The following is a 72089-nucleotide window of genomic DNA, read 5'->3' as shown; positions in this document are numbered from 1 at the left end:
TGAGAGGTTTACTTATCCGGAAAGTCTGAAACAGGCTGGGGCGCCGTTCTCTAGAAAAGAGAAGGCTGAGGGGTGACCTGATCGAAATCTTTAAGATTATGAAAGGGTTTGATAGGGTAGATGTAGCGAAGCTGTTTTCACTTGTGAGGTGAGTCCAAAACTAAGGGCCATAAATATACGATAGTCACTAATAAATCCAATAGAGAATTCAGGAGAAACTTCTTTACCCAGAGAGTGGAAAGAACATGGAACTTACTACCACAGGGAGTGGTTGAGGCAAAGAGCATAGATGCATTTAAGGGTGAGATAAAGAGGGGGTGGGAGGAGGCTCGTGTGGAGCATAAACACCGGCACAGACCAGTTGGGCCGAATGGCCTGTTTCTCTGCTGTAGTCTCTATGTAACTATGTATAGGAACAGGAGGAGGCCAATCAGAACCTCGAGCCTGCTCCACCATTCAACTAGATCATGAATGACCTGCTCCTCAACTCCATTTTACCCGTCTTAACTCCATATCCTTTGATACCCACACCTAACAAAACTCTATTGATCTCAGCCTTAAAAACTCCAATTGTTCCTCAGCATCCACAGCCTTTTGGAGGAGAGAATTCAAGGTTTCTACGACCCTTTGTGTGAAAAACTGCTTCCCTCCTAAATGGCCGTAGCTCTAATTTTAAGATTATGTCGTCCTGTTCTCGATTCCCCCACCAGCAAAAATAGTTCCGCTGTATCTACCCTGTCAATCCTTTTAACATTTCAAACATTTTTACAATTTCTTTTTTTATAAGTGATAATGGGTTCTTCATCCACCACGGTTTCTGGTCGAGCATTTCATCCCCTGAACACTCTGTAACAACATCCCCCTTACCTTTCATTTTATCCTTTTGGTGAGGATCTTAAATATATACCCCTAGTTACCAACTCACTGACTAGTGGAAATAGGTTCTTCCCTATTTAGCTATCAAAACCTTTCATAATTTTGATATAATGCACTGGTCCAACTTCACCGGATTCTATGTGCAATTTCCAAGGGATGAAAGAAATAAACAAAAATGAACTTGGACGCACCAAAGTGCATCATGGCCAATGAATTATTGGGAAGTGTATTCACCGTTGCAAATGTGGCAGCCAATTTGTGCACAGCAAAGGGCCTACAGACAGCAATGCGATAAATGATACATGATAAGCTGTTTTATAGGGGTATTGGTTGAAAGATAGGACAATAGGAGAACATCTTTCAGATCGGACGTCAAACCGAGGCCCCGTCTTCTCTTTCAGGTGGACGTAAACGATCCTATGTCACTATTCGAAGAAGAGCAGGGGAGCTATCTCCAGGGTCCTGGGGCCAATATTGATCCTGCAACCAACATCACTAAAACAGATCATCTGGTCATTGTCACATTGCTGTTTGTGGGAGCTTGCTGTGCGCAAAATTGGCAGCTGCGTTTCCTACATTATAACAGTGACTACACTTCAAAAAGTACTTCATTGGCTGTGAAGCGCTTTGGGATGTCCGGTGGTTGTGAAAGGCGCTATGTAAATGCAAGTCTTTCTTTTTCTTTTTAACATAGAAACATAGAAGATAGGAGCAGGAGTAGGCCATTCGGCCCCTCTAGCCTGCTTCACCATTCAATGCGATCATGGCTGATCATCCAAATTCAGTACCCGGTCCCTGCTTTCTCCCCATACCCCTGGATCCCTTTAGCCGTAAGAAATATATCCAACTCCTTCTTGAATATATTTAATGAATTGGCCTCTACTGCCTTCTGTGGTAGAGAATTCCACAGGTTCACCACTCTCTGGGTGAAGAAATTCCTCCTCATTTCTGTCCTAAAAGGCCTACCCCTTATCCTTACACTGTGACCACTGGTTCTGGATTCCCCGACCATCGGGAACATCCTCCCTGCATCTAGTCGGTCCAGTCCGGCCAGAATTTTATAAGTTTCAATGAGATCCCCTCTCATTCTTCTAAACTCCAGCGAGTACAAGCCCAATCGACCCAATCTCTCCTCATACGTCATTCCTGCCATCCCAGGTACCAGCCTGGTGAATCTTCGCTGAACTCCTTCCATGGCAAGAATATCCTTCCTCAGATAAGGCGACCAAAACTATACACAATACTCAAGATGTGGTCTCACCAAGGCCCTGTACAACTGCAGCAAGACATCCTTGTTCTTGTACTCAAACCCTCTCGCTATGAAGGCCAACATACCATTTGCCTTCTTAACCGCCTGCAGCACCTGCATCCTTACCTTCAGCGACTGGTGCACAAGGACACCCAGGTCTCGTTGCACTTCCCCTTCTCCCAATCTATTGCCATTCAGATAATAATCTGCCTTCCTGTTATTGACACCAAAGTGGATAACCTCACATTTATCCATATTATATTGCATCTGCCATGCTTCTGCCCAATCACCTTACCTGTCCAAATCATACTGGAGTTTCTCGGCATCCTCCTCACAGCACACACGCCCACCCAGCTTTGTGACATCTGCAAATTTGGAGATATTACATCTAGTTCCCTGTCTAGATCATTAATATATATTGTGAATAGCTGGGGTCCAAGGTCTGATCCCTGCAGTACCCCACTAGTCACTGCCTGCCACTCGGAAAAAGACCCGTTTATTCCAACTCTTCGCTTTCTGTCTGCCAACCAGTTCTCTATCCAAGTCAATACCTTGCCCCCAATCCCATGTGCCTTAACTTTACACGCTAATCTCTTATGCGGGACCTTATCGAAAGCCTTCTGAAAGTCCAAATACACCACATCCACTGGTTCTTCCTTATCTATTTTACTAGTTACATCCTCAAAAAATTCCAGTAGATTAGTCAAGCACGATTTACCTTTTGCAAATCCATGTTGACTTTGTCCGATCCTTTTTTCTTTGAATAGTATTGTGGGATCTTTTACACCCACCTGAGAGGGTAGTCAAGACCTCAGTTTATCAAAAGAGAGCACTCCCTCACTACTTGACAGCCACGGTGACTTGCTTAGGTCCTGGAGTGGAGTACCCACAACCTTCTTACTCGGGGTAAGAGTGCAACCAATAGGCCAAGGCTGTTCCTGAGCAGTTAGGACAAGCTATAAGGAAAGAACAGCTTAAGGTCTACAGTCTAGATAGAAGGTTGTTAACAAATAAGTTAATTGAGGTATCTAAAATCTTAAATGGCACAAATAAGACAAACCCAAAATATGGCTCTGAAAATGTTGGAATCATGCCTGTAAAGACATTTGTTTCCTAATCACGGAACTAACACTAAAAAAGAGCAGTGAGTTCTCTCAGTGATCCTCGACAACAGGCCTGGCTCAACCAGTAGCACAGACACAGGTTAACTGTTCAACAAAACATGGACTGCAGCGGTTCAAGAAGAAGGCTCACCACCACCTTCACAAGGGCAACTGGGGACCGGTAACAAAGGCCGGCCTTGCCAGTGACGCGCTCAACCCGAGAATGAATTTTTAAAAAGTAAGACGAGGAATTCTTGCTCCACTGTTGGGGGTGGGTAAAGGAAGCTTTACTCAACAGCCCCTGTGCCGCGCATGGCATGAAGCAGATAGAAATACATAAAAGTTACAATATGGAAACAGGTCATTTGTCCCAACCAGTCTGTGTTGGCATTCACCCTCTGTGCACGGTGGTATTCATAGAATCATAGAATCATAGAATGGTTACAGCACAGAAGGAGGCCATTCGGCCCGTCGAGCCCGTGCCGGCTCTCTGCAAGAGCACTTCAGCTAGCCCCACTCCCCCGCACTTTCCCCGTAGTCCTGCAATTTTTTTTCCTTTGGGTACTTATCCAATTCCCTTTTGAAAGCTACAATTGAGTCTGCCTCCACCACCCTTTCAGGCAGTGCATTCCAGATCCTAACCACTCGCTGTGTAAATTTTTTTTTCCTCAAGTCGCCTTTGGTTCTTCTGCCAATCACCTTAAATCTGTGTCCTCTGGTTCGTGACCCTTCTGCCAATGGGAACAGTTTCTCTCTATCTACTCTGTCCGGACCCCTCATGATTTTGAACACCTCTATCAAATCTCCCCTCAACCTTCTCTGCTCCAAGGAGAACAACCCCAGCTTCTCCAGTCTAGCCACGTAACTGAAGTCCCTCATCCCTGGAACCATTCTTGTAAATCTTTTCTGCACCCTCTCTAAGGCCTTCACATCCTTCCTAAAGTGCGGTGCCCAGAATTGGACACAATACTCCAGTTGAGACCGAACCAGTGTTTTATAAAGGTTCATCATAACTTCCTTGCTTTTGTTGTTGAAAATTTCTTCATCACTGTCACCTCCCCCTTAATGCATGACAGCAAATACACTGAAATTATAGTGGATAATATTTTGTTATAAAGATGATTTTGAACTAACCAAAATATGATTGATTACAAGTTACTGGTTTATATATTCCCATATTTGGAAGTGTTATAAAACATTTCTACGTAAGTTTTGAAATTCCTGTTGGTGATATCAGGATGAACACTTTGGCCCCGATTTTCGGCTTGTGTGGGAAATGGTCGGGTTTCCCCGAATGTGGGGTTTCTGACACACATAAAAAAGTGTCAGCCAGCTCCACGCAATTTTCCCTCAAGTGGCCAATTAATTCCCAGCATGTGGGAAGCCTTGCTAATTGTCCAATTCGAGTCAGAAATCCCCACAGTATGATGTCATCATTCGTGGTGCTTTCAAGGTCCATAGCAAGCACTGCATCCTCTGAAGGCTTCCAAACGAACCATACCGGATGGCAGAGGAGCCTGCAGCAGCTGTGGCCAGTGCCAGACCCCGAGCTGTCTCCAAATTCAACGAGGCTTCACTGCAGGCATTATTGGATGGGGTTAGGGCCCACAGGGAGGTCCTCTTCCCCAGGGAGGAAGAGGCCTCCCACTGAGACCAATGCTGCATGGATGCAGGTGTCAGCAGATGCCAACTCGCTGTGAGTCACCAGAAGAACCTTGGCATTACATCTCTAACTCCTTCCTTTACTCCCCCACAGTGCCATCCAGAGCCCCCGTCCTCACTGTGGAGGAGGAAGAGGCTGTGCAGCCAGACTCCTCAGAGGAAGCTCCTCTGAGGGCGCAGCGTCAGCAGAAGTAAGCGCACCCAGCACCAGCGCAGACACTCACACCTAGGGGGGACCTTCGGGACATAGAGTAGTGTTGTCACCTGGTGTTTCACAGCTCACAAGTGAGCCTCAGCAGATTCTGGAGACAGGAACAGCAGTGGAGAGTCCTCATCGGAGGGCGCAGGACTCTGCCAGCTCAGCTCAGCTGCGCTGCATGTCGACCCTCTGCCTCTGGGTCCATCCGCAAGAGAAGAGGTGATGGATCTCCATGCACAGATGCAGGAGTCTCTGGCAGGTTTTGTCTCCAGGGTCGCTGCGAGTGTGGAGCGAATGGAGGAGTCCATAGCGACCATGAGCAGAGCCTTTGTGGACTCATTGGCACATGAACGCATCACCATGGAAAGGTTGGCAACCTCCATGGAGGAGATAACTCGCCAGGGTACGGAAAACATGGTGAGTGCTCATAAGAGAATGACATCTCTTGAGGAGCGTTGGCCATCTGTTGAACAGAGAAACCAGATCTTCATGGAAGTCCTTCTGATTAGGACTGCCAGTGCAGATACGGGTCCCCATGGCCCCCTAAAGCGCAGCAAGGTGCTCTCAAGCCACTTCCAAGCGCTGGCCCCTTCTGGCCTGTGCAGCTTCAGGTGAGTGAGCAGCAGCCTGGTGCTCCTGGTGCTCATCCTGCTGTTCCTGGTTCTGCTGCTGCCGCCTCTGCTGCTGGAGATCCTCTAATGGCAAGAAGGGAAGGAAAAAAAGGCGTCCCATGCTTCTCGTAGATGCCTCCGCTGAGGAAGCGCTGAGAGGGTGGTGAGAGGGGCTTCCCAGGAGATCGCATTGGAGAAGTGTGTGAGGCTCCAACCTTCCACAGCTTTGCCTAAGCCTTGAAGAAGTAGCCCCAAACCTGCAACAACAAGGTCCTTCAACATAAATCGCAGCTTCTCCGATTGACCTGCAGCTGACAGCAAGCAAGCCGGCAAGCTTCACACCAGGTCTCATCAGCGGGGTTCCCCACAGGTGTGTTTGATGTGGGGAAAGCCCCAAAGTTGCAACAGCCCCAGAATAACTACCTCAACAAGCTGATAATTGGTAATTAGTGTGCCGACGACCATTCCCGCCAGCGGCGGCCGGGACTGAAGCGGGTCGCGGGGAAACGGCGGTCCGAAAGTCGGACGGGGCGGGGAATCAGGCGGAGGGGGGGGGTCCTGACCCGCTTTTTCGCCGATTTTCGGCCCCCGGCAGCATGAAAAACCGCCCGATGGCGGCCAGAAAATTGACCCCTTAGTGTATTTGCATTACATTCCTTTGCCCATTATTTTAGCACAGACCTTAACTTGTTTAAGTGTGAAGATGTCCTTTCTAAAATAGAGGATGGAGGAATGCCATATGAAGATGAAAAGTATTAGGAGCGTAGGAACAAGAGGAGGCCATTCAGCCCCTCGAGCCTGCTCTCCTGTTGAATTAGCATGTGGCTGACCTGTATCTGAACTCCATTTACCCACCTTTGCTCCATATCCCTAATCTTACAAAAATCTATTGGCCTCAGTCTTGAAAGCTCCAATTGGTCCCCAGCATCTACAGACATTTGCGGAAGAGAATTCCAGATTTCCACTACCCTTTGTGTGGAAAAATGCTTCCTGATTTCCCTCCTAAACGGCCTAGCTCTAATTTTAAGATTATGTTCCACGTTTCTTGATTTCCACCAGCAGAGGAAATAGTTTCTCTGTATCTACCCTACTGAACCCTTTCAACATTTTAAACACCTCGATCAGATCTCCCCTCAATCCTTTATACCTAAGAGAAGAATACAAGTCAAGTTTATGCAACCTGCCCTCATAACTTACCACTCTATGCCCCGGTATCATTCTGATGAAATTGCGCTGCACTCCCTCCAAGGCCACTATATCCATCCTGAGGTCCGGTGCCCAAACCTGAACGCAGTCACTCCAGACGTGGTCTCACCAAGGCTCCGCACAACTGAAGCATCACTTCCTCCACTTTGTACTCCAGCCCTCGTAACATTCCATTATCCTCTTTGATTGTTTTCTGTACCTGTCTACGAGCTTCAAATGGTTTGTGTACTTGGACTCCCCAATCTCTCTGCACCTCTACAGCTCCTAGTTTCTCACCATTTAGGAAATACTCGTGTTTAACTTTCCTATGTCAAAATTAGATGCCCTCACATTTGCCCACATCTGCTATTATTGGCAACAATATATTTCTTAGCCTGTATCATGTTTTAGATGAGATAGAATCATAGAATAGTACAGCACAATTCGAGTCTGCGCCGGCTCTTTCGAAGAGCAATCCAGTCAGTCCCACTCCCCCGCTCTTTCCCCATAGCCCTGCAAAGTTCTCTCATTCAAGTATTTATCCAATTCCCTTTTGAAGGCTACTAATGAATCTGTACCCACCACCCTATCAGGCAGTGCATTCCAAATCCTAACCATTCGTTCCGTAAAAAGTTTTTCCTCATGTCGCCTCTGGTTCATTTGCCAATCACCTTAAATCTGTGCCCTCTGGTTATCGACCCTTCAGCCACTGGAAACAGTTTCTCTTTACTTACTCTATCTAAACCCTTCATGGTTTTAAACAGCTCCATCAAATCTCCTTTTAGCTTTCTCTGCTCCAAGGAGAACAACCCCAGCTTCTCCAGTCTATCCAGGTAACTGTCATCCCTCATCCCTGGAACCAATGTTCTCTCTAATGTTTTTTGGGCTGCGTGGCCCCTTTAACGGGCTGTGTGGCCCATTCAAAAATCCGCACATGTGAAGTTTGTGCATTTAAAAGCCAGTGAGCTGGCTACGCAGTCTAGAGGGAAGATTGCCTGGAGCCATTCTAGTAAATCTCTACGGTACCCTCTCCAAAGCCTTCACATCCTTCCTAAAGTGCGGTGCACACAATACTCCAGCTGGGGACAAACTAATGTTTTATATCAGTTTACCATAACTTTTTTTTACTCTATGGGCTAGATTTTCATTGAGGAGGCGGGTAGGAGGTGGGACTACAACTTTCGGGGTTGTAGTCCCGCCTCCATCGAGTTGTAGCCAACCCATGCGATTTTGACTTGATTGACCTTGTTGAGCCCGCCCAGCGGGCTCAGCAGGCCTATTAAGGGCCACCCGGCAACAGGTGACGTCACAGATTGATATTTCATCTGTCACGAGCTTTTGACAGATGAAATATCAGCGTTCAACAGCTGTTTGAAGCTGTCAAACACTGACAATCTGTACTCCAAGTTAATTCATTCCTCTCAGGCTGATTTAGAGATCTCTCCAGAACAGAAAGCTGAATGCTGCAATTTTTGACAGCTGGCGGCCATTCTGCTTTCTGTACCAGTGAGATGAGGGACTCCCGAGACCTGAAGAAAGGAAGGCTGTAAAGGTAAGTAAAACTTCTTTAAACACTTTAAACACACCAAACACACTTACCTCTGCACTCATGCACCCATCACTCACCTGAACACCGGACATCTCAACCCCTCCAAGCCCTTCAGCCCGACGGCTCGCCTCGCTAACTTGGCGTGGTTTGGAGCTGTTGGGAATCCCACACTTCAAGAATGAAAATAGGGATTAGGCTAAAAGCTGCCTGTTAACTACCAGTTAACAGACAGTTAATTGGCACTAATCCCCTTCCCGCCTCGGGGAGGCGGGTCCCAGTGCGGGGCGGGTACCCGCCTCCTTTGAAACTGGCATGGAGGTGGATTGGGGGCGGGATGGGTTCATGCCCCCCGATTTCGGGATTTTAACCCCCCACATGCCTCCAATCCCGCCTCCACGGCCCAATGAAAATCCTGCCCTATATGTCTCTATTTATAAACCCCAGTTTCCCATTTGCTTTATTAACTGTTTTGTTAACCTGTCCTGCATCCTTCAAAGATTTGTGCACAAACACCCTCAGGTCTCTCTGTTCTTGCACCCCCTTTAAAATTATATGTTTTAGTGTGTATGGTCCCTCTTCATTCTTCTTACCAAATTGTATCACCTCACACTTCCCTGCGTTCAATTTATCTGCCATGGGTCCGCCCATTCCACCAGCCTGTCTCTGTCTTCTTGAAGTCTATTACTATCTTCCTCACTGTTTAACTACACTTTCAAGTTTTGAGCTATCTGCAAATTTTGAAATTGTGCCCTGTACCCCCAGGTCCAAGTCATTAATGTCTATCAGAAGCAGTAGTGGTCCCCGTACTGAACCTTGGGGAACGCCTCCATTCCGAAAAACAGCCATTCACCACAACTCTCTGTTTTCTATCCCATAGCCAATTTTGTATCCATGCTGCTGTGGCCCCTTTTATCCCATAGGATTCAATTTTGTTAACAAGCCTACTTTATCAAATGCCTTTGGAAAGTCCATATATACAACATCAACTGCACTGCCCTCATCCACACTCTCTGATACCTCATCAAAAAACTCAATCAAGTTAGTCAAACATGATTTGCCCTTAACAAATCCATGCTGGCTCTACTTTATTAGTCCACACGTGTCCAAGTGGCTGTTAATTTTCTCCCGGATTATTATTTCTAAAAGCTTCCCCACCACCAACGTTAAACTGACTGGCCTGTAATTGCCAGGTTTATCCTTCTCCCTTTTTTTGGAACAAAAATTATCCCCCTTTCTGCACCCATGGAATATCGAGTGAATATATTCATCTTTCAAAAATATAATTGATTGTTATTGGAAAGTAGGTAGCAATTCTTTTTAAATTCATTCTCAGGATGTGGGCGTCGCTGGCAAGGCCAGCATTTATTGCCCATCCCTAATTGCCCCTTGAGAAGGTGGTGGTGAGCCATCTTCTTGAACTGCAGCAGTCCCTGTGGTGTGTCATAGCAGTTTGATACAACTGAGTGCCTTGCTGGGCCATTTCAGAGGGCAGTTAAGAGTCAACGGCCTAGAAATTCATTGTAGCCACTTTTGGGGCGTTAAAGTCGGGCGGCCGCTAAAGTTTGCGCCCGCCGCCAAATCGAGGCCACTTCTCCGATATTCATTAGCTTCACCCTAAGAGTTTGCTCGAGCGCTAAAACTGGTGCTGGACGCCTCTCTTTAGGCGCTAAGCCGGAGGTGCTGAGCGAGAGCGCCCAGGCCGGGCGCAGCGCAGGTGCGGCCATCTCGTGATTGACAGCAGACACCCTGGCGCCGGCCAGCTCTTAAGGGGGAAGGGTCGACTTTGTCTGCTGCCACGCCCTGGATAGTGGAGCCCTCCAGCTAGGCCTGAACACTGCTGCTGGACCCAAATAGCGCCTGAAGCCATGCAGAGGGCCCGTGAACGAGCGCAGCGCTTCTCAGAGCGTGATCTGAGTGTGCTGGTTGGTGGTGTGGAGAAGAGGCGCCATATTTTGTACCCGGACAATGGCAGGAAGGCGCCGGTCCGCGCCTACCAGAGAGCCTGGAGGCATGTCGCCAGCAAGGTGTCAGCCAACAGCGAGGTCCCCAGGACCGGTTTCCAATGCCGCAAAAAGTTTAATGACCTCACGCGGATTGTCAGGGTGAGTACCCTTTCCAGTGACCTCCTCATCCTTGCATGTGCACCTCACATTACGGGCAAAGGGACCTGAAAGCCCTAATGGACAGCCCTCATCCAGCAGCTATGGAACAGGCATGAACATCAATTGCACATTCTGCACTTAACACACTGGCCAAGCTATTCCACCATGGGAGGCAGTGCACACAAGATCAGGGCGACACACTGGCCAGGCTATTCCACCATGGGAGGCAGTGCACACAAGATCAGGGCGACACACTGGCCAGGCTATTCCACCATGGGAGGCAGTGCACACAAGATCAGGGCGACACACTGGCCAGGCTATTCCACCATGGGAGGCAGTGCACACAAGATCAGGGCTACACACTGTACTTAGAGGCCGTCCTTTCTCTTGCAGGCCAAGCTGGCCAATAACAAGAAGAGCCGGACTGCGACTGGGGGAGGCCGACCCCTGATCCAGCTGCTCACCGAGCTGCAACATCGCGTGGAGCGCATCATGGGTGGCCGGGTGATTGGCCCCGTTGCATGTGGAGATGCCGACCCTGTTCTGGGCACCAATGGTAAGGACATCAACGTTTGGACCTCTCTCGTCCCACTTGCGCATCAGATCTACATCCTTTGCCACTGTCCGACCAATGCGCTGAATGCCACCACTCATGCATCCCTCGCTGACGCCCTCTCTTCACTCTAAAGCTACTCTTGTGCTTTCCTGCTTTCAGATGGTGAGGAGGAGGTCCCTGAACTTGCCAGTGACAGCCCCTCAGAGGAGGAGGAGGAGGAGGAGCAAGAGGAAGGCGGCCCATCAGGGGAACCCTCAGCCGTGGCAACCCATGCCAATGTAGGGGACACGTCTTCCCTGGAGGGGAGCATCGCGGAAGTGTCGGAGGGGAGGGGAGCTCATGGGACCTGCGGCCTGCAGAAACGCGGGAGGGGGGTGCCAGCTCGGCGGCCTTCTCCCCAGAGGGGGGAAGGGTCAGAGGGGAGTCCAATTGCTGGGCCCAGCGGCGTCCAGCAACGCAGGAAGGGTCGGCCAGCTCGGCGGCCTTCTCCCCAAAGGGAGAGTCCGGCCTCCAGTCCGGAGATGGTCTTCGCCGAGGAGATGGGACGCCTCGAGGACTTGTCCGCGGACTCGGAGCGCCGGCACACGGAGCTCATGGGGGTAGTGGCACGGTTGCCTGAGGCCATCGAGTCCCTCTCTTGGAGTGTCACTGACGTCGGGGCCTCACAGGCCATCAGTTTGGCGGAATTCGGGGCAGAGCAGGCAGCGAGTCGGGCGGCATTCGGGGCAGATCAGGCAGCGAGTCGGACGGCATTCGGGGCAGCTCAGGTAGCGAGTGGGCAGCTGATCAGTGGTGCCGTGCAGTCACTGGGTGCTCTGATGAGGTCACTGAACAGGTCAACATGGGCACTCACTGCTGCCACACTCGCTGTGTCAGCCAGGCATCGCCAGGGCACCCGGCGCGCTGCAGCAGCACAGCGGTCTGTCCCTCGGCAGATTGGTGCGCATGCTGCAGTGCTGGCCCGGGCGAGTGCCAGTGTCTCAGGCGACCAGCGAGCGCCTGCCATCCGCCAGCTTGCCCCCATTCCTCCAGCCGCCACTGCCACTCCCCCAGTGGAGCTGCCAGGAGCTGCTGCAGCGACTGATGCTGGCCAGCCACAGCTGCAGCATTCAACAGCTGCCCGCTCGACGGCCAGACCTCGACTAGGCCGACCCCCAAGGGCATCTGCCGTCACGACATGTGCCCCTCTGGAGCCTGCCCCCAGCCTTGCAGCAGCCAATGGCCTTACTTTGAGGAGGAGCAGCAGGGCGGGCAGGGGCCACACAAAGATGGCCAAGGCATCACCCTAGCGGGCCAAAAAGTCGAATGTGTGGCCAGTTGTGTTTGTTTTTTGAGGCCGAGAATTGGATGTTTGTTTTTTGAGGCCGAGAATTGGATGTTTGTTTTTTGAAGGCCGAGGATGTGATGTTTGTATTTTACGAAGTCCGAGGATGACGGCCATTTTAGTTGCACTGTTTTGTTAATCCTCTCCAGGTTGTGGGAGCGAGTAATGTGTTTGAGTGTTTTTTGGGGGTTTCGTCTGTTTTTGGTTTTCATGTGGGAAGGGCCCTGAGTTTGTACAATAAAGCATTTTATTTATTAACATTGTCCATGTTTGATCTTTGAAGTGTTTGTTGCTTTAACCGGCTGAGGGCTTGCAGAGCGGCTGCAATCATGTTCTTTCATTGGCACAAGCCATTCCCTGACAGGGGGCCTAGAAATGACGTTCAATAAGCCGCCGACGGGCGGCCCTTGGACCTTGTGCCTCCCTCCTGGGCTGGTACTCCTCGTCCTCCTCCTCCTCATGCTCCTCCTGCTCCTCCTCCTGAGGTGGGGGTCCAATGTGAGGTGGCAGTGCCTGAGTCCTGCGGATAGCCAGGTTGTGCAGCATGCAGCAAACGACGACGAATTGGGAGACTCGCTCCTGCGAATACTGGAGGGCTCCCCCGGAGCGATCGAGACAGCGGAACCATTGCTTGAGGACGCCGATTGTTTGTTCTATGATGTTCCTAGTCGCTTGATGGCTCTCGTTGTATGCCTCTTCAGCAGGGGTCGTGGGCGCGCGGAGCGGGGTCATGATCCAGGTACACAAAGGATAGCCTTTGTCCCCTATAAGCCATCCTCTTGGGGGAGGCTGTGCCTGGAACATGTCAGCCACAGTTGTCTGTCGCAGGATAAAGGCATCGTGGCTGCTGCCTGGAAAGCGGGCATTGACAGCTAGGATGCGCTGCCTGTGGTCACACACCAGCTGTACGTTGAGGGAATGGTAGCCCTTCCGGTTGCGGTAATCCTCGGCATGCTCCAGAGGTGCCCGCAAAGCCACATGCGTGCAGTCAATGGTGCCCTGCACCATGGGGAAGCCCGCTATTCTTGCAAATCCCACTGCACGCTGCTGCTGCTTGTCCAGGGTCATGGGGAAGGAGATGAATTGATGTCTCCTTCTGAAAAGGGCTTTGGTCACCTGGCGGATGCAGCAATGCACGGCGAACTGGGAGATGTTAGCGATGTCCCCAGCAGCGGATTGGAAGGAGCCGGTGGCATAGAAGTTGAGAGCCACCGTCACCTTCACTGCCACCGACAGAGACGTCCTGCGCATCAGCTGTGGCTGCAGATCTCTCTGAAGCAGCTGGCAGATGTCTGCAACCACCTCCCTTCTGAATCGCAGCCTCCTTACACACATCGCGGCAGACATGGTCAGATAGGAGGACTGCTGGCGGTATACCCTGGGTGGGTAAGGCCTCAGTTGGCGACGCCTGTTGCCTCCTCTGCATCTAGCCAGGGCTGCCACTCTCTCACGGCATCTGTAAGCCCTTCTGGCATAAGGCTGAAAGTCAGCGTTGGCACCCAATGCAGCCCCCATTATATGCTGGCAAACAATGAGCTCTCAATGAAGGCAAAGATAATTGCTAAGCTCTGGCCTGAGCCAAAAATACCTGTCCTAGTGTTGGTCCAAACCAGTAAGCTCTCCTCCTTGGTCTCTCTCCAAAAAACCGTTGCACAAGAGTGAATGCTGCAAAATGGCTGCCCTTTATAGTGCAGGGTAAGTGCCCTTTAATTAGCGCTCCCTGTGGCCCGCCTCGGCTGTGTACCGTTCCACTTCACAGTCATTAGGGCCGCCCGGCGCACAATGGCCCGGCGCGAGTGAAGTTCCGGTTCGGGGCGCACAAAGGGCGTTGCACTAGTAAATGACGTCATGATCTGCGCGCGCAGCAGGGTGCGCGCTAAGACTTTGCGCCGGCGCTAAATGTGTACTGAAGTTGGGGCGAGGCGCAGATTGCGCTGCACCCGGGCGCTAAGCGCCTAGCGCTCGAGATCTACTCCTCCTAAGGCGCTAACGGCTGGCGCGCCCAACTGAATTTCTAGGCCAACCACTTTGCTGTGGGTCTGGAGTCACATATCGGCCAGACCGGGTAAGGACGGCAGATTTCCTTCCCTAAAGGATGTTAGTGAACCAGATGGTTTTTTTACAACAATCCAATAGTTTCATGGTCACCGTTACTGATACTAGCTTTTTATTCTAGATTTATTTAACTAACTGAATTTACATTCCCCAGCTGCCGTAGCGGGATTTGAACTCACGTCACATGGATCATTAATCGCGGCTTCTAGATTACTAGTCCAGTAATATACGCTACCATTCCCTGCAAATGTCTGGGTTTATTTAAGGTCTCCCAGAAGACAACAGTGGCCAAAATTATTAATGTAAGTGTTGACACCAAGATGTAGGTTTTGAAATAAAGGGGGCACAAAATGGAGCAGTGGTGGAGCGACTGCCCTTTATACAATCCGCCCAATTGTCCTTACCACTGAAGTGAAGGGAACAGAAAATCCAGTGAGGTGTGTAGCAGCCAGCTGATCCACTAGCGCCCAGTTTGTGCCTCCCCCCCAACTGAAGTTGAATTTTACCCCAAACCCCAATAAGATATTCAGACCTTGAAATTACACTGGGAAGATGAGCCTAAAATACTTAGCACATCCAGATGCAATTCCTTTACCAGAGGCATTTAATTCGATGGACATCTTCATTAAAACAGTGGTTAATGAATTGCACACAAATCTGGTGTAGGGGTCGCAAAATCCCCTCAGCCCCCGAAGATCGGGAAATATTAATCCACATCGTGGACGAAGACTTGTGTGATTTAAATTGTCTCTAGGTTGGACAATGTTTTAAAACATACCCAGAATCGCAAAAAGGCTGCGTTAAAAAGCTCGTAAGCTAGGCGGCAATTGGACACTGGAATCAAAGAACTTTGTGAAAATCGCACACTTTAAGATTGTACATTTTATTAAAAGATGTGCTCTTGAGTTTTGGACTGTTAAAAATGGCTGAACAGACCTCATGGAAACAGAATTTCAAAAGGGCAGACAGGCTGTTAGCATATGAATGGAGCCCGAGCTGTCAGTCACCCTGTGGTATTGGGCGGGTCCGGTAACCTACTAGCTGCTTGTTTGCACTGGGGAGTAGCCCATTTGAATCTGCCAATCAAAGGCAGTTCGGGAAGTTAGATAATCGATTTGTTTACAGAAACTGCTACTTTGTGTACACAAGGAAGTAACCACTTGAGACTGCAGTCTCAGTTGACCACAGAACAATAACTTTCTGTTTACAATACCTTCAAGGCTATTTACTCAAGCAAGCAAGGAAATAGCTTTATTCGATGGCCCATCACAGACAATCAAGAACACATTCAAACCACTGCAGCTTTATTCGAAAGCCCTCACAGACAATGGACACATTTAAACTGCAACTTTATCCAAACCCATCCCAGACAAGTGGACAGTTTGGATCTCTTTTGTTTTAGCCCAGAAACATCAGATCGGGGCGGGCCCCAAAAAAAGGCGTATAAAAGATAGCTTCCCAGAAGCATCGCTCTCTTCTCTTTTACTCTTTGGACTGCAGGTGAGCAAGGCTTCTGACCCACTAGCAAGACAATCTAGTGAGAAGTAAAGGGGTGGTAATTTAAGGGAAATGTTGCTAAGATTGTAAGGTTAACATTGTAGCCATTTATCCCTCATTTTTGCCATCTGCCTTCCCCGTTCAGCAATTTTACCGTGATTACTTTGATCGTGTGTTGTAGTTTCTTTAGTTTTAATAAAATTCGACTTTCTTGCATCCAGACCATTTGTCCGTTTGTAATATATCATTAATTATAAGTTCCTCCAGTCAGAACTGAAAGGGGAGGTTTAGCGATTCGAAACCGCTGATTGGAATTGGTCACAGTGCAGTGACAAAAGGCTGCCTGACCAGGTAAATTACCATAAACCAGGTAAAGGATGCCCCCCTACACTGGTAAGTGGATTTACATTATACTCCATCTGCCACCTTACTGTCAACAATTGAGTGAGCAGTAAGGTGGCAGATGGAGTATAATGTGGGGAAATGTGAGGTTATTAACTTTGGTAGGAAGAATAGAAAAACAGAATGGGGGAGAAATTCGGTGGAGCCGTAAATTACCGCTGCGATCGGAGCAGTTGCGCCCGCCAGAAATTCATCTTGAATGCCCCAAGAGGGACGCCCCACGTCCCTCTTAGGGCGCTGAAACTGAATATCGCAGCGCAAAGTGCCGCAGTGCCACACACTGCAGCATGGTGCGCTGCGATACTGCAGGTCTTCCTGCCCTTCTTAAGGGGGAGGGGCCTGCATCAGTGCGATGAGCGATCACGAGTGCCGGCAAAAGAGCCCGGCACCGAGGAGAAGTGCCGGGCACTCAGGACACAGCCGACACTGCCCGGGGGAGGATCAGGAGGCCGGGGACGGAGGTGCTGGCAGGCGGCCACTGAAAAAAATGGCCGCCCCGCACCTCCACCTTAATTTGCGCCACTGCCGCCACAGGTAGGCCCCGTGAACCGGGCGCGATTTGCGACCGGTGTTACAGAGGTGGGCGCTAACAAATATCGCAATCGGGGTGGTAGCGGGGCGCTGCGCACACCAATGACGTCATCAGTGGCGGCGCAGCGCAACAGGCTAACGCCGCCATTAGCGCCCCGCTAAATATCGCGGGAGACGTGGCCAGTGGTGCTAAAGCCACTGAGTGCCCTCTTTAGGCGCTAACTGGTGGCGCAGCCCACCGAATTTCTAGGCCAATATTTTTAAATGGTGAGAAATTTTCAAATGTTGGTGTTCAGAGAGATCTGGGCGTCCTCGTACTAGAAACACAGAAAGCTAGCATGCAGGTACAGCAAGCAATAAGGAAGACAAATGGCATGTTGGCCTTTATTGCAAGGGGGTTGGAGTATAACTGTAAGGAAGTCTTGCTACAATTGTACAGGGCTTTGGTGAGACCTCACCTGGAGTACTGGGCACAGTTCTGGTCTCCTTATCTAAGGAAGGATATACTTGCCTTGGAGGCGGTACAACGAAGGTTCACTAGATTGATTCCTGGGATGAGAGGGTTGTCCTATGAGGAGAGATTGTGTAGAATGGGCCTATACTCTCTGGAGTTTAGAAGAATGAGAGGTGATCTCATTGAAACATACAAGATTCTGAAGGGGATTGACAGGGTAGATGCTGAGAGGTTGTTTCCCCTGGCTGGAGAGTCTAGAACTAGGGGGCATAGTCCCAGGATAAGGGGTCAGCCATTTAAGACTGAGATGAGGAGGAATTTCTTCACTCCGAGGGTTGTGAATCTTTGGAATTCTCTACCCCAGAGGGCTGTGGATGCTGAGTCTTTGAGTATATTCAAGGCTGAGATCGATAGATTTTTGGACTCTAGGGGCATCAAGGGATATGGAGATCACCGGGAAAGTGGAGTTGAGGTCGATGATCAGCCATGATCTGATTGAATGGCGGAGCAGGCTCGAGGGTCCGTATGGCCGACTCCTGCTCCTAATTCTTATGTTCTTATGATATTTGGAAGGATGGGTGACTTGTATTTATATTGTGCCTTTCTTCACCTGAGGACATCCCAAAGCATTTTACAGCCAATGAAGTACCTTTGAAGTGTAGTCACTGATGTAATGTAGGGACTTAATGTTGTAATTTGCCCAATAAAGTGCCTTAATATTTTTAATTTTGCCTCCATTAGGTATTGTCAACATTTATTTTAAAGCTTTTGTATTAGGGAAATATAAGCACGTTGATGATCAGTTAATCAGTACAATGTGTGCTTCATACTGTATCCTTGCCGTTACTTAGTCAAGCTGTCTTAAGGCAAACATTACTGGTTCAGAGCTGTAACCATACAAGTGTAGTTACTAATGTCTACCTGTTCAGATTGGTATTTTGTGCGAGGGTCAGTTATCTGCGTTGATACAAGAAATCCTGGCAGCCTAGAGAGAATAGAATATGTGATCAATGTCTGGCCGGCGAGGTTGAGACAGAGATGCATTTCCTCCTAAAATGCGAAAAATTCAACACATCAAGAAACATATTATTTGACAAGCTCAGCCAAACAACCCCAGATTTCAAGGAATTGGATGACCTGTCAAAATTAAGATTAGTCCTGGGAGAAGGAGACAGACCATACCTTGGTGCCAAATATGTAACAACATGTCACAACCTGAGGACTGTTTAAAATTAATACTGAATGTACCCAATGATGTACAAAGACTGTTTAAATTAATATTGTTTAAAGTAATATTGTATGTACCCAACGAAGGTCAAAATTGTTTGACACCAACAGAGTGTTGGAAAACTGTACTTTTTGTTATGTAAGCTTTGGCAATATGGCTCCCTGTAAACTTTCATGCCAATAAAGCATTTGAATTGAATTGAATTGAATTGAGTGTGCAGGTCAGCGAGACCACTGTAAATGTTCAATATCCCACTCAGTTTGAATCCCATTTGTGTTGTACTTGATCTTTTCAACGTGATTTAAAACATCACAGGGGATGATTTCCATTTGAGGAACGATCTGATCGAGGAGTTTAAAATATTAAAAGGATTTGGATAGGGTAGATACAGAGAAATTATTTCCTCTTCTGGGTGGGGGGGGGGGAGTCAAGAAGGAGGGGACATACTCTTAGGGGGAAAAATTCAGTTGTTTGCGCCTCCGGTTAGCGCCTTAAGAGGGTGCCAATTGGGGGGCGAAGCAACTAGAGGCCGGGCGCGGCGATGTTTGCGCCACTCGCGAAATTAACTAGACGTTTTGCGGCGGCGCTAAACACTACCGCCACGATCTTCTGCGCCGGCAGATTGTGACGTCAGTCGAGTGCGCAATGCCCCGTTAGCGCCCCGGACTGGATATTGAGTGGCGCCCCCTGCCTTACCGCCTGCCACTAGCAACGACAGGTTGAGGGGAGCGTTATGCTGTCAGAAAGGGACTGGGGGAGCGCTATTTAAAGGCGACCGCTTCCTGCCTTTTTTTGTCGGTGACGTTTTTGCACCACGCAGTCTGAGAGAGAGAGAGACTTCTGGAGAGATTCAATGCTGTGTGAAGGAGTTTTGAGTACTGAGCAGCACTTTATGCAGGTTTATTTTGATTTGCCCTGCCTTGCTTCGCCAGCGCTCTGAGGTAGCGTCTCGCTCCTCGGCCTTTGCACCTTAAGACAGGTGTGAAGCGCCTGATTTAGCGCTCTAATCACCTCCAGGGGCGATAAAAGCCAAGTTTGCTGTCGGAGGCGATAATTAGCGCCAGGCGCTAAACTTTGCGCATGGCCGATAATGACGCCCCAAATGGGGCGATACTGAATTTTTCCCCCTTATAGTTAGAGCCAGGTTGCTCTGGAGGGAAATCAGGAAGCATTTTTTCACACGAAGGGTAGTGGGAAATCTGGCACTTACTGCCCCAAAAGGCTGAGAATGCTGGGACAATTGGAGCTCTCATGATTGAGGTTTATTGATTTTTGTTAGGTAAGGGTGTCGAGGGATTCGGAGCAAATGCGAGTAAATGGATTTGAGGTAGAGATTAGCCATGATCTGATTGAGCAGGCTCGAGGGGCTGAATGGCCTACTCCTGTTCCTATGTCTCTTTGTGTTAGTGACTTGTTAAACAGCGAGTGAATTTTTTCTGGTCCTTAAAGAATTGGTAAACTTCTCCGAGTCACTACTTATCAATGACATGGTAAATATATTAAAGCATTTTCCTCTGGTCTCTATAGGTTGGAACTATGGTAAACAGCGAGGAGTTTTCCTCTGGTTACTATTAAGAGCAATATCTGAAGGCTGCTCTTTTAGAATGCTTTCCTGATTTTGTTAGAAAGCCAGAGGAGATCTGCTCACTTTATTTACAACACTCAAAACCCCTCCCCCAACAATACCTAATATTTTGGAATAAATACAAAGTACGTAAAATCTCTGTGCATTTCACAAATTTATTACTAATGTTGCAAATGGTCAGGTATAGAGTATGAGTTTTATTTAATGATACCCAACAAGAACACACCACACTGCATTTACAATCAATGGCGATGCTACATCAGTTGTTATAAGGAAACATTGCTGTGTATGTTATTTCAAATCTGTACATGAAATTTCACATTTTCTTACTAAAGACTTGCATTTCTATAGCGCCTTTCACGACCACCGTACGTCCCAAAGCGCTTTACAGCCAATGAAGTACTTTTGAAGTGTAGTCACTGTTGTAATGTAGGAAACGCGGCAGCCAATTTCCGCACAGCAAGCTTCCACAAACTGCAATGTGATAATGACCAGATAATCTGTTTTAGTGAGGTTGGTTGAGGGATAAATATTGGCCCCAGGATACGGGGGATAACTCCCCTGCTCCTCTTCGGAATAGTGCCGTAGGATCTTTTACGTCCACCTGAGAGAGAGCAGACGTCTCTTGGTTTAATGTCTCAGCCGAAAGACGGCTCCTCCGACAGTGCAGCACTCCCTCAGTGCTGTTCCTCTGACAGTGCAGCACTCCCTCAGTACTGCACTGGGAGTGTCTGCTTAGATTATGTGCTCAAGTCTCTGGAGTGGGGACTTCAAACCCACAACCTTCTGTCTCAGAGGTGAGAGTGCTGCTCACTGAGCCAGGGCTGACACATACTAACATGATAGCAAAATACTGCGGATGCTGGAAATCCGAAATAACAACAGAAGATGCTGGAAAAACTCAGCAGGCCAGGCAACATCCGTGGAGAGAGAAATAGAGTCAGCGTTTCAGGTCGAAACCCTTCTTCAGAACTGAGAGAAAAGGCAGGAAATGAAACAGATTAAAAGGCAGTTTGGGGGCTGGGAAATGGGGGAGGGGATGAAAGAAGAGACATTAAGAGATATTCAAGGTGAGACGAGATGGTAATAGGACAGGTAAGTGTTAAGTCCGTGAATGATTGAGACACGGACCAGCAGGAGTGAAAACAAACAGATCTTTACTGGTGGAAGTCAATAGTGAAACTAAACAGAGGCTCTCTAGCGCCTTTTATACAGGGGTGGTCACTGCCGGTACTGCAGTCCGAGACCAGTTATTCTCTTAAAGGTACATACACAACAATTCCTCCCCTTTTAGATAAACAGTACATAACATTCATTTAACAACTAAATGATAACGAATTACAATCACAATTACTGTTGCTAGATACATTGGTTAAGTTTAAGCAATTATAAGTTCAGTCTTTGAGGAGGCTTCCTGATTCTGTCTGGATAACGCCTCTTTGGGGTATCAGGTTCTTCTGGCAATGTTGAGTCGGGATCAATGTCGTTGTTTGGTTCATCTGCTTCCAATATTACCGGTTCTGCGGTAGCTGCAATTGGAACGTCGATTTCATTACCAGGTGTATCAGATCGTGGTGTGGAGTTGACGTTTTCCAGTGACTCTAGAATCTGGTCAGCATGGTGTCTTACAATGCTCTCCCCAACGTCCACGGTATACATGAGAGGTCCTTGTCGTGTACAAATCGTTCTTGGCTGCCATTTCTCAGTGCGGTAGTCCCGAGCCAAAACTGGTTGACCTATCTTAAAACTCCTGGTCGGTCTTTCATTCATATTCTGAAACTGCCTGTTCTCCACATCTCATTGGACGTTTGGCTTAACCAAATCCAAGCGGCATCGTAGTCTTCGATTGAAGAACATCATGGCTGGAGTTTGGTTGGTAACCGCATGTGTCGCATTCCGGTAGGCAAACAAGAAGTTGTCCACCTTGTGTTGTAGGGGTATATCTTCATTACACATTGCCTTGATAGCCTTCTTGAATGTTTGGACAAACCTCTCGGCCAATCCATTAGTGGCTGGATGATATGGGGCAGATGTGTAATGCTTAACACCATTGTTCTTTAAGAACCTCCGGAACTCTTCAGACACAAACTGTGGTCCATTGTCAGAGCAAATCTGTTCAGGCAGCCCATTCCTGGCGAATATGGTTCGTAAAACTGTGATAGTTTTTTCCGTGGTGGTTGAGGACATTTTTATTACCTCTGGCCACTTTGAATGTGCATCCACCGCAATTAAAAACATCGAGTCCATGAAGGGACCAGCAAAATCAATGTGCACCCTTTGCCATGGAGATGAGGGCCACTCCCATGGATGCAGAGGAGCTTGTGGTGGAGCGTTTTGGACCTTCTGGCATCCTGCACAGCTCTTGGTCATCTCTTCGATTTCTCTATCGATTCCCGGCCACCACACAGACGCTCTGGCTAAGCTCTTCATTTTTACCCCACCCAGATGACCCTCATGAAGCTCATTGAGCACTCTATCCGTCAACTTAGGTGGAATTACTACTCTGGATCCACACATCAAGGTTCCTCTGCACACTGACAGCTGTTCTCTTCTCGGCGAGAATGCTGGCAGCAGTGGTTCGCCATGTGCTGGCCATCCCTTCACCGTTAAATCATAGACCCGTGATAGTGTCGGGTCATTCCGTGTTTCCTTTTCTATGTTTGCATTCGTCACAGGGAGACATTCGACTATGGTCAAGTGGAATAACTCCATTGGATCCACTGCAAGGTCTTCTTCTTCCACTGTCGGCAACGGTAGACGTGACAATCCATCAGCATTTCCATGCTGTTTAGTTCCTTTGTACTCGATGTCATATTGGTGTGCCCCTAGGAAAAGGGACCATCTCTGTAGCCGTTGTGCTGTCATTATCGGTACGCCCTTCTGAGGGTTGAAAATGGAGACAAGAGGTTGATGATCGGTTAGTACAGTAAATTTTTGACCGTGCAGATAGTGATTGAACTTCTTCACCCCCACACTAGGCTGAGGGCCTCTCTGTCAATCTGGGCGTAGTTACGCTCGGCAGAAGTTAACGAGCGTGACGCAAAAGCTATCGGCCTCTCTAGACCATCAAGGAATTTATGTGACAGTACCGCCCCAATGCCGTAGGGAGACGCATCACACGCCAGCCTGATTGGCAGTGCTGGGTTGTAGTGAGCCAATACTTCCCTTGAAGTGATTAAGTCCTTACTCTTCTGAAAAGCACGCTTACAATCATCGTTCCATTTCCATGCTACCTCCGTTCGTAGCAGGGCGTTCAGTGGGTGCAGAATTGTCGACAAATTCGGCAAAAACTTATGATAGTAATTCACCAACCCGAGGAATGACCTCAGTTGCGACTCATTTTCAGGCGCTGGGGCCTTAACAACCGCTTCAATTTTGTCAGGGGACTTATGTAACCCCTCTTCATCAATCACGTGGCCACAATACGATATCTGTTTCTTAAAAAATTCGCACTTGGGGCGGTTGGCTCGCAGCCCATGTTCCCGTAGTCTAGTGAGCATCTGTTCTAGGTTGTTAAGGTGTTCACTGTCATCTTCACCTGTTACAAGGATGTCGTCCAAGTAACACGGAGTCCCCGGAATCCCTTGCAGGACTTGTTCCATCGCTCTTTGCCATATCGCCGGAGCCGATGCTACTCCGAATACCAATCGATGATACCGGTAAAGACCTTTGTGAGTGTTTATCGTGAGATACTTCCTAGAGGACTCTTCAACCTCCATCTGCAAATATGCTTGTGGTAGGTCAATTTTTGTAAAACGCTTCCCTCCAGACAGTGAGGCGAAGATGTCTTCTATCCTTGGAAGAGGATATTGTACTGTGTGAAGGACAGGGTTCACTGTCACCTTGTAATCCCCACAGATGCGAATCTTCCTTGGCTCTCCGGACTTATTGCTTAACGTTTTCTTCATGACAGGAACGATGGGTGTCGCCCACTCGCTGCAGTCGACCTTAGACAACACACCCGCCTTCTCCAGATTCTCCAGCTCTGCCTCGATGGCTGGGCGAATTGCATATGGTACCGGTCTCGCTTTGAAAAACTTGGGAACTGCATTCTCTTCTATTTTTATCGAGGCGGTTACGCCTTTAAGCGTGCCCAGTTCTTGTTGAAATACCTCTTTGGCGTTAGCTAAGATTGTTGACAATCGTCCAGGAGTGAAGTCTTCATCTTTTTTACCATCCACCGTCATTGCATGAATGGAATGCCAATCTAAGTTTATCTTCCTGATCCATTCCCGTCCCAATAACGGTGGTCCACCATTTGGCAGTATGTCGAGATACAATTTCCGTATTTTCTTGCCATTGTATTTGACAGGCACCCTTATTTTTCCTCTGGGGCATACTTTTTGCCCCGTATACGTCATCAAGACGATGGATGTCTCTCTCAAGGGTATGTGTGAAAATAGCCGCTCGTAGTCTCGTCGATTCATGATGGTTAGCGCTGATCCTGTATCCAATTCCATTTTAACTTGGGACCCTGCTATCGTGAGAGTGACCCAAATGGTTCGGTGATCCTCTTTTGCGATTACATTGTGAAGTTTGAGACAGCTTAGTCTCCTGTTTCCGGATTCACTATCGCTCATCTGGTCTTCGGAACTACTGTCCGTCATCTTTTGTACTTTCTTGTACGGTTCCTTAGTAGCCTTTTTGTTGTCGCTGGTCTTCTTCCCAGACCTACAAACTCGTGCAATGTGTCCAATCTTCCCGCATTGTCTGCATATTTTGTCTTTGGACCAGCAGTCCTTCTGGTCATGGTTAGTTCTGCCGCAGCGATAACATTTTGCAAATCCCCGTGTCATTTCATAGGTGCCGTATTCCTGTGGTTTTTGTTGAATTTCTGCAGCTCCCCTGGCTGCTGCTTCATACGATACTGCCACGCTGAAAGCCTTATCTAGCATCAGCTCTTTTTCTGAGAGTAACTTCTTCTGTGTTCTTTCACTCAGGAGTCCACAGACAAATTTGTCCCGTAGGGTATCTGCCAGTCCTGCTCCGAACTGGCAGTGCTTTGATAGCTTGCGTAGTTCCGTAAGATACTCAGCATTGCTCTCATCTTTGTGCTGAGTTCTCCTGTGGAATTTAAATCTTTCTGCTATCAACAGCGGTGCAGGGTTTAAGTGTCCCTGTAGGACAGCAACAATTTCATTAAAACTCTTCGCCTTCGGTTTGGCTGGAGTAATCAGATCCCGCAATAGGCCGTACGTTCTAGCACCCATTAAGTTTAGCAATATCGATGCCTTTTTCCCCTCCGCTATTTCGTTTGCCTCGAAATATACCTCGACTCTTTCCACATACGTGGTCCAGTCCTCTAATGTATTATCAAAGGCAGTGATACAGCCAGTCTTCGGCATCTTGCAAATCTAAAATGGTGCCTCCCGCGCTTTGCCTTCTTCCCCGCTGCTGTTAGCGCTGCTTTCCACGGTTTCCTGCGCGTTTAATATTGATTCTTTTTTCTTTTATTATTTTCCCGTCGTGGAGCGGACCCTCTGGGACACTTCCCTCCCTCTTCTTAGGTCCGAACGCTGCCCGGCTTCGAAGCACTGGCCGCGCCCTGTGTGCTCCACCCTCTCTCTCTCTCTTTGCTTCCCGACTCGCTGCCCGGCCCCGTTGAAAAGGCACCCGATCGAGCTTCAGCCCGCCGCAGCCCAGGAAGGATCAGAGCACTACCTGCCACCAGCCCGATTAGCTGGGAAACCACAGACCGAGGAACCCAGCCTGGCTTTGGACAGTCTCTCCTGCAAGTTTTTAAACCGATGATTGACGGTCGACGCCCGTTTCTCGAGTTTCAATGGCCTCTATTTTTATTTTTTTTAAATTCTGGCTCCGACCTTCAACAATGTCGTCAGAGCTGCTGCTGAGTTGCAGGTAAGTTCGTTTCTTACTCGTCGCCAGTGTTAAGTCCGTGAATGATTGAGACACGGACCAGCAGGAGTGAAAACAAACAGACCTTTACTGGTGGAAGTCAATAGCGAAACTAAACAGAGGCTCTCTAGCGCCTTTTATACAGGGGTGGTCACTGCCGGTACTGCAGTCTGAGACCAGTTATTCTCTTAAAGGTACATACACAACAGTAAAGAAACAAACAATGGCTCTAGATGAAGTGTGAAATGCGCTGGCAGAGTGAAAGACAGCATGCATTTTTTAAAAATTAAATTGAAGTGATGCCTTTCTGAGTGTTGCATCAAGATAGCCCAAAAAACTGCAACTAGTCGATTGATACAAAGCATTGGACAGTTAGCATGACATTTGCGAGCTACATTTTCTGGAGAGCGCTCAGTGTTTTTTTGCGTGCGATCTCTTCATTAAGTATTTCTTGGTGTTTTTTTCCGGTTGAAACAAGATGATGTAACACTTGGGGGCAAAAATGCAGAAAAGCAGACCGAAGCTGGAGGCCAGAATCGCAAACACTTCCACGGCCACCGTGTACTTGCCAGGGGAGCTGACGTAAGCCGGGACGAAGGTTATCCAGACGGCGCAGAATATCAGCATGCTGAAGGTTATAAAAGTCGCCTCGTTGAAGTTGTCGGGTAGTTTCCGAGCTAAAAATGCGAGTGCACAGCACAGACACGCGAGGGCGCCGATATAACTGAACACACAACAAAAGCACACCAAGGACCCAATGTTACATTCCAGTATAATGATGGCCTTGTAGTACTTAGTGCTTCTCACAGGGAAAGGAGGGGAAGTGGTGAGCCAGATCATGCATATGATCGTTTGGACAGACGTGAGGGCGAAAACATTCAACCTCTGGTGCATAGGACTGAACCACTTGATCATTTTACGGTTGGGGAGTCTGGTTTTGAAAGCCATCAACACAACAATTGTCTTCCCCAGAATGCAGGAGAGACAGAGGACGAAGGTAATGCTGAACACGGTGTGGCGTAACATGCAGGACCAGACCGAGGGCCGGTCAACAAAGGTCAGAGAGCAGAGGAAGCAAAGGGTGAGTGCAAAAAGCAGCAGGAAGCTTAACTCTGAATTATTGGCTTTGACAAGAGGAGTCCCTTTGTGCTTATGAAAGATAAGAGCTGTGGCCACTGTTAAACAGGCTCCAATCACTGCAAGCGTCACAAGGGAAGTTCCCATTTCATCGTCAAAAGAAAGGAATTCGATTCTCTTTGGCACACATTGGGTCTTCAGCCGATTGGACCAGGATTCTGGTGGGCACTTTGAGCAAGATACTGAATCTAAAAGAGAAAGCAATATAATTGTTGGTATTTCAAAGTCATACATGCAAAGTGCTTCTTAAGACTGTTAAAGGGCACCGTGTCAGGCTCCCCGAATGGCTGAGCTGGTTAGTGCAGTGACTGACCCGCCTACCTTGACCAGCAAGATCCCATGTTTGGTCCCCCAGACTGTGCTGCTCTAAGCGGAGGGAGCCTGACAGGTGTTGCATTTAGGGCCTGTGCCCCTGGATTAGGGAGGGAGGCAGGCCAAGAGCTGGCATTTATAAAGTGCATTCACCAGAGTCCCAAAGAGCTTCACATGCAATGAATTCTTTTTGAAGGCCAGTCACTGTTGTCATGCAAGCAAGAGATACAGGGGGGATGTGAGGAAAAACTTTTTTACACAGCGAGTGGTGAGGACCTGGAACTCGCTGCCGATGGAAGTGGTGGAAGCGGAGACACTCAATGTTTTCAAGGGGAGACTGGATAGGCACTTGAGGGAAATAAACTTGCGGGGCTACGGGGATAGAGCGGGGGAATGGGACTAACTGGATTGCTCTACAGAGAGCCGGCATGGACTCGATGGGCTGAATGGCCTCCTTCTGTGCCGTATGACTCTATGGGCAGGATTTTCATTGAGGAGTCGGGTAGGAGGCGGGTCTGCAACTTTCGGGGTTGTAATCTCGCCTCCATCGAGTTCTAGCCAACCCACGCAATTTTGACTTCATTGACCTTGTTGAGCTCGCCCAGCAGGCTCAGCAGGCCAATTAAGGGCCACCCGGCAACAGGTGACGTCACAGATTGAAATTTCATCATTCAAGACCTTTTGACAGATGAAATGTCAGCGTTTCACAGCTGTTTGAAGCTGTCAAACACTGACAATCTGTACTCCAAGTTAATTCCCTTCCTCTCAGGATGATTTAGAGAACTCTCCGGAACAGAAAGCTGAATGCTGCAATTTTTGACAGATCGCGGCCATTCTGCTTTCTGTGCCGATGAGATGAGGGACTCCCGAGACCTGAAGGAAGGAAGGCTGTAAAGGTAAATAAAGGTATGTAAAACTTATTTAAACACTTTACACACACCAAACACACTTACCTTTGCAATCATGCACCCATCACTCACCTGAACACCGGACATCTCGACCCCTCCAAGCCCTTCATCCCGACGGCCCGCCTCCTCTAACTTGACGTGGTTTGAAGCCGTCGGGAATCCCACACTTCAACCTTAAAAATAGGGATTAGGCTAAAAACTGCCTGTTAACTACCTGTTAACAGGCAGTTAATTGGCACTAATCCCCTTCCCGCCGTGGGGAGGTGGGTCCCAGTGCGGGTCGGGTACCCGCCTCCTTTGAAACTGGCATGGAGGCGGGTTGGGTGCGGGATGGGTTCGTGCCCCCCCGATTTCGGGATTTTAACCCCCCACACGCCTCCAATCCCGCCTCCACGGCCCAATGAAAATCCTGCCCTATGACTAAGTAAAACAGCCATGTTGTACACAGCAAACTCCCAAACGCAATAATAAGCTGAATGTGGAACGAGAGGAGGAAACCAGTTTGGATTCTTGCTCCTGATTGCTATTCTACTGCAAGTGGATGTTGGAGGACGGAATCCGGCTTGACTGTGATCCCTCTTGTCCCCCTCCCTCTATCATTGAATAATCTGCCAATATGCCCATAGAACCAAGCCTTAGCAAGACTTTAATGTCTTCAGTAGGGAAGGGGAGAAAATTAATGATCAGAGGCAAAATACACATCTATATTCATTTTAAAAATTCATTCAAGGCAAATGGGCATCGCTGGCAAGGCCAGCATTTATTGCCCATCCCTAATTGCCCTTGAGTGGCTCACTAGGCCATTTCAGAGAGCAGTTAAGAGTCAACTACATTGCTGGGTCGGGGGTCATATATAGATGGGTAAGGATGGCAGATTTCCTTCCCTAAATGACATTAGTGAAATAGATGGGTTTTTCCCCAATAGTTTCATGGTCACCATTACCGATACTAGCCTTTTATTCCACATTTATTTAATTAACTGAATTTAAATTCCCCAGCTGTCATGTTGGGATGTGAACTCTTGTCGCTCAATTACTAGTCCAGTAACATTACCACTATGCCACCTATTATATTGCTGATCGCACCGTCAGCACACTGTATCCACACACACACATCTAAAGTGATTTACCGGAATGGTACCAGGCATGAGGGAATTCAGTGATGTGGCGAGACTAGAGAAGCTGGGATTGTCCTCCTTAGAGCAAAGAATCTTTAAGGGGAAATTTAATAGAGGTGTTCAAAATTATGAGGAGTTATGAGAGAGTAGAGAGGGAGAAACTGTTTCCACTGGCAGGAGGGTCGGTAACCAGAGGACATGGATTTAAGATAATTGGCAAAAGAACCACGGGGTTCGGGGGGGGGGTTTGGGAGTGAGGGGTTCGGGGGGGGTTCGGGAGTGGGGGTTTGGGGGGGGGGATGAGGAGAAATTTGTTTATGCATTGAGTTGTTGTGATCTGGAATGCGCTGCCTGAAAGGGCGGTGGAGGCAGATTCAGCAGTAACTTTCAAAAGTGAATTGGATAAATACTTGAAAAGGGGAAAACTTGCAGGGCTCCGGGGAAAGAGCGGGACTAATTGGATAGTTTTCAAAGAGCTGGTAAAGTCACGATGGGCCGAATGGCTTCCGTCTGTACTGTATATTCGCAAACATTTAGCACATTGCTGATCTTACCAACATTGGAGTGCATGTCCACAGATCCCTGAAGGCAGCAGGATACGTAGATAAGGTGGTTATGAAAGCATATGGGATACTTGCCTTTATTAGCCGAGGCATAGAATATAAAAGCAGGGAGGTTATGCTAGAACTGTATGAAACACTAGTTAGGTCGCAGCTAGAATACTGCGTACAGTTCTGGTCACCACATTACAGGAAAGATGTGATTGCACTAGAAAGGGTGCAGAGGAGATTTATGAGGATGTTGCCAGGAGTAGAGAATTTTAGCCCTGAGGAAAGATTGGATAGACTGGGGTTGTTTTCTTTGGAACAGAGGAGGCTGAGGGGAGATTTATTTGAGGTGTATGAAATTATGAGGGGCCTAGATAGAGTGGATAGGAAGGACCTATTTCCCTGAGCAGAGAGGTCAATAACCAGGGGCATAGATTTAAAGTAATTGGTCAGAGGTTTAGAGGGGAGTTGAGGTGAATTCTTTTCACCCAGAGGGTGGTGGGGGTCTGGAACTCATTGCCTGAAAGGGTGGTAGAGGCAGAAACTCTCATTGCATTTAAAAAGTACTTGGATATGCACTTGAAGTGCCGTAAACTACAGGGCTACGGACCAAGAGCTGGAGAGTGGGATTAGGCTGGATAGCTCTTTCTTGGCCGGCACAGAAACGATGGGCCGAATGGCCTCCTTCTGTGCCGTAAACTTCGATCATGCTGTGATTCTATCAGCACACGGTATGCACACACCTGTCACATTGCTGATCTCACCATCAGCACACGGTATGCACACACCTGTCACATTGCTGATCTCACCATCAGCACACGGTATGCACACACCTGTCACATTGCTGATCTCACCATCAGCACACGGTATTCACACACCTGTCACATTGCTGATCTCACCATCAGCACACGGTATGCACACACCTGTCACATTGCTGATCTCACCATCAGCACACGGTATTCACACACCTGTCACATTGCTGATCTCACCATCAGCACACGGTATGCAGGTAAAACAACACACAGGCTTTTCTTTTTTGACTGTTTTCCATGTGCCAGGGAGACAACTGTCAGAACAAACTCCACGGGGTACCTGGGATAAAAGATATAGTACTTTGCTCAATCCAGCGACCTCTAAAAGATGAAATCACTTAATATCACAACATTTGATTATCTTGTACCAGGCTGTATTACAACAGGCAATAAGTGCTCTCTACAGCAGGTGATCAAAGTAAGGCATGTCTTTGATATCTTTAGGTTTCATTTAATACAATTACCAATGAATAAAACTCTAGTTGCAATTAAAGTGGTAAAATTAGAATCAACATTTTGAAAAGAAGATGTGACCCCAAAACCTTTTTAAAAATTCATTCACGGGATGTGGGCGTCGCTGGCAGGGCCAGCATTTATTGCCCACCCCCAGTTGCCCATTGAGAAGGTGGTGGTGAGCTGCCTTCTTGAACCGCTGCAGTCCGTGTGGTGAAGGTGCTCCCACAGTGCTGTTAGGAAGGGAGTTCTAGGATTTTGACCCAGCGACGATGAAGGAACGTCGATATATTTCCAAGTCAGGATGGTGTGTGACTTGGAGGGGAACGTGGAGGTGATGGCGCTGCCATCCACCTACTGCCCTTGTCCTTCTAGGTGGCGGAGTTTCTGTGTTAATATATCCATTAAATTTGTAGAGGAAGAGATTTCATATGAACCCATTATGTGATGATACCCTAGGACCCTACAATTTAATTCCAAGACCACTGTGTACAATCTGGAGTTAGCACGTTTTTAAGATGAACTTACCTCCTTTTTCCCATCTATCCAAATAACATTCTCTTTGTTTATGTATAACCTTTTCTCAAAAGCTAGAAGTCCATCATAATGTCCAACTGTCACAACATGAGCAACACCTTCAGAATTCATCTGCCAGTTAACCAATTCATATAATGGGACTGTATCTAAGTTTAGATCGAAGTATATACTTTCTCCATTCTTAGCTGTAAAATTCACGACATACATATGATGAAGTAGCTTGAATAAAGGAGGAAAAAGAGAAAATTACTTACAAGTCATTGGTGAGGTTATAATTTGCAACGCAACTTGTTGAGTAACCTTAAATCAAAATTAGAAGCCATTTTATAACCTTCTCCCCAATCAAAACATACAAAAAGATCTTTCAGGAAATTGGAAAGCTGGATATAAATGAGTACTTTTTCAGTTTTTTAAACATAATTCAGGGTCTTTCTGCAGAGTGGAAGGTTTGTTCTGGGCGACATTGTGAGCTTGGCAGAAGATTTTGACCAACATCATAAACGCTTCTATAAAGAGCGATCAGAGGTGATCTACTCACTGTGCTTACAATGCCATTGACACACAGCAAGTAGGTGAACCCCTCCCTCCTATCTATGAATTATATCAAAGGTTTCAGCAAGGCAAAAAACAAAAATACAAATTGTTGGCAAAAGAGCCAGAGGGGAGATGAGGAGAAATGTCTTTTACACAGCGAGTTGCTATGACCTGGGATGCGCTGCCTGAAAGGCTGGTGGAAGTAGGCTCAATAGAAGCTTTGAAAAGGGAGCTGGATAAATACTTGTAAAGGAAAAGTATGCAGGGCTGTGGGGAAAGGGGTGGGACTAATTGGAGAGCTCTTTCAAAGAGCCAGCATAGGCACAATGGGCCGAATGACCTCTTTCTGTACTGTAAGATTCTATAACTCTATGAAATTCTGGAAATCAGAAATCTAAGCAGAAAATGCTGGAAATACACAGCAGGTTTGTCATTAATTGTAAGAGGAGAGAGAGATTAACCTTTCAGGTGTGGACCTTGCATCACAACTCAAAGAAACATTTTTATCCTGAACGACTTCAAGCCCATGACATCCTGTACCCATTGCTGTGCTTGTTACAGTCCTGGGTTAAATGTTACATTATACGCTGGGGGAGGGTGAGAATTGTTAGAGTCATAGAGTTATACAGCACAGAAAGAGGCCCTTCGGCTCATCGTGTCCGCGCCGGCCATCAAGCCCTGTCTATTCTAATCCCATTTTCCAGCACTTGGTCCGTAGCCTTGCATGCTATGGTGTTTCAAGTGCTCATCTAAATGCTTCTTGAATGTTGTGAGGGTTCCTGCCTCTACCACCCTTTCAGGCAGTGAGTTCCAGATTCCAACCACCCTCTGGGTGAAAAAGTTTTTCCTCAAATCTCCTCTAAACCTCCTGCCCCTTACCTTGAATCTATGCCCCCTGGTTATTGACCTCACTACTAAGGGGAAAAGTTCCTTTCTGTCTACCCTATCTATGCCCCTCATAATTATGTACACCTCAATCAGGTCCCCCCTCAGCCTTCTCTGCTCTAAGGAAAACAACCCCAGCCTGTCCAGTCTCTCTTCATAGCTGAAGCGCTCCAGCCCAGGTAACATCCTGGTGAATCTCCTCTGCACCCTCTCCAATGCAATCACATCCTTTCTATAGTGTGACGACCAGAACTGCAGACAGAATTCCAGCTGTGGTCTAACTAGCATTTTGTACAGCTCCATCATAAACTCCCTGCTCTTATATTCTATGCCTCGGCTAATGAAGGCAAGTATCCCATAAGCCTTTTTAACCACCTTATCTACCTGTCCTGCTGCCTTCGGGGATCTATGTACATGCACACCAAGATCTCTCTGATCTTCTGTCCTTCCTAGGGTCCTACCATTTATTGTGTATTCCCTTGCCTTGTTAGTCCACCCAAAATGCATCACCTCACACTTTTCAGGATTAAATTCCATTTGCCACTGTTCTGCCCATCTGACCAACCCATCTACAGTCCTGTAGCCTGAGGCTCCCCTCCTTGCTATTTACCACTCCACCAATTTTCGTGTCATCTGCGAACTTACTGATCATACCTCCTACATTCATATCTAAATCATTAATGTACACTACAAACAGCAAGGGACCCAGCACCGATCCCTGCGTTACACCACTGGACACAGGCTTCCAGTCACAAAAACAACCTTCGACCATCACCCTCTGCCTCCTGCCACTAAGCCAATTTTGTATCCAATGTGCCAAATTGCCCTGGATCCCATGGGCTCTTAGCTTCTTGACCAGTCTCCCATGTGGGAGTTTCTCAAAAGCCTTACTGAAGTCCATGTAAACCACATCCACTGCACTACCCTCATCCACACACCTAGTCACCCCCTCAAAAAATTCAATCAAATTGGTTAGATATGATCTCCCCCTGACAAAGCCATGCTATCCTTGATTAATCCTTGCCTCTCCAAGTGGAGACTATTTCTGTCCCTCAGAATTTTTTCCAATAATTTCCCTACCACTGATGTTAGGCTCACTGGCCTGTAATTCCCTGGTTTATCCCTACTACCCTTCTTGAATAACGGTACTATGTTAGCTGTCCTCCAGTCCTCTGGCACCTCCCCTGTGGCCAGAGAGGTTCTGAAAATTTGTGTCAGAGCCCCTGCAATCTCCTCCCTTGCCTCACACAGCAGCCTGGGACATCTCGTCTGGGCCTGGGGATTTATCCACTTTTAAGCCCGCTAAAACCGCTAGTACCTCCTCCCTGTCAATATTAATTTGTTCAAGTATATCACAATCCCCCTGCCTGATTTCTATGCCTGCATTGTCCTTCTCCATAGTGAACACAGATGCAAAATATTCATTTAAAACCTCACCCACATCTTCTGGTTCTACACACAGATTGCCACTTGGATCCCTAATGGGCCCTACTCTTTCCCTAGTTATCCTCTTACCTTTAATATACTTATAAAACACCTTGGGATTTTCCTTTATTTTGTCCGCCAGTGTTTTTTCATGCCCCCTCTTCGCTCTCCTAATTTCTTTTTTAAGTACCCCCCTGCACTTTCTATACTCCTCTAGGGCTTCCACTGTTTTTAGTCCTTTGTATCTGCCAAAAGCCTCCCTTTTTTTCCTAATCCATTCTTGTATATCTGTTCTGCTCGACATGTCTACCAACATCTAAAATGGATTTGTGAAGATTTGCTTTGTGGGTTGTTTCTAGTGATGACCATCCAAGGATGCATTGACATTGCAGCTACCAATCTGAGACCGGTAACTGCACCTCTAGTGCCAGGCTCGTGTCTGGGTGGAAGTGCAGCAGTTTTGCCCTTCAGAGGCTGCTGTGCGTGCCTCTCTCGCAACATACCAACATACAAGATTGACAGACAGGAGAAGACCAGCTGGTCCATCAAGCCTGCCCCACACAAGGCAGCAGCTAAAAATGTATGGGCTCGAACTTCCACCCGGTCACCCACCCCAACTTTGGCGCAAGATCGGCGGAACCCCAGAGAACCGGCACAAACGGTGATTTACACCGCTTAGCTGAGATTTCGGCTGATTTTCTGCCGAGAGAGCGGGAGAAACCCCACTGAAATTGGCGGATTACATGTTTAGAATGGGAGGGGATGATCCCTGCTCTCCATCCATTTAAAGTGCGGTTAGATTGGTTGATTGAATATGCCGGGGGTCCAACGGTTCCCCGAACCTTCTTGTAAACCAGGTGTGACACCCCACTGGATTTACACTCTTATCAGGTATTGAAGCGAAATAATGGGAAATTGCCCCCGACCAAAGATTCTCACTCCACCTATCCAAAGACAGACTCCTGATTTACAATGCCAGCTTAGCAACAACAACAGCTTGTTTTTATACAGCACCTTTAACATAGTAAAACGTCCCAAGGTGCTTCACAGGAGCAAAATTTGACATTGAGACACATAAGAAAGAAAGACTTGCATTTATATAGCATCTTTCATGACCACCGGACGTCTCAAAGCGCTTTACAGCCAATGAAGCACTTTTGGAGTGTGGTCACTGTTGTAAGGAGATATTAGGACAGGTGACCAAAAGCTTGGTCAAAGAGGTAGGTTTTAAGGAGCGTCTTAAAGGAGGAGATGGAGGCAGAGAGGCGGAGAGGTTTAGGGAGGGAATTCCAGAGCTTAGGGCTCAGGCAGCTGAAGGCACGGCCGGCAATGGTGGAACGTTTCAAATCAGGGATGGTCAAAAGGCCAGGATTGGAGGAGCGCAGAGATCTCGGAGGGGGTTGTGGGGCTGGAGGAGATTACAGAGATTGGGAGTGGTGAAGCCATGGAGGGATTTGAAAACAAGCATGGGTCAGGGTATGGGGCCAAGTCTCTTGGCACGGGTATCAAACTGGGTGTCTTAATGCAACCTATGAAGTTGCAATGTGAATCGAGAGTCAGGATCAGACCTACATTAAAACTTTAGCCTGAATCCAATGGTTTAGCATCCACATGATAGCTATGGGTATGTATACAGTCTAAAAAAAATTATGAGACAGATAACATTTTCAGAAAGGCGTGGGACCAGAATTTTCACCCGAGAAAGTGAACTTTCTAAAATATAAGCAGATTTCCAGGAAATCTGTAGAAAATTAAAACGTCCCACCTCCCAAAGGTCAAGTTGCGTATAGGTAAAGTTTGTTTTTGACAGCATGTTGTTGAGCGAGTGAGCGATTGCATACACCGCTTTGTAGACGTTGTAAGCGATCCTCAGCTGCGATGTATCAGTGTACTGATTATCAACTTCTTCCAACTTTTCATCTCCAGTGCAGAGTTTGACCTGAGCATCGCTGTCGAGCTGTCTGTGGTTCTCCGGTTTTTGCAAGAGGCATTGAAATGTGGTTTCCCAAAACTCAGCCACGAAAACATTTCCAGGGTATTTCGATGGGTGAATTCCAAGAAGAAATTCCTTTAGCCCCGGCAGTATTGCCTTCGGGACGGCGAAGCCCAGTGTCCCAGCCAGGAATCTCGCCTCTTCTTTGGGGGAGAGGTTGGGCATTGTGATCCAAGACTCGCTCCCAATCCATTGGATTCCCGTCACGTTCTGGTGAACGAGTTCTTGCAACAGGACTGCCATATCCGCCTGAGCAACAAAGGCAACGATAATCTTCGTGGTGGCTTGCTTGATGATGTCGATGAGACTGAGTAGCTTCGCTTTGGAGTCTGTCTTGTGAACGGCCTCGGAGAAAGCGATGCAAATACCGAAGCTCTCCATACTTTTGAGGATCTCGTCCATAGCCAAGGCACCGTAGGTGGAGTTGCTCCTCAGCGTCCCGATCCAATTCCATCCAAAGTATTTGACAAGCTGGGCTAAACCATCCACCTGGTGGTAGTCATTTGGAATCGTTCGAAAAAATGTAGGGAATTCGTACATGTTGTTGAGATAGTCATAAGCGGCGGAATAGCTGAACTAGGGAATTTAAAGGAAAAGTGATAGTTAGATATTCGGATTGCAAATTGGATTTTAAACCCTGACATACTTGCATGTCAAGGACAAGACAATTAGAAACACATCTAAACAATCTTCGTAAAACAAAGATGATACCATTAATTAAAACATCTCCACCGTCCACAAGGTTCAAGTCAGGAGTGTGATGGAATAGGGACCACTGGCCTGGGTGACTGCAGCCTCAACAACACTCAAGGAGCTTAACACCTCCAGGAACAGAGCAGTTTTCTGAGCAGTGCCCCTGCTACTGGACTCAATGGTTTGCAGTCGGGATGACGGTGAATCATCGACGACGAAGTCCAACACCGCCTTCAGTGTGCCAGTGCAGCCTTTGGTCGCCTGAGGAAGAGAGTGTTTGAAGACCAGGACCTCAAACCCGGCACTAAGCTCATGGTCTACAGGGCAGCAGTGATACCCGCCCTCCTGTATGCCTCAGAGACATGGACCATGTACAGCAGGCACCTCAAAGCACTGGAGAGGTACCACCAATGCTGCCTCCACAAGATCCTGCAAATCCATTGGCAGGATAGGCGCACCAATGTCAGTTTTCTTGCTCAGGCCAACATCCCCAGCATCGAAGCTCTGACCACGCTCGATCAGCTCCGATGGATGGGTCACATTGTCCACATGCCTGATACGAGACTCCCAAAACAAGCGCTCTACTCGGAGCTCCGGCAAGGCAAGAGAGCCCCAGGTGGGCAGAGGAAACGCTTCAAGGACACCCTCAAAGCCTCCTTGAAAAAGTGCAACATCCCCACCGACACCTGGGAATCCCTGGCCCAAGACCGCACAAAGTGGAGGAGAAGCATCCGGGAAGGCGCCGAACACCTCGAGTCTCTTCGCCGGGAGCAAGCGGAAGCCAAGCGCAAGGAGCGCACGTCAACCCAAGCACCCCACCCACCCGTCCCTTCAACCACTGTCTGCCCCACCTGTGACAGAGACTGTAGGTCCTGCATTGGACTAATCAGCCACCTGAGAACTCATTTTTAATGTGGAAGCAAGTCATCCTCAGTTCCGAGGGACTGCCGAAGAAGAAGAGGAATTGGCAGCGAATTGCGGTGTAAGCGGAAATCCCAAAGTTGCGGTCTGTCATTCACAGCTCCGACACAGCTGTAGCCCCCTCCCCACCCACTCCCCTCCCCCCGGCACAGAGCCGGCAATCAGTGACATCAGGGAAACTGATGAAAACTTCAGCTCTTCCGCAGTAATTACGCTGTTAAATTCCCCACTAAAAGTTAGACCCGAAGGGACTCGGGTGTAACTGGGGTTTGAACAGCGTATTGACTGCTAAACAAATGTCAAGGTCCTGGCAAACTCATTTTAATTTTGTGCAGTGTGAAATTTATCCATTTTAATAAAAATTAAAATTTTCAAGAAACTTAAAAAAAATCTATTTTTTTGACAAGTTTGTTCATCTTTATTTCATGTTTGCCTGTGCCCCATGTGAGAGCCCCAGTCTTTGTTTTGCTCTCGCTAACATTTTTGAATAGTTAGAGCTTACTCATTTCCTAGTTCGCTGTCTGTGAGAATTCTGCCCTTTGATTGGCTGCTCAGACATATTGTTGATGTCACAATAGCTCGCACTAGGGAATCCCCATTAACTTCCGTTGATTTGAATTGAACGTCGGAAAACCCAAACTTCTCGACACAGAGCTCATGAGATCTTTGTGCAGATCTGACTTCGGGGCCAGTGGCGAAGGTCTTTGCTTTGCCACTGACCGCAAATTCTAGGCCAATATCCACTCCCTCCGCCATGGCGCACCATCTACAGGATGCACTGCTGCAACTCACCAAGGTTACTTGGGCAGGAGCTCTCCCCTCTACAACCTCTACCACTGAGAGGGACAAGAGCAGCAACTTCATAGGAACACCATCACCTCCAAGTTCCCTTCTCACCCTGACTGGGACATATACCAGAATTTCTTCAAACCATAGAATTTCCAGTATTTATTAACGACTTAGATGATGGCATAGAAAGCCACATATCCAAATTTGCCGATGATACCAAGATAGGCGGCATTGTAGGCAGTGTAGATGAAAGCACAAAATTACAAAGGGATAGCGACAGATTAAGTGAATGGGCAAAACTGTGGCAAATGGATATCAATGTCGGCAAATGTGAGGTCATCCACTTTGGACCTAAAAAGTATAGAACAGGGTACTTTCTAAATGGTGAAAGGCTAAAAACAGTGGAGGTCCAAAAAGACTTGGGGGTCCAGTACATCGATCATTAAAATGTCATGAACAGATACAGAAAATAATCAAAAAGGCTAATGGAATGCTGGTCTTTATATCTAGAGGACTAGAATACAAGGGGGTAGAAGTTATGCTGTAGCTGTACAAAGCCCTGGTTAGACCACACCTGGAGCACTGTGAGCAGTTCTGGGCACCACAGCTTAGGAAGGATATATTGGCCTTGGAGGGAGTGCAGCGTAGGTTTACCAGAATGATACCCGGACTCCAAGGGTTAAATTACAAGGAGAGATTACACAAACTAGGGTTGTATTCCCTAGAATTTAGAAGGTTAAGGGGTGATCTGATCGAAGTTTTCAAGATATTAAAAGGAAGATATAGGGTAGAGAGAGAGAGAAACTATTTCCGCTGGTTGGGGATTCTAGGACTAGGGGGCATAGTCTAAAAATTAGAGCCAGACCTTTCAGGAGTGAAATTAGGAAACACTTCTACACACAAAGGGTGGTAGAAGTTTGGAACTCTCTTCCGCAAATGTTACAGAATCAGAGATTGATAGCTTTTTGTTAACCAAAGATATTAAGGGATATGGGCCAAAGGAGTTAGGTCGCAGATCAGCCATGATCTCATTGAATGGTGGAGCAGGCTTGAGGGGCTCAATGGTCTACTCCTGTTGCTATGTTCCTGCCTAACACCATTGTGGGAGCCGCAACAGCACAGGGACTGCATCGGTTCAAAGAGGAGGCCTATCACCACCTTCTGAGGGCAATAAATGTGGCCTTGTCAACATACAGTCATTAGGGGGAAAATTCAGTTGTTTGCGCCTCCCGTTAGCGCCTTAAGAGGGCGCTAATGGGGCGCAAAGCAACTAGCGCCCGGGCGCGGCGATGTTTGCGCTGGTCATGAAATTAACTAGACATTTTGCGGTGGCGCTAAACACTACCGCCACAATCTCCTGCGCCGGCAGATCGTGACGTCAGTCAAGTGTGCAACGCCCCAGACCGGATATTGAGTGGCGCCCCCTGCCTTACCACCTGCCGCTAGCAACGACAGGTTGAGGGGAGCGTTTTGCAGTCAGGAAGGGACTGGGGGAGCGCTATTTAAAGGCGACCACTTCCTGCCTTTTTTTGTTGGTGACATTTTTGCACGACGCATTCTGAGAGAGAGAGAGCGAGAGACTTCTGGAGAGATTCAACGCTGTGTGAAGGAGTTTTGGGTACTGAGCAGCACTTTGCAGGTTCATTTTGATTTGTCCTTCCTTGTATCGATTTAGAAGAGGCTGTGGGGGCTGCACTCTGAGCTCTTTCCCTGGGTCTCTCCATTGTTCTTTCCAGCAGATTTGATGTACAGGTCTCTCCAGGCCGAGATTCAAGGCTGCAATGAGCAGGGTGTGGCTGGAGAGCAAGATCGACCTTCCCCTTTAAGAACTGGCCGGCGCCAGTGTGGCTGTGTTCCATTGCTGACTGACATCACATGAGCTTCACCAGCGCTCTGAGGTAGCGCCTCGCTCCTCGGCCTTTGCGCCTTAAGAGAGGTGTGTACCACCTGATTTAGCGCTCCAATCAACTCCAGTGGTGATAAAAACCAAGTTTGCAGTTGGAGGCGATAATTAGCGCCAGGCGCTAAACTTTGCGCATGGCCGATAATCGCGCCCCAAACGGGGCGATACTGAATTTTTCCCCCATAGAGTTATACAGCACAGAAAGAGGCCCTTCAGCCCATCGTGTCCGCGCCGGCCATCAAGCCCTCTCTATTCTAATCCCATTTTCCAGCACTTGGTCCGTAGCCTTGTATGCTATGGCATTTCAAGTGCTCATCTAAATGCTTCTTGAATGTTGTGAGGGTTCCTGCCTCTACCACCCTTTCAGGCAGTGAGTTCCAGATTCCAACCACCCTCTGGGTGAAAAAGTTTTTCCTCAAATCTCCTCTAACCCTCCTACCCCTTACCAAGAACAAATTTGAAAAAAGGCCAGTTCACAAATATTTTATTGGGTACTGAGCAGCACTTTGCAGGTTCATTTTGATTTGCCCTTCCTTGTATCGATTTAGAAGAGACTGTGGGGCAGTCCAGCGCCAGCAGCGAGAGCGGTCCTGGGTGGAGACTGAGTGCGGTGACCGAGGAGTTAAAGAGCGGGGAGCGAGAGCGGCCCAGCCACACTGGCGGCAGCAGCGAGAAGTAAAAAGTAATTGAAGTGTGACATCACCAGAAAGCAGGTAAGTGATTGGTGAGTATTTCTCTCTTTCTTGCTTTTTTCCAAACTTAATTTTTGTAGTTTAAAGTTTCTAGGGTATCTGTTGTGTAGCAGGGAGTGGTAGTAAACAAGGGCCCTTGAGTATATCATTTAATTGTAGTGTAATTAGTGGTATTGATTTGATTGAATTTAATTTGAATTAATTAAAGGGTAAGTCATGGCAGCACAGCTCGGTCCCGTGGCATGCTCTTCCTGCACTATGTGGGAAATCAGGGACACTTCCTGTGTCCCTGACAACCATGTGTGCGGGAAGTGTATCCAGCTGCAGCTACTGACAGACCGCATTGCGGCGCTGGAGCTGCGAATGGATACATACTGGAGCATTCGCGATGCTGAGGACATCATGGATAGCACGTTTAGGGAGTTGGTCACACCGTAGGTAAAGGCTGCACAGGCAGGAAGGGAATGGGTGACCACCAGGCAGAATAGTAGGCGCAGGCAGGTAGTGCAGGGGTCCCCTGTGGCCATCCCCCTTTCAAACAGATATACCACTTTGGATATTGTTGAGGGAGATGGCTTATCGGGGGAAGGCAGCAGCAGCCAACTTCCTGGCACCATAGTGATAGGGGAATAAGAACATAAGAACATAAGAAATAGGAGCAGGAGTAGGCCAATCGGCCCCTCGAGCCTGCTCCACCATTCAATAAGATCATGGCTGATCTGATCCTAACCTCAAATCTTCTATCACTCTGCATCCACCCGAACCCATGTGATCTCCCGGGAGAGGCGAAAAACCAGATAAAGACCCAATGGCCAACTTGGGAGAAAAAAATCTGGGAAATTCCTCTCTGACCCATCTAGGCGATCAAAATTCTTCCAGGAGATCACTCTGTCCCTATATTTTCTACAGTACTTACCTTCTGTAAAGGCGATCTCCACCCCAGCCAGGAACAGGAATAAAACCATCTCCTGAAATCTAACACAGAATTAGAACACAGTAGGAGCAGAACCAGGCTACACGGCCCCTGGGCCCACTCCACTACCCACAGGGCCATGACCATTCCGAACCTAGACTCATGTCCAATTTCCTGCCTGCTCCCCGTAACCCTTAATTCCCTTTACTTCTAGGAAACTATCTATTTCTGTTTTAAATTTATTTAATGATGTAGCTTCCACAGCTTTCTGGGGCAGCAAATTCCACAAACCAACCACCCTCTGAGTGAAGAAGTTTCTCATCTCAGTTTTGAAAGAGCAGCCCCTTATTTTAAGATTATGCCCCCTAGTTCTAGTTTCACCCATCATTGGGAACATCCTCACCGCATCCACCCGATCAAGCCCCTTCACAATCTTATATGTTTCAATAAGATAGCCTCTCATTCTTCTGAACTCCAATGAGTAGAGTCCCAATCTACTCAACCTCTCCTCATATGACCACCCCCTCATCCCCGGGATTAACCGAGTGAACCTTCTTTGTACTGACTCGAGAGCAAGTATGTCTTTTCTTAAGTATGGACACCAAAACTGTATGCAGTATTCCAGGTGCGGTCTCACCAATCTATTGTAAGGGGAATAGATAGGCGTTTCTGCGGCCGCAAACGAGACTCCAGGATGGTATGTTGCCTCCCTGGTGCAAGGGTCAGTGATGTCTCGGAGCGGCTGCAGGGCATTCTGGAGGGGGAGGGTGAACAGCCAGTTGTCGTGGTGCATATAGGTACCAACGATATAGGTAAAAACTGGGCTGAGGTCCTAAAAGCTGAATATAGAGAGTTAGGAGGTAAGTTAAAAAATAGGACCTCAAAGGTAATTATCTCAGGATTGCTACCAGTGCCATGTGCTAGTCAGAGTAGAAATAGAAGGATATTTCAGATGAATATGTGGCTAGAGAAATGGTGCAAGGGGGAGGGATTCAAATTCCTGGGTCATTGGAACTGGTTCTGGGGAGGTGGGACCAGTACAAACTGGACGGTTTTCACCTGGGCAGGACCAGGACTGATGTCCTAGGGGGAGTGTTTGCTCGTGCTGTTGGGGAGGGTTTAACCTAAAATGGCAGGGGTTTGGGAACCTGTGCAGCGAGACAGAGGAAAGGGAAACAAGGATAGAAACAAAAGACAGGAAGGAGAAAAGCAAAAGCGGAAAGCAGAGAAATGAAGGGTGTGAATCAAACCGGGCCACAGCAAACAATAATTCTAAAAGGACTAAGAGTGTTAAAAAATCAAGCCTGAAGGCTTTGTGTCTTAATGCGAGGAGCATTTGTAATAAGGTGGATGAATTAGCTGCACAAATAGATGTAAATGGATATGATATAATTGGGATTACGGAAACATGGCTCCAGGGTGACCAAGACTGGGAATTCAACATCCAGGGGTATTCAATATTCAGGAAGGACAGGAAGAAAGTAAAAGGAGGTGGGGTAGCATTGCTGGTTAAAGAGGAGATTAACACAATAGTAAGGAAGGATATTAGCTCTGATGATGTGGAATCTGTATGGGCAGAGCTGAGGAATACCATGAGGCAGAAAACGTTTGTGGGAGTTCTATACAGACCCCCAAACAGTAATGCTGAGGTTGGGAATGGCATTAAATGGGAAATTAGAGACGTGTGCACAGCAGTTATCATGGGTGACTTTAATCTACATATAGATTGGGCTAACCAAATTAGTAACAATACTGTAGAGGAGGAATTCCTAGATTGTATAGGTAAAGTAATAAAAAGGGCAAAAGCAGGAACTAAGTGTCACAAAACATATTTGAAAGTTCTCTATCTGAATGCACGTAGCATTCGTAACAAAATAGACGAGTTAATGGCACAAATAACTACATATGGGTATGATCTTGTGGCCATTACAGAAACATGGCTGCAGGGTGACAATGCCTGGGAATTAAACATACCAGGTTATTTAATGATCAGGAAGGACGGGCAGGAAGGAAGGGGAGGTGGGGTGGCTATGTTAATAAAGGAAGGAATCACTGTAATACAGAGAAATGACATTGGGTCAAAAGATCAGGATAATGAAACAGTTTGGGTGGAGGTAAGGAATAATAAGGGGAAAAAAACACTAGTGGGCGTAGTCTATAGGCCTCCGAACAGTGGCAACTCTGTTGGACGGAGTATCAATCAGGAAATAGTTGAGGCTTGTAATAAGGGAACATCTATAATTATGGGGGATTTTAACTATCATATTAATTGGACAAATCAAATTGGGCAGGGCTGCCTTGAGGATGAGTTCATTGAGTGTATTAGGGATGGGTTTCTTGAGCAGTATGTAACTGAACCGACCAGGGGGCAAGCAACCTTAGATCTAGTCCTGTGTAACGAGACAGGATTAATTAAAAATGTCCTAGTAAAGGATCCCCTTGGAATGAGTGACCATAACATGGTTGAATTCCATATTCAATTAGAGGGTGAAAAGGTTGGATCTCAAACAAGCATGCTAAGCTTGAATAAAGGAGACTATGAAGGTATGAGAGTGGAATTGAGTAGAGTGGATTGGGAAAATAGATTAAAGGGTGAGACGACACACGATCAGCGGTGTACATTTAAGGAGTTATTTTACAACTTCCAAAAAATAAATATTCCACTGAGAAGAAAAGGGTGTAAAAGAAAAGACAGCCATCCGTGGCTAAGTAAAGAAATTAAGGATAGTATTCGACTAAAAACAAGGGCATATAAGGTAGCCAAATCTAGTGGGAGGATAGAGGATTGGGAAAACTTTAAAAGACAGCAAAAAATAACAAAAAGATTGATTAAGAAAGGGAAGATAGATTATGAAAGTAAATTTGCAAAAAATATAAAAACAGATAGTAAGAGTTTTTATAGTTATATAAAAAGAAAAAGGGTGGCTAAAGTAAATGTTGGTCCCTTAGAGGATGAGACCAGGAAATTAATGGTGGGAAATATGGAGATGGCAAAAACACTGAATGAATATTTTATATCAGTCTTTACAGTAGAAGACACTAAGAATATCCCAACACTGGACAAACAGGGGGCTAAAGGGGGGGGGGGGAGGAGCTAAACACGATCAAAATCACTAAGGAAGTGGTACTCGGTAAAATAATGGGACTCAAGGCGAATAAATCACCTGGACCTGATGGCTTACATCCTAGGGTCTTGAGGGAAGTGGCGGTAGGGATTGTGGATGCATTGGTAATAATTTTCCAAAACTCCCTGGACTCGGCAAAGGTCCCGGCAGACTGGAAAACTGCTAATGTAACACCCTTATTTAAAAAGGGCAGTAGACAGAAGGCTGGAAACTATAGACCGGTTAACCTAACAACTGTGGTAGGTAAAATTTTGGAGTCCATTATTGAGGAGACAGTAACAGGACATTTGGATAATCATAATTTAATAGGACAAAGTCAGCATGGTTTTATGAAGGGGAAGTCATGTTTGACAAATTTGCTGGAGTTCTGTGAGGAAGTAACATATAGGGTGGATAAAGGGGAACCAGTGGATGTAGTGTATTTAGACTTCCAAAAGACATTTGACAAGGTGCCACACAAAAGATTATTGCTTAAGATAAAAAATCACGGGATTGGTGATAATATTCTGGCATGGATAGAGGATTGGCTATCTAACAGAAGGCAGAGAGTTGGGATAAATGGTTCATTCTCAGACTGGCAATCAGTAACTAGTGGTGTTCCGCAGGGGTCAGTGCTGGGTCCCCAACTCTTTACAATCTATATTAACGATTTGGAGGAGGGGACCGAGTGTAACATATCAAAGTTTGCAGATGATACTAAGATGGGAGGGAAAGTAGTGAGTGAGGAGGACATAAAAAACCTGCAAGGGGACATAGACAGGCTAAGTAAGTGGGCAGAGATTTGGCAGATGAAATACAATACTGGAAAGTGTGAGGTTATGCACTTTGGCAGGAAAAATCATAGAGCAAGTTATTATCTTAATGGCAAGAAACTGGAAGGTACTGAAGTACAAAGGGATCTGGGGGTCCTGGTGCACGAAAGTCAAAAGGTTAGTATGTAGGTGCAGCAAGTGATTAAGAAGGCCAATGGAATGTTGGCTTTCATTGCTAGAGGGATAGAATATAAAAATAGGGAGGTATTGCTTCAGTTGTACAAGGTATTGGTGAGACCGCACCTGGAATACTGCATACAGTATTGGTGTCCATACTTAAGAAAAGACATACTTGCTCTCGAGTCAGTACAAAGAAGGTTCACTCGGTTAATCCCGGGGATGAGGGGATGGACATATGAGGAGAGGTTGAGTAGATTGGGACTCTACTCATTGGAGTTCAGAAGAATGAGAGGCGATCTTATTGAAACATATAAGATTGTGAAGGGGTTGGATCGGGTGGATGCGGGGAGGATGTTCCCGATGATGGGTGAAACTAGAACTCGGGGGCATAGTCTTAGAATAAGGGGCTGCTCTTTCAAAACTGAGATGAGGAGGAACTACTTCACTCAGAGGGTGGTAGGTCCATGGAATATGCTGTCCCAAAAAGCTGTAGAAGCTACATCATTACATAAATTTAAAACAGGAATAGACAGTTTCCTAGAAGTAAAGGGAATTAAGGGTTACGGGGAGCGGGCAGGGATTTGGACATGAGTCTAGGTTCGGATCGGTCATGGCCCTGTGGGTAGCGGAGCGGGCCCAGGGGCCGTGTAGCCTGATCCTGCTCCTATTTCGTGTGTCTAATTCTGTTAGATTCAGGAGATGGTTCTGTGATAGTGGATTGGCGGTTAGGATCAGATCAGCCATGATCTTATTGAAAGGCAGAGCAGGCTCGAGGGGCCGATTGGCCTACTCCTGCTCCTATTTCTTATGTTCTTATGTTCTTATGGTTTCCTGGACCAATATGTCGAGGAACCAACTAGAGATCAGGTCATCTTAGACTGGGTATTATGTAATGAGAAAGGATTAATTAGCAATCTTGTTGTGCAAGGCCCCTTGGGGAGGAGCGATCATAATATAATAGAATTCTTCATTAAAACGGAGAGTGAAGTAGTTGACTCAGAGACGAGGGTGCTGAATTTAAATAAAGGAAACTATGATGGTATGAGGCACGAGTTGGCTAGGATGGATTGGGGAACGTTACTTAAAGGGTTGACGGTGGATAGGCAATGGCAAACATTTAAAGATCGCATGGATGAACTATAGAATTTGTTCATCCCTGTTTGGCATAAAAATAAAACAAAAAAGGTGACTCAACCGTGGCTAACAAGGGAAATTAGGGATAGCATAAGATCCAAGGAGAGGACATATAATTTGGCCAGAAAAAGCAGCAAACCTCAGGATTGGGAGCAGTTAGGATTCAACAAAGGAGGACAAAGGGATTAATTAAGAGGGGGAAAATAGATTATGAGAGTAAGCTTTCAGGGAACATAAAAACTGACTGTAAAAGCTTCTATAGATATGTGAAGAGAAAAAGATTGGTGAAGTCAAGCGTAGGTCCCTTGCAGTCAGAATCAGGGGAATTTATAATAGGGAACAAAGAAATGGCAGACCAATTAAATACATACTTTGGTTCTGTCTTCACAAAGGAGGACACAAATAACCTCCCAGAGATGTCGGGAACATAGGGTCTAATGAGAGGGAGGAATTGAATGAAATCAGTATTTGTAGGGAAATAGTGTTAGGGAAATTGATGGGATTGAAGGCCGATAAATCCCCAGGGCCTGATAATTTACATCCTAGGGTACTTAAGGAAGTGGCCCTAGAAATAGTAGATGCATTGCTGGTCATCTTCCAAAATTCTATAGACTCTGGAACAGTTCCCATGGATTGGAGGATAGCTAATGTAACCCCACTATTTTAAAAAGGTGGTAGAGAAAAAACGGGGAATTATAGACCGGGACGCCTGACATCGGTAGTGGGGAAAATGCTAGAGTCCATTATAAAAGATGTAATAGCAGAGCACTTGGAAAACAGTGACAGGGTCGGACAAAGTCAACATGGAATTACAAAAGGTAAATGATGCTTGACTAATCTACTGGAATTTTTTGAGGATGTAACTGGTAGAATAGATAAGGAAGAACCAGTGGATGTGGTGTATTTGGACTTTCAGAAGGCTTTCGATGAGGTCCCGCATAAGAGATTAGCATGTAAAGTTAAAGCACAAGGGATTGGGGATAAGGTACTGTCTTGGATAGAGAACTGGTTGGCAGACAGGAAGCAAAGAGTTGGAATAAACTGGTCTTTTTCCGAGTGGCAGGCAGTGACTAGTGGGGTACCGCAGGGATCGGTGCTAGGACCCCAGCTATTCACAATATATATAAATGATCTAGACGAGGGAACTAGATGTAATATCTCCAAGTTTGCAGATGACACAAAGCTGGGTGGGCGTGTCTGCTGTGAGGAGGATGCAGAGAAACTCCAGTACAATTTGGACAGGTTGTGTGACAAATGCAGTAAATTGTGGATAAATGCGAGGTTATCCACTTCGGTGGCAAAACAGGAAGACAGATTATTATGTGAATGGCAATAGATTGGGAAAAGCGGAAGTGCAACGAGACCGGGGTGTCCTTGTGCACCAGTCGATGAAGATAAGCATGCAGGTGCAGCAGGCGGTTAAGAAGGCAAATGGTATTTTGGCCTTCATAGTGAGAGGATTTGAGTACAGGAGCAAGGATGTCTTGCTGCAGTTGTACAGGGCCTTGGTGAGACCACACCTTGAGTATTGTGTGCAGTTTTGGTCACCTTATCTGAGGAAGGATGTTCTTGCCATGGAGAGAGTGCAGCGAAGATTCACCAGACTGATACCTGGGATGGCAGGAATGACGTATGAGGAGAGATTGGGCCAATTGGGCATATATTCGCTAGAGTTTAGAAGAATGAGAGGGGATCTCATTGAAACTTTTAAAATTCTAACAAGACTAGACAGACTAGATGCAGGAAGGATGTTCCCGATGGTCGGGGAGTCCAGAACCAGGGGTCACAGTCTAAGGTTAAGGGGTAAGCCATTTAGGACTGAAATGAGGAGGAATTTCTTCACCCAGAGAGTGGTGAACCTGTGGAATTCTCTGCCACACAGGGCAGTTGAGGCCAATTCATTAAATATATTCAAGAAGGAGTTAGATATATTTCTTGAGGCTAAAGGGATCAAGGGATATGGGGAGAAGGCAGGGACAGGGTACTGAATTTGGATGATCAGCCATGATTTCATTAAATGGTGGAGCAGGCTCGAGGGGCCGAATGGCCTACTCCTGCTCCTATCTTCTATGTTTCTATGTAACCTTTGCAAATCTATAAATGGCATTCTACTTAATTTCCAAATGTAACGCTTATTCTTGACTATTTCAGCTCTCAGAATGCCCATGTACCTGTGTCAGTAAAAAATAACATGGGGTGACCTCCCGTGAATTGGGGAGGAATAAGAGACTTTTTCGGGAGACTTTCAAAAATTCCACCACAGGTGTAGGAAACATCCCTCGATATTTTATATGGTTGCTGAAGGTTTCATCTGCTGCCTAGCTATATAGCTGCTCCGTATGTGAAAGAGAACATTTAGGATTTTGCAAGTGATAAAAAAGCATTTAAGATATCAGAGCAATTCTTTCTTTCATTCCTCCCTCACTGTGGTGACAACGGGCCTGAACTTGCGATCGGAGACTTCCGATCATCAAAAAATCTACACATTTACCTGGTGGTCCGGGAGATACGGAGGCTTGCGATCCTGGGCCTCTCCTGGTAGAAATGTGTAGAGGCCGAGGTATCCGAGGCGGGTGCACGCAGTTCACAAGCGCCCCTGGGATCAGGTGGGCCGCCCAACCAATGAAAGAAGGGAATTCCCATTCATACTTATGCGAGTTCCGTACATACAGAACTGTAACAAGTGTGAATGGGGATGACTTAAAAAATATGAAAACACATGAAATAAATAATAAAAACAATTACATATATAAAATTAACTAAAATGGTATTTAATTATATATTTTTTTAACAATGTAATTTTTTGAAATTTTTAAAAATATGTTTTAACAGGGCAAAACATAACCTTACCTTTTTGGACAGGGTTTTTAATGTATAAGTGAGTGATAAAATTTAATTTTTCTATTTTTTAAACTCTTATGCTGGTAAAAGCAGGCCTTATGCCTGTTTTTACCAGGCATAAGAATTCCACGGTCTTTCAGCGGGCGGAAGTTGGGCAAATAGCTCAACTCTCCGCCCGCAGAGGCCCGTCTCCTGGGGACGCGAGTTTCAGGTTTCAGCGCGTGCGTTTCGCATGCCTAAACCCGGCACTTGCGCGGCCCCTACGGGCACATGTGTACCTCGTACGCACCCACGGGGGTCGTAAAATACGGCCCATGATCTCTTAGAAACTTAGCGCCAGAGCTTCAAAATGCCGACTTTTAGTTGTCTTTATTGAAAGTCTTTTAATAACGTTACTTATAGCAGAAGATTCTGACACAAAGGTACAGATGGGGTATCTGTCTTTACCATCACCTCCGTCGCCTCCAGTCCAGATCCAAGGTCATCCCATCCTCTGTTGTCGAATTACAGTATGCAGACGACGCTTGTGTCTGCGCTCACTCGGAGGTCGAACTCCAAGCCATCGTCAACACCTTCACTGAAGCGTATGAGAGCATGGGCCTTACACTAAACATCCATAAGACAAAGGTCCTCTACCAACCTGCCCCCGCCACACTGTACTGCCCCCTGATTATCAAAATCCACGACAAGGCCTTGGACAGCGTGGAGCACTTTCCATACCTCGGGAACGTACTGTCAACAAGGTCAGACGTCGATGACGAAGTCCAACACCGCCTTCAGTGTGCCAGTGCAGCCTTCGGTCACCTGAGGAAGAGAGTGTTGTAGACCAGGACCTCAAACCCGGCACTAAGCTCATGGTCTACAGAGCAGCAGTGATACCCGCCCTGCTGTATGCCTCAGAGACATGGACCATGTACAGCAGGCACCTCAAAGCACTGGAGAGGTACCACCAACGCTGCCTCCACAAGATCCTGCAAATCCATTGGCAGGATAGATGCACCAACGTCAGTGTTCTCGCTCAGGCCAACATCCCCAGCATTGAAGCTTTGACCACACTCAATCAGCTCCGATGGATGGGCCACACCGGCCGCATGCCTGATACGAGACTCCCAAAGCAAGCAATCTACTCGGAGCACCGACACGGCAAGAGGTCCCCAGGTGGGCAGCGGAAACGCTTCGAGGACACCCTCAAAGCCTCCTTGAAAGAGTGTAACATCCCCACCGACACCTGGGAATCCCTGGCCCAAGACTGCACAAAATGGAGGAGAAGCATCTGGGAAGGCGCCGAACACCTCGAGTCTCTTCACCGGGAGCAAGCAGAAGCCAAGCGCAAACAGCGGAAGGAGCGCACGTAAACCGAAGAACCCCACCCACCCGCCCCTTCAACCACCGCCTGCCCTACCTGTGACGGAGACTGTAGGTCCCGCATTGGACTCATCAGTCACCTGAGAACTCATTTCTAGTGTGGAAGCAAGTTATCCTCGGTTCCGAGGGACTGCCTAAGAAGAGATCCACAAATCAGAGTTTGATTGACACCTTTCGTTTACTGTGTACAGTTTTGATCTCCTCACCTAAGGAAGAATATACTTGCCTTAGAGGCGGTGCAACAAAGGTTCACTAGATTGATTCCTGGGATGAGAGGGTTGTCCTATGATTCACAAGAACATAAGAAATAGGGGCAGCCGTCGGCCATTCGGCCCTTCAAGCCTGCTCCGCCATTCAATAAGATCATGGCTGATCTTCTACCTCAACTCCACCTTCTGCACTATCCCTATATCCCGTAATTCCCTTAGTTTCCAAAAATTTATCGACCTTTGTCTTGAATATACTCAATGACTGAGCATCCACAGCTCTCTAGGGTAGAGAATTCCAAAGTTTACAACCCTTTTGAGTGAAGAGGTTTCTCCTCATCTCAGCCCTAAATGGCCGACCCCTTATTCTGTGACTGTGACCCCGTGTTCTAGATTCCCCAGCCAGGAGAAACATTTTCCCAGCATTAACCCTGTTGAGCCCCTTAAGAATTTTATGTGTTTTAATTAGATCACCTCTCATTCTTCGAAACTCTAGTGAATATAGGCTTAGTCTACTCAATATCTCCTCATAGGGCAACCCCCTTATCGCAGGAACCAGTCTAGTGAACCTTTGCTGCACTCCCTCTAAGGCAAGTATATCCTTCCTTAGGTAAGGATACCAGAATTGTACACAGTACTCCAGGTGTGGTCTCACCAATGCCCTGTATAATTGTAATAAGGCTTCTTTACTCTTATACACTAATCCCTTTGTAACAAAAGCTAACATACCATTTGCTTTCCTAATTGCTTGCTGTACCTGCATGTTAACTTTCTGTGATTCATGTACAAGGACACCCAGGTCCCTCTGAGTGCAAATATTTCCCAGTCTCTCACCATTCAAAAAATATTTGCTTTTTTGGTTGTCCTACCAAAGTGGATAACTTAACAGTTCCCCACATTGTATTCCATTTGCCATGTTCTTGCCCACTCAATCAACCTGTCTATATCTCTCTGTAGCCTCTTTGCATCCTCCTCACAGCTCACTTTCCCACCTAACTTTGTATCAGCAGCAAATTTGGATACGTAACACTCAGTCCCTTCATCTAAGTCATTAATATAGATTGTAAATAGCTGAGGCCCAAGCACAGATCCTTGCGGTACCCGCTATGTACAGCCTGCCAACCCGAAAAAGTCCCGTTTATTCCTACTCTTTGTTTTCTGTCCATTAACCAATCCTCAATCCATGCTAATATATTACCCCCAATACCATGAGTCCTCATTTTCTGTAATAACCTCTTGTGTGGCACCTTATCGAATGCTTTTTGAAAATCCAAATACACCACATCCACTGTTTCCCCGTTATCCATCCGACTAGTTACAACTTCAAAAAAATTTAACAGGTTTGTCAAACACGATTTCCCTCTCATAAAACCATGTTGACTGCAGCTGCCTAGTCATATTGTGATTTTCTAAGTGCCCTGTTACCACGTCTTTAATAATAGATTCTAGCATTTTGCCTACTACTGACGTCAGGCTAACGGGCCCATAGTTCCCCGTTTTTTCTCTTCCTCCTTTCTTAAATAGCGGGGTTATGTTTGCTACCTTCCAATCCTTGAGCACTGTTCTAGAATCTAGGGAATTCTGGAAGATTAATCCCAGTGCATCCACTATCTCTGCAGCGACCTCTTGTAAAACCCTAGGATGCAGGTCGTCAGGTCCAGGGGATTTGTCACCACTGAGTCTCATCAATTTCTCCAGCACTATGTCTCTACTTTCTTTAAGTTTCTCATTCTCTCTAGACCCTTGGTTCCCCATTATTTCTGGAATGTTTTTTGTGTCTTCTACCGTGAAGACAGATACAAAGTATATAGAAACATAGAAAAATAGGAGCAGGAGTCGGCCATTCGGCCCTTCGAGCCTGCTCCGCCATTCAATATGGTCATAGCTGATCCTCTATCTCAATACCATATTCCCGCTCTCTCCCCATACCCCTTGATGCCTTTTGTGTCTAGAAATCTATCTCTCCTTCTTAAATATATTCAGTGACTTGGCCTCCACAGCCTTCTGTGGTAGAGAATTCCACAGGTTCACCACCCTCTGAGTGAAGACATTTCTCTTCATCTCAGTCCTAAATGTCCTACCCCATATCCTGAGACTGTGACCCCTCATTCTAGACCCCCCAGCCAGGGGAAACTTCCTCCCTGCATCCAGTCTGTCTAGCCCTGTCAGAATTTTATACGTTTCAATGAGATCCCCTCTCATTCTTCTAAACTCTAGTGAATACAGGCCTAGTCGACCCAATCTCTCCTCATACAACAGTCCTGCCATCCCAGGAATCAATCTGGTGAACCTTCGCTGCACTCCCTCTATGGCAAGTATATCCTTTCTTAGATAAGGAGACCAAAACTGCACACAGTACTCCAGGTGTGGTCTCACCAAGGCCCTGTATAACTGTAGTAAGACATCCTTGCTCCTGTACTCAAATCCTCTTGCAATGAAGGCCAACATACCATTTGCCTTCCTAATTGCTTGCTGCACCTGCATGTTTGCTTTCAGTGACTGGTGTACAAGGACACCCAGGTCCCTTTGTACATCAACATTTCCCAATCTATCTCCATTTAAATAATACTCTGCCTTTCTGTTTTTCCTACCGAAGTGGATAACTTCACATTTATCCATATTCTACTGTTTTGTTTAATGTTTCTGCCATTTCCTTATTGCCCATCATAATTTCTCCTGTCTCTGTCTCTAATGGGCCCACATTTACTTCCACTAATCTCATCCTATTTACATACCTATAGAAACATTTGCAATCTGTTTTTATGTCTCTTGCTAATTAACTCTCATATTCTTTTTTCTCTTTCCTTATCAATTTCTTGATCCTCCTTTGCTGAATTCTAAAATCCTCTCAATCCTCAGGCTTATTATTCTTTTTGGCAACATTATAAGCCTCTTCCTTTGATCTAATACTATCTTTAACTTCTCTTGTTAGCCACGGTTGGACTACGTTTCCTGTGGGGTTTTTGTGCCTTAAAGAATATATATTTGTTGTAAATTATGTATTAATTCTTTAAATGCTAGCCATTGCTTCTCTACCATCATACCTTTTAATATAGTTTCCCAATCGCCCCTCATACCTACGTAGTTGGCTTTGTTTAGAATGAAAACCCTGGTTTTGGATTTAACTAAATCACTTTCAAACTCAATATAAAATTCTATCATATTATGGCCACTCTTCCCAAAAGGCTCCTTTACTACAAGGTTATTAATTAACCCTTTCTCAATGCACAATATTAGATCTAAAATAACCTGTTACCTAGTTGGTTTCCTCAACATACTGATCTAGAAAACTATCTTGTTTACATTCCATGAATTCGCCCTCCACACTATTACTGCAAATTTGGTTTGCCCAGTCTATATGTAGATTAAAGTCCCCCATGATTACTGTATTAACCTTGTTACATGTACCTTTAATTTCCTGATTTATACTCTGCCCTACATTACAACTACTGTTTGGGGTCCTATAAACAACTCCCACCAATGTTTTCTGCCCCTTGCTGTTTCTTAGCTCCACCCAAACTGATTCTACTTCTTGATTTTCGGAGCTAAGATCCTTTCTCTCTGCTGTCTTTATCCCATCCTTTATTATCAGGGCTACCCCTCCTCCTTTTCCATTTTGCCTATCTCTTCTAAAAGTTAAGTATCCTGGAATATTTAGTTCCCAACCTTGGCCACTTTGCAACCACGTCTCCGTAATGGCTATTAGATCAAACCTATTAATTTCTATCTGCGCTATTAATTTATCTATTTAGTTGCGAATGCTTCGCACATTCAGATATCGTGCCTTTAGCTTTGACTTATTTCTATTTTTCCCTGATGTCACCTTAGTCACTGATGCCCTATGACCTTTGTTACTCTCTCTGTCCCTTCCTGACCCACCCTGATTATTTGTACCCAAAACTCTGCTCTGCTCTAGAGCCTTGACATTTCTTTCACTTTACTCTTTCCTGAATCCTCCCACCCATTCTCTGGCATTTAGAGGAATGAGAAGTGATCTCATTGAAACATATAAAATTCTTAGAGAGCTTGACAGGGTAGATGCTGAGAGGATGTTTCCCCCTGGCTGGAGAGTCTAGAACCAGGGGTCACAGTCTCAGGGTAAGGGGTCGGCCATTTAGGACTGAGATGAGGAGAAATTTCTTCACTCAGAGGGTGGTGAATCTTTGGAATTCTCTACCCCAGAGGGCTGTGGAGGCTCAGTCGTTGAGTATATTCAAGGCAGAGATCGATAGATTTTTGGATATTAAGGGAATCAAGCGATATGGAGATCGGGCGGGAAAGTGGAGTTGAGGTCGATGATCAGCCGTGATCTTATTGAATGGCGGAGCCAGCTCGAGGGGCCGAATGGCCGACTCCTGCTCCTATTTCTTATGTTCTTATTACCTTCATGGGGTTTGATCAAATTGAAACTGTGTGAGGTTTAGGTGGAAGCATTTCATCTATTTTGAATGTTATTAACTCCTCTGGACAATATATAAAGAGAGCATATGATGATCTAAAGATAAATCATAGGAACAGGAGGAGGTCATTCAGCCCCTCAAGCTTCTTCCTGCATTCAATTAGACCAGGGTTGATCTGTGTCTTAACGCCATCCACCCGCCTTTGTTCCACAGTCTGAATACCCTTGCCTAACAAAAATCTATCTATCTCAGTTTTAAATTTTCAATTGACCCCCAGCCTCCACCCCCTCCAGCCTCCACCGCTTTTTGGGGTAAAGAGTTCCAGATTTCCACCACCCTTTGTGTGAAAATCAATATTTAAAAAACGTATCACTTTTAAGATAAGCATAGCAAAACATAACTGTACCGTGTACAGTTCTGGTTGCTATATTATGAAAAGGACGTAGAGGCACTGGAGAGGGTGCAGAGAAGATTTACAAGGATGATACCTGAACTGTGAGGGGATACCGAGCAGGAAAGGATGAACAGGCTGGGTCTCTTTTCTCTTGAAAAGAGAAGGCTGAGGGGTGACCTAATAGAGGTCTTTAAAATCATGAAAGGTTTTGATAGAGTGGATACAGAGAGAGTGTTTCCACTTGTGGGGAGGATCAAAGCTAGAGACCATCAATATAAGATAGTCACCAAGAAATCAAATAGGATTCAGGAGAAACTTCTTTACCCAGAGAGTGGTGAGAATGTGGAACTCGCTACCACAGGGAGTGGTTGAAGCAAATAGTATCGATGTATTTAAGGGGCGGTTAGATAAGCACATGAGGGAGAAGGGAATGGAGGGTTACGCTGATAGAGTTAAATGAGAAAAGACGGGAGGAGGCTCGATTGGAGCATAAATACCGGCATGGACTGGTTGGGCCGAATGGCCTGTTTCTGTGCTGCATATTCTATGTAATTCTATGTAAAACGCACCCATCTACGCAAGGAGCAGGTCCATGTATCATGCATTTATATAGTGAATTGGGTTGACTCCTGTTTGGAATTGTATTTGGAAGCATACCGACTTTGAAATCCAGCACCAGCCTACAGTATACAGGAACACCGTTTCTGACCTGGATACCGCCAGTGTACAGGGGGAAGGTGCTGAGACTAAGTCCTACCATTGTGACATTGAAGGGGGTAATGACTCTCGCCACTGCCACCGATTGCATGGACTCGGCATCTGTAACTATAGCCGGGATGTTCGAGGTTGTTTTGCACTTCGGGTCAGCAAGGGTGTCCTCCTGTCCGCTGATGAGCAGGGTGGTGACTTTGGTCGACATGGCCGGGTCCCCGCAGCCGTCGTGAATCTGGTAGCCCAGTGTAATATTGGGCAGCAGGATCTGCTTCCGGTTTATTTCCTCGATGGTGTAGATCATGGTCTGAGCAAACTGAAACTGCGTGAAATCAAAACTGTTGGACAAACAGACAAGTTTAGATGGTTAGCGCTCCCCCTTGTTAATCGACTCCAGTTTGTTTCCACGGACGCAGTCTTGAGTTGGAGGAGTGAAGCTGGGAGCCCAACCTACTGGGGGAGCGACGCAGTACACGTGTCTTACCACTACTTGCACTGATTATATTCTGGAGGAGGGAGGGGCGATAAGACTTTCCGCGGTGTAGCGACATGGTAAACTGGCCATGATGGCTTGTTGTGCTTCCCAGAAGTTTACGGCACAGAAGGAAGCCATTCGGCCCATCGTGCCTGTGCTTGTTTGCGATTTCGCTAGTTAGCGATCAAAGCGATTCGTCATCAACCCATTTAGAATTTCGCTACCCTGCGGCCACGATAACTCTGCCCCGCTTGCCTTATTCTAAACCCGGCGACGTGGGCCGCAGCCATCTCTGATTTTCAAGGAATGAATAGAAATGGACTGAAAATAAGAGAGATTTCCCTTTCAACGATGTACTTGGCTCAATAGAGGAAGCAATAACCGAGTCTGGATTGTCCTGACCTGCAGTTACAATCAGGGCAAGAACTGACTGGTCCCATTGGTAAAGGCATTCGGCATCCACTTGGTTAAGACTTGGCTGGAGATAAGGACCTACACATAATGAGTATCTTCCTGCACAGAGCGACCATCTTTCCTCCTCTCCCATCAGGCTACCCTACAATTTCACTTGTCAATAAGGAATTCCTTATTAGCTACAATGGAATTGGGATATTCTGATTTTAGTCAAAGGTAAAACCACAGGTGCCGGAATCCCAGTGAGAATAGGACAGAGACCCCCCAGCCGAAACCTTCTGGCAGCCGCTGGAAATATCCTTTATTTTGAAACTGGCCAAAGTGTTTGGCTCTGCGTCAACAGATCCGCTGCCAAGGAAATTGGCAGAGCCCCTCGCCGCATGCAGCGGGGGGTTCAGTTCTAACTGGTTGCCCACGGGCGGGCACGCAAAGCAGGCGGAATCGCATTTGCCGCCCGTTACAGGACACGCCCGATATTCCGTTCGATTTGCAGTCAATGGAACTGAATATGGGGCGGAGCGCATAACAGGCGACGGATGCGACACCGCCTGGTTTTGCGTTCCCGCCCATGTGTAATTTCACGCCGACATTGTGGTGGGTCAGATCCTGGTCCGGTAATTGATGTTAATCACCTGAATCCATGGACTTTGAGTGAACACATGGCCCTTTATGCGAGGGAGATGCACAAGGCGTTCTGGAAGGTGTAATATGCAGCTGTTATCTTCAATACTAAAACCCAAGGACTAGACTTCAGCTCAACAGCAGTTGTACAGCGATGATCTACGAGTTTATACATTCTCGTCCATCCCAAGCTCCCAACAGTTATTGGATCTTAGTCAAAACACTTTTGATGTACAACTGCTAAATTTGGTTCAAGACGCAATTCTTCAACCCCAGTAGTCTTCATACTTAACACACTAAGCAAACAAGATCGCTTTTATTCGTTTCCTATTTGGAAAGACAGACTGACCTTTTACACTCCGGGGGGCCTGGCGGGGATCTGAAGTCGAGAAATTGCCTCTGTCGGTAGTAGTGAATGTTAAACGACCCGCCGAGAACGATGTCCCCGTCCTTTGATATTCGAGGTAAGTCAAACCTTCCTCGAAGTCGACAGAGTGAATCATTCTGCCCCCAAACAGGGACAGACAAGAGCTGTAACAGAAGGAGGAACCGACACATGACAATAGACCGGTTACAAAGTGCTGGTCTAAAGTATTCCTGAATGGGTTTATATACCCTTGCAGACATCACAAACTCAGAGAGTTGGCCAGCATTGCCATGAATTGATTAAAAATATCAAAGAATTGGAACAATTCCAAAGGAATCAGTTGAAGATTCTGCTCCTCTCTCCAGAGGAGATAAACCCATGTGTGGATATATTCCTTCATGAGCGAGATTATTTGGGGAGAATCTCGAAGGTCCGAGTCCCATCTGTGTTCCCACGTATTGCAGGCTGAGCATGTTACACAGCAACCAGTTAAAGGGCCAGGGTAGCTTGACATGATTCCATCGGCCATGTAGTCACTCAGTGGATTGGGCTCACCATTAACTCGCTCCGAGTTGTTGCGACTTGATGTCGAGTGTTCCTGTTGGCTCTGCGGATTCACACATACACTGTAACACCCAGGTACATTGTCACTCCAATGGTGGTGCACGAAGCTTGGACACTTCCCAGTGATTACATAGTATGTGCAGCACCGAAACAGGCCATTGGGCCTGACCAGTCCATGCCGAGCCTCCTCCCACCCTTCTTCATCTCACCCCATCCACATAACCTGCTATTCCCTTCTCCCTCATGTGCTTATCTCGCTTCCCCTGAAATGCATCTCTGCTATTCACCTCAACCACTCCCTGTGGAAGCGAGTTCCACATTCTCACCACTTCCTGGGTAAAAAAGTTTCTCCTGAATTCCCTATTGGATTCATTAGTGACTATCTTATATTTATGGCCTCTAGTTATGATCTTCCCCACATCTTACATAGGGTAACATACATCGGATATACGGCACAGAAACAGGCCATTTGACCCAACCAGTCTATGCCGGTGTTTATGCTCCACTCGAGCCTCCTCCCATCTTTCCTTAATCTAAATCTATCAGCGTAACCCTCTATTCCCTTCTCCCTCATATGCTTGTCCAGCCTCCGCTTAAATGCATCTATACTATTTGCTTCAACCACTCCCTGTGGTAGCGAGTTCCACATTCTCGCCACTCTCTGGGTAAAGAAGTTTCTCCTGAATTCCCTATTGGATTTCTTGGTGACGATCTTATATTGATGGCCTCTAGTTATGCTCTTCCCCACAAGTGGAAACACTCTCTCTGTATCCACTCTATCAAAGCCTTTCATAATTTTAAATACCTCTATTAGGTCACCCCTCAGCCTTCTTTTTTCAAGAGAAAAGAGACCCAGCCTGTTCATCCTTTCCTGATATGTATACCCTCGCATTTCTGGTATCATCCTTGTAAATATTCTCTGCACCCTCTCCAGTTCCTCTATATCATTTGTATAATATGGCAACCAGAACTGTACGCAGTACTCCAAGTGTGGTCTAACCAAGGTTCGATACATGTTTAGTATAACTTCCCTACTTTTCAATTCTATCCCTCTAGAAATAAACCCTAGTGCTTGGTTTGCTTGTTTTATGGCCTTGCTAACCTGTGTCGCAACGTTTAGTGATTTGTGTATTTGTACTCCGAGATCCCTTTGTTCCTCTACCCCACCCAGACTCGCACCCTCCAAGTGATAAGTGACCTCCCTATTCTTCCTACCAAAATGTAATACCTCACATTTATCTATCTTGAACTTCATTTGCCAATTATATGCCCATTCTGCAAGTTTATTAATGCCCTCCTGTAACTTGTTGCAGTCCTCCTCAGTGTTGACTATCACCCCCAAATTTGTGTCCTCTGCAAATTTAGACATTTTGCATTTTTGATTCCAGAGTCTAAATCATTAATGTAAATTGTGAACAGCAGTGGTCCCAGCACTGATCCTTCTGGAACACCACTACCCACCTTCTGCCCCTGTGAATAGCTACTCTTTACTCCCACTCTCTGCTTTCTGTCCTAAACATAGAAACATAGAAGATAGGAGCAGGAGTAGGCCATTCGGCCCCTCGAGCCTGCTCCGCCATTCAATGAGATCATGGCTGATCATCCAAATTCAGTACCCTGTCCCTGCCTTCTCTCCATATCCCTTGATCCCTTTAGCCTTAAGAAATATATCTAACTCCTTCTTGAATATATTTAATGAATTGGCCTCTACTGCCTTGTATGGTAGAGAATTCCACAGGTTCACCACTCTCTGGGTGAAGAAATTCCTCCTCATCTCTGTCCTAAATGGCTTACCCTTTATCATTAGACTGTGACCCCTGGTTCTGGACTCCCCGGCCATCGGGAACATCCTTCCTGCATCTAGTCTGTCTAGTCCTGTTAGAATTTTATAAGTTTCAATGAGATCCCCTCTCATTCTTCTAAACTCCCGCGAGTATAAGCCCAATCGACCCAATCTCTCCTCATACGTCATTCCTGCCATCCCAGGTATCAGTCTGGTGAATCTTCGCTGCACTCCCTCCATGTCAAGAACATCCTTCCTCAGATAAGGTGACCAAAACTGCACACAATACTCAGGATGTGGTCTCACGAAGGCCCTGTACAACTGCAGCAAGACATCCTTGTTCCTGTACTCGAACCCTCTCGCTATGAAGGCCAACATACCATTTGCCTTCTTAACCGCCTGCTTACCTTCAGCGACTGGTGCACAAGGACTCCCAGGTCTCATTGCACTTCCCCTTCTCCCAATCTATTGCCATTCAGATAATAATCTGCCTTCCTGTTTTTGCCACCAAAGTGGATAACCTCGCATTTATCCACGTTATATTTCATCTGCTATGCTTCTGCCCAATCACCCAACCTGTCCAAATCATACTGGTGTTTCTTGGCATCCTCCTCACAGCACACATGCCCACCCAGCTTTGTGTCGTCTGCAAACTTGGAGATATTACAACTAGTTCCCTCATCTAGATCATTAATATATATTGTGAATAGCTAAGGCCCAAGGACCAATCCCTGCAGTACCCCACTAGTCACTGCCTGCCACTCGGAAAAAGACCCGTTTATTCCAACTCTTTGCTTTCTGTCTGCCAACCAGTTCTCTATCCAAGTCAATACCTTATCCTGAAGCCAGCCAGCAATCCATTCTGCTACTTGTCCCCTGACTCCGTATTCTCTGACCTTGTTCATCAGTCTATTATGGGGTACCTTATCGAAGGCCTTTCGAAAATCCAGATAAATCACATCTACTGCATCACCATTGTCTACTCTCTCTGTTACCTCTTCAAAAAATTCAATAAGGTTGGCCAAGCAAGACTTTCCCTTTTGAAATCCATGCTGACTATTCATTATTATATTTTTGGTTTCTAGATGTTCTTCTATTTTCTCCTTTAGTAGGGATTCCATTATTTTTCCTACCACCGATGTTAAGCTGACTGGTCTATAATTCCCTAGACATGTTCTATCCCCCTTCTTAAATATCGGCATTATGTTAGCTATCCACCAGCTATCTGCTTAGCTATCTTCTCTATGTCTACCCTATCAAACCCTTTCATAATTTTATAAACCGCTAACAGGTCACCTCCCAGTCTTCTCTTTTCTAGAGAAAAGAGCCCCAGCCTATTCAATCTTTCCTGATAGGTATAACCTCTCAGTTCTGGTCTAATTCTAGTAAATATTTTTTTGTACCTTCTCCAGTGCCCCTATATCCTTTTTATAATATGGAGACCAGAACTGTTCACAGTATCCCAAGTGTGGTCTAACCAAGTGTCGATACAAATTCAATATAAAGTCTCTACTTTTCAATTCTATCCCTCTAGAAATGAACCCAGTGCTTTGTTTGCTTTTTAATGGCCTGGTTAACCCGCGTCACTACATTTAGTGATTTGTGCATCTGTACCCCCAGATCCCTCTGCTGCTCTACTCCAGTTAGACACACTGGAGTATGTGGCCGCCTTATTCTTGCTACCATAATGTACCACCTCAGACTTAATGATATTGAAGTTCCTTTGCCAATTACATAACCATTCTGCAATCTATTAATATTTTTGTGATAATTGATTAATAACGTGGATCCGAACAGCACGTGCTTTGATTAGAGAAGTACCTGACTCTCATGTCCAATTCTCAATCTTACTTTAATCTAATAATCACTGGTTTGTTGAGCTTCTCCAATGAGCGCGTTTCTCGTGTCAACCCTTTTACTAACTTTTGTATTCGGGGGCTGTTGAGTGGAGGGGGTTGTTGAGTGGAGGGGGTTGTTGTGTGGAGGGGGGTTGACACTTTCTACGAATAATTTGTCGTTGGGTACCCCCATTCCAAGCCAATTGTTCATTCCATTCTGGTGACACCAAATCAGTCGGCTGATTGGAGCTTCACGCTTATCGGGTGCAGTGCGGCATCATACCGCCAGGTGGCAGATTTGCTGTTCTCCGCAGCAAAGTGTTGCTCCCCCAGACTGAGCTCTCTGTGTGTTTCCCAGCACACAGACCACTGTCACTTCTAGCTTGTGTCCTTCCCTTTCTCTTCTTTTGTTGTTTGTTCGAACTTCTGCAAGCACAAGAAGGTGTCAGCCGTGGCTCAGTGGTTTGCCTCCGAGTCAGACGGTGGTGGGTTCAAGTCCGCACTCCCCAGGCTGACACTCCAGGTCAGTGCAGTACTGAGGGAGTGCTGTACTGGCAGAAGCGTGTTTGTTGTCTTTCAGATGAGACGTTAAACTGTGTGCCTCTCAGGCGGATCCCATTGCGCTATTTTGAAGAAGAACAGAGGAGTTCTCCCCGGTGTCTTGGCCTAATATTTATCCCTCAACCAATATCACTAAAAACAGATTATCTGGCCATTATCACATCGCTCTTTGTGGGAGCTTGCTGTGCTCTCACATGGACATGAACCATGTACAGCAGGCACCTCAAAGCACTGGAGAGGTACCACCAACGCTGCCTCCGCAAGATCCTGCAAATCCATTGGCAGGATAGGCGCACCAATGTCAGTGTTCTAGCTCAGGCCAACATCCCCAGCGTCGAAGCTCTGACCACACTCAATCAGCTCCAATGGACGGGTCACATTGTCCGCATGCCCGATACGAGACTCCCAAAACAAGCGCTCTACTCGGAGCTCCGGCGCGGCAAGAGAGCCCCAGGTGGGCAGAGGAAACGCTTCAAGGACACCCTCAAAGCCTCCTTGAAAAAGTGTAACATCCCCATCGACACCTGGGAATCCCTGGCCCAAGACTGCACAAAGTGGAGGAGAAGCATCCGGGAAGGCGCCGAACACCTCGAGTCTCTTCGTTGGGAGCAAGTGGAAGCCAAGCGCAAGGAGCGCACGTCAACCCAAGCACCCCACCCACCTGCCCCTTCAACCACCGTCTGCCCCACCTGTGACAGAGACAGTAGGTTCCGCATTGGACTCATCAGCCACCTGCGAGCTCATTTTTGATGTGGAAGCAAGTCATCCTCGGTTCCGAGGGACTGCCTAAGAAGAAGACGATATTGGCTGCCGCGTTTCCTACATTATAACTGTGACAACACTTCAGAAGTACTTCATTGGCTGTAAAGTGCTTTGGGACGTCCTGAGGTAGTGAAAGGCGCTATAGAAATGCAAATCTTTCTTTCTATTTCTTACTGTGCCACGCACCAACACTCTGTGCCCTCTCCCACTGCCATCTTAGCCTTCAGCCTGTGGGTTGGTCCAGGGTCGCGTCTGTCTCCCTGGACATAACCGACTATGTTTTCGGCTCAAGCTTGGTGAGGCTGAAACAACGTCTAATTTAACTGAAATAAAATGTATAAAATTATGAGGGGCCTAGATAGAGTGGATAGGAAGGACCTATTTCCCTTAGCAGAGAGGTCAATAACCAGGGGGCATAGATTTAAAGTAATTGGTAGAAGGATTAGAGGGGAGTTGAAGAGAATTTTTTTTCACCCAGAGGGTGGTGGGGGTCTGGAACTCACTGCCTGAAAGGGTGGGAGAGGCAGAGACCCTCATCACATTTAAAAAGTCCTTGGATATGCCCTTGAAGTGGTTTAACCTACAGGGCTACAGACCGAGAGCTGGACAGTGGGATTAGGCTGGAGAGTTCGTTTTCGGCCAGCTTAGGCACGATGGGCCGAATAGCCTCCTTCTGTGCCGTACATTTCTACGATTCTTCTACACGAATCACCTAAATGACAGAATCGACCTTTATTAATCTAAGATTAATCATGAAGTACAAAATTAGATAGTTAAACAATTTTACTCAAAAAAAGGTTTAAACACCCCGATCTACATCTAACATAGTTAACCACAGGACCATTTCACAGCACAGAAAGAGGCTGTGTGTCCCATTTTGTCCGTGCGAGATCCTTTCCAGAGCATTTCAGTGCTATTCCCACTGCTCTGCTCTCCCTCATAGCTCAGTAACATCCTTCACTTCCTTTCCCCATTTTTTTCTTCTTTTCCATTACATTTTTTTTCTGTTTAACTAACAGTCCATCCCTTCTATACCTTTTTTTTTTAAAGCATTTCGATAGCGCCTTTCATGACCACCAGACGTCCCAAAACGCTTTAAAAACAACGAAGTACTTTTGTAATGTAGGAAACGCGGCAGCCAATTTGTGCACAGCAAGATCCCACAAACAGCAAATGTGATAATGACCAGATCATCCTGTTCAGTGAAATAACAACAGAAGACGCTGGAAAAGCTCAGCAGGCCAGGCAACACCCGTGGAGAGAGAAATAGAGTCAACGTTTCAGGTCGAAACCCTTCTTCAGAACTGAGAAAAAAGCAGGAAATGAAACAGATTAAAAGGCAAGTTTGTGGGCTGGGAAATGGGGGAGGGGATGAAAGAACAAAGGGGAAGGTCAGTGAGGGGTGAAGAGACATTAAGAGATATTCAAGGTGAGACGAGATGGTAATAGGACAGGTAAAGAGACAAAGGATGGCTCGAGATGAAGTGTGAAATGCGCTGGCAGAGTGAGAGACAGCTGCCATGTGGGAGAGAGAGAAGGAAAAGGCAGAAACCAAAAGTGTGGATAAAAAATATATAAAAATATAACAGGGGCCGAGGTTATGATCTGAAAGTACATCTAAAAAGTACATTATAGTGATGTTGATTAAGGGGCAAATATTGGCCAGGACACTGGGGAGAACTCCCCAGCTCTTCTTCAAAATAGTTCCACAGGATCTTTTACATCCACCTTAGAGGACAGACGGGGCCTCGGTTTAACGTCTCATCCGAAAGGCAGCATCTCCGACAGTGCGGCACCCCCTCAGTACTGCTCTGGAGTGTCAGCCTGGATTTTTATGCTCAGGTCTCTGGCTTGGGACTTTGAACCCACGACCTTCTGACTCGGGAGTGAGAGGTCTATCCAGTGAGCCACGGCTGACACGCTGTCAATGAAAGCCCCCCACACTGTAACCGGTTCTGTGCTTTCTTTCTCCCTCCTCCGGGCTCTCACGGCCCATTGTGAGGAGAGGGAGAGACGGAAAGAAACAGAAGCTCAGCGGGTGAAATTGGTCTTTGCCGGTAGCGTGAAATGGTCAATAATGAACCGACCACCTGGTTCACACCAGGCCTGAGTCGCTTTACCATTGAGGCCAATGAAAAAGTACATCGGGCATGGTGCCAAACAGGCTGCCATTTCTCCAACGCCTTTCACAACCCCAGGACGTCCCAAAGCTCTTTACAGCCAATGAAGTACTTTTTGACGAGTAGTCACTGTTGTAAGGTTGGGAAATGCGGCAGACAATTTGCGCACAGCAAGCTCCCACAAACAGCAATGTAAAGTGAGTAATACGGCTGATCCCCATTGTCAGAGGGATGATGAGTTCTAATATAACAATAGATGCATTTATTTAGCACCTTATCTCATGAAAATGGTTCAAAGCACTTCACAAAGCGATGACCAGATAATCTGTTTTCAGCTGTTGGTTGACGGATAAATATTGGGCACGACAATGAGGAGATCTCCCCCCTGCTCTCCCCCCAGAGAGGGCAGACACGGCACCCAGAGAGGGCAGACACTCCCCCGGAGAGGGCAGACACTCCCCCCGGAGAGGGCAGACACTCCCCCCGGAGAGGGCAGGCACTCCCCCCGGAGAGGGCAGACACTCCCCCGGAGAGGGCAGACACTCCCCCCGGAGAGGGCAGGCACTCCCCCCGGAGAGGGCAGACACTCCCCCCGGAGAGGGCAGACACGGCACCCAGAGAGGGCAGACACTCCCCCCGGAGAGGGCAGACACGGCCCCCAGAGAGGGCAGACAAGGCCCCCAGAGAGGGCAGACACGGCACCTAGAGAGGGCAGACACTCCCCCCGGAGAGGGCAGACACTCCCCCCGGAGACGGCAGACACGGCACCCAGAGAGGGCAGACACTCCCCCCGGAGAGGGCAGACACGGCCCCAGAGAGGGCAGACAAGGCCCCCAGAGAGGGCAGACACGGCCCCCAGAGAGGGCAGACACGGCCCGGGAGAGGGCAGACACGGCCCCCAGAGAGGGCAGACAAGGCCCCCAGAGAGGGCAGACACGGCCCGGGAGAGGGCAGACACGGCCCCGGAGAGGGCAGACACGGCCCGGGAGAGGGCAGACACGGCCCCGGAGAGGGCAGACACGGCCCCGGAGAGGGCAGACACGGCCCCCAGAGAGGGCAGACATGGCCCCCAGAGAGGGCAGACACGGCCCCGAAGAGGGCAGACACGGCCCCCAGAGAAGGCAGACATGGCCCCGGAGAGGGCAGACACGGCCCCCAGAGAGGGCAGACACGGCCCCCAGAGAGGGCAGATACGGCCCCCAGAGAGGGCAGACACTCCCCCCAGAGAGGGCAGACACTCCCCCCAGAGAGGGCAGACACTCCCCCGGAGAGGGCAGACACGGCCCCCAGAGAGGGCAGACACTCCCCCGGAGATGGCAGACACAGCCCCCAGAGAGGGCAGACACGGCCCCCAGAGAGGGCAGACACGGCCCCCAGAGAGGGCAGACACTCCCCCCAGAGAGGGCAGACACTCCCCCGGAGAGGGCAGACATGGCCCCCAGAGAGGGCAGACACGGTCCCAGAGAGGGCAGACACTCCCCCGGAGAGGGCAGACACGGCCCCCAGAGAGGGCAGACACTCCCCCCAGAGAGGGCAGACACTCCCCCCAGAGAGGGCAGACACTCCCCCCAGAGATGGCAGACACAGCCCCCAGAGAGGGCAGACACAGCCCCCAGAGAGGGCAGACACGGCCCCCAGAGAGGGCAGACACGGCCCCCAGAGAGGGCAGACACGGCCCCCAGAGAGGGCAGACACTCCCCCCAGAGAGGGCAGACACTCCCCCCAGAGAGGGCAGACACTCCCCCCAGAGAGGGCAGACACTACCCCCAGAGATGGCAGACACAGCCCCCAGAGAGGGCAGACACAGCCCCCAGAGAGGGCAGACACGGCCCCCAGAGAGGGCAGACACGGCCCCCAGAGAGGGCAGACACGGCCCCCAGAGAGGGCAGACACTCCCCCTGGACAGGGCAGACACTCCCCCCAGAGAGGGCAGACACGGCCCCCAGAGAGGGCAGACAAGGTCTCCGGAGAGGGCAGACACGGCCTTGGTTAAAATCTCAAGCGAAAGACGGCACCTCCGAAAGTGCAGTGCTCCCTCAGCATTGCCCCTCCGACAGTGCGGCGCTCCCTCAGCACTGCCCCTCCAACAGTGCGGCGCTCCCTCAGTACTGCCCCTCCAACAGTGCGGCGCTCTCTCAGCATTGCCCCTCCGACAGTGCAATGCTCTCTCAGTACTGCCCCTCCGACAGTGCAGCGCTCCCTCAGTACTGCCCCTCCGACAGTGCACTGCTCCCTCAGTACTGCCCCTCCAACAGTGCGGCGCTCTCTCAGCATTGCCCCTCCGACAGTGCAATGCTCTCTCAGTACTGCCCCTCCGACAGTGCACTGCTCCCTCAGTACTGCCCCTCCAACAGTGCGGCGCTCCCTCACTACTGCCCCGACAGTGCTCCCTCAGTACTGTCCCACCGAGAGTGCAGCACTCCCTCAGTACTGCCCGTCCGACAGTGCAGCGCTCCCTCAGTACTGCCCCTCTGACAGTGCACTGCTCCCTCAGTACTGCCCCTCCAACAGTGCGGCGCTCCCTCAGCATTGCCCCTCCAACAGTGCGGCGCTCTCTCAGCATTGCCCCTCCGACAGTGCAATACTCCCTCAGTACTGACCCTCCGACAGTGCAGTGCTCTCTCAGTACTGCCGCTCCGACAGTGCAGCACTCCCTCAGTACTGCCCCTCCGACATTGCAGCACTCCCTCAGTACTGCCATGCTGACAGTGCAGCACTCCCTCAGTACTGCCCCTCCAACAGTGCAGCACTCCCTCAGTACTGCTGCTCCGACAGTGCAATGCTCCCTCAGTACTGCCCCTCCGACAGTGCAGCGCTCCCTCAGTACTGCCCCTCCGACAGTGCAGCACTCCCTCAGTACTACCCTTCCGACACTGCAGCGCTCCCTCAGTAATGCTACGCTGACAGTGCAGCACTCACTCAGTACTGCCCCACAGACAGTGCAGTACTCCCTCAGTACTGCGGCTGCCCCTCCGACAGTGCAGCGCTCCCTCAGTACTGCCCCTCCAACAGTGCACCATTCCTTCAGTACTGCCCCTCCGACAGTGCAGTGCTCCCTCTGCTCTGCCCCTCCAACAGTGCAGTGCTCCCTCTGCTCTGCCCCTCCGACAGTGTGGCACTCCCTCAGTACTGCCCCTCCGACAGTGCAGTGCTCCCTCAGTACTGCCCTCCGACAGTGCCGCGCTCCCCCTGCTCTGCCCCGGCATGTCAGCCTGGATTATTGTCTCTAGAATGGGACTTGACAACAATCTGGAAGTTTTCCTGATCATTTTCCTGGTGCTGGCCTACAGAATTCCAGATTTATTGGATTCAATTTCACAACTGCCATGGTGGGATATAAATTCATGACATCTTGGTTGCTAGTCCAGTTCCATTAAAAGCTAGTATCAGTAATGGTGATCATGAAAGTATCGGATTTTTGTAAAAACCCATCTGGGTCACTAATGTCCTTTAGGGAAGGAAATCTGCCGTCCTTACCCGGTCTGGCCTATATGTGACTCCAGACCCACAGCAATGTGGTTGACTCTTAACTGCCCTCTGAAATGGCTGAGCGAGCCACTCAGTTGTACCAAACTGCTACAAAGAAGTATACTAAGAATAAAACCGGACGGACCAACCGGCATCGACCTAGGCACTGGACACGGCAAAGGCACACCCAGCCCAGTCGACCCTGCAAAGTCCTCATCACCAACATCTGGGGACTTGTGCCAAAATTGGGAGAGCTGTCCCACAGACTAGTCAAGCAACAGCCTGACATAGTCATACTCACAGAATGATAACTTTCAGCCAACGTCCCAAACTCCTCCATCACCATCCCTGGGTATGTCCTATCCCATCGGCAGGACAGACCCATCAGGGGTGGTGGCACAATGGTATACAGTCGGGAGGGAGAGGCCCTGGGAGTCCTGAACATTGACTCCGGACCCCATGGAGTCTCATGGCTTCAGGTCAAGCATGGGCAAGGAAACCTCCCGCTGATTACCACCTACCGCCCTCACTCAGCTGTATTCTGTTGAGGAGGATAGGCCTCGTGCCCAAAGATGAAGCCCTTCTTTGCCTTGCACTTTCTTCACCGTGACTCCTAAGGCTCTCTCAGTGTAGGCCGCAGTCCTGCCTGCACCCGGGGAATTGTCAGACTTTGTATTCCAAAACTGCTCTCCCAGCCAACCATTACCTGCCCCAGAGAAGTGCCTGTCCAGCTTTGAGGTGCCGCACCACCATTTTTTAAGGTTCAGGTACAGAACTTCTACCCACGAACACCGCGTGCCTGGTGAGTGACACAAAGTGCGCTGGGACACAGCAAGATTGTCAGAAATCATGAATTGGAAGAGATTGCGAATTGTAAAATAAATAATTGTTTTATAAAAGAAACGGGTTTGCCGAGCTCAGCAGCCAGGATAAGCTGATGACACAGAAGAATTCCAATCATGTCAGATAAGGAGTTGCACAAAGAGCTGAGATTGTTTACAAGGGCAGAACGCAGCAACAGGCCTTCGAGTAGGTTTAGCTGGGCCTGATAAGAGGTTGAGTAAGGAGCCTCATGATAAACAAACTGTGGAGGAGAAGGTAACAAGATGTCCAAACAAGAGATAAGCAGAGCTATGATCTCATGAAACTGGGAGGGGTTTGCCGTAGGTACCGATTCCCCTGTAATTGGACAATTGAATGGGTAACAAATGATTGAGGCGAGGTATCCACCAGCCCCCCCGAAATAAGATATATAAACAGGCAGCCGAAAGGGAAAAATAGGCAGAGAGGGGAAGAGCTTCTCCAGGGTGGCAGAGAGGGGAAGGGCTTCCCCGGGGTGGATTCATGCTGGCTTCAGCTTAACATCTCTCCCAGCTCGGGAGATGACCAAAGAGGAAGTGACCACTGCCACA

The 72089-nt window shown here is 47.5% G+C and overlaps 1 protein-coding gene across 1 annotated transcript; it reads right to left on the bottom strand.

The window, feature by feature from the left end:
* Positions 1-26416: 26416 nt before the first annotated feature.
* LOC147115431 (extracellular calcium-sensing receptor-like) lies at positions 26417-58025 on the bottom strand. The gene is made up of 5 exons (XM_085989420.1): positions 57751-58025; positions 36458-37261; positions 31840-32067; positions 31015-31138; positions 26417-27349 (listed from the first exon to the last, which is right to left on the bottom strand). The coding sequence occupies exons 1-5, from the start codon at positions 58006-58008 to the stop codon at positions 26436-26438; spliced, it is 2328 nt and encodes a 775-aa protein (XP_085845546.1). The 5' UTR covers positions 58009-58025; the 3' UTR covers positions 26417-26435.
* Between the last annotated feature and the right edge of the window lie 14064 nt (positions 58026-72089).

This window comes from Somniosus microcephalus, chromosome 6 (genome assembly GCF_052327205.1).
Source record: "Somniosus microcephalus isolate GS21.2 chromosome 6, FLI_Smic_1.0, whole genome shotgun sequence".
Classification (NCBI taxonomy): Eukaryota; Metazoa; Chordata; class Chondrichthyes; order Squaliformes; family Somniosidae; genus Somniosus; species Somniosus microcephalus.
The sequence above is the reverse complement of the archived record's forward strand: the minus strand, read 5'-3'. Positions and strand labels throughout refer to the sequence as shown.

What these genes read in the sequence shown, in the direction of transcription:
- LOC147115431 (XM_085989420.1), bottom strand. Translation starts at nt 58,008, where the DNA reads ATGATCTACACCATCGAGGAAATAAACCGGAAGCAGATCCTGCTGCCC. An exon ending in CCCCCTTCAATGTCACAATG is followed by an intron (nt 37,262 to 57,750) that starts GTAGGACTTAGT and finishes TAAATTCCCTAG; the next exon opens with TTCAGCTATTCCGCCGCTTA. An exon ending in TGAGATCAGCAATGTGACAG is followed by an intron (nt 27,350 to 31,014) that starts GTGTGTGAATAC and finishes TTTCTCTTTTAG; the next exon opens with ATTCAGTATCTTGCTCAAAG.